Source organism: Giraffa tippelskirchi, chromosome Y (assembly GCF_054371585.1).
Source record: "Giraffa tippelskirchi isolate mGirTip1 chromosome Y, T2T-mGirTip1v1.2.pri, whole genome shotgun sequence".
Taxonomy (NCBI): Eukaryota; Metazoa; Chordata; class Mammalia; order Artiodactyla; family Giraffidae; genus Giraffa; species Giraffa tippelskirchi.
In genome coordinates this window covers 9,959,726-10,011,080 of record NC_137290.1, presented here as the reverse complement: position 1 = coordinate 10,011,080, position 51,355 = coordinate 9,959,726, and the positions used below count along the sequence as shown (strand labels likewise).

The 51,355-nt window shown below is 46.9% G+C and overlaps 1 protein-coding gene and 1 pseudogene across 1 annotated transcript; one reads left to right on the top strand and one right to left on the bottom strand.

Annotated features, from left to right (window-relative positions):
* Positions 1–6,786: 6,786 nt before the first annotated feature.
* On the top strand, positions 6,787–23,068 carry LOC145537684 (zinc finger imprinted 2-like; annotated as a pseudogene).
* Positions 23,069–31,090: 8,022 nt separating this feature from the next.
* Positions 31,091–44,686, bottom strand: LOC145537683 (uncharacterized). Its single transcript, XM_081568535.1, has 4 exons — positions 44,677–44,686; positions 44,350–44,457; positions 40,933–41,823; positions 31,091–32,916 (listed from the first exon to the last, which is right to left on the bottom strand). The coding sequence occupies exons 1-4, from the start codon at positions 44,684–44,686 to the stop codon at positions 32,666–32,668; spliced, it is 1,260 nt and encodes a 419-aa protein (XP_081424661.1). The 3' UTR covers positions 31,091–32,665.
* Positions 44,687–51,355: the final 6,669 nt, after the last annotated feature.

The following is a 51,355-nucleotide window of genomic DNA, read 5'->3' as shown; positions in this document are numbered from 1 at the left end:
TTCCCTCGAGGATTACAGGAACACAGTTAGCTGACCACCACCTTACCTCAAGAACACAAGATGGGACAGCAAGAAGTTTGCAACAGCTAATCACAACCATTCCTCACCTTTCCTAAATGTAGTCTGTGCTGAAAGCTTTGAGGGAGTTCTGTTTTTTGTTGTTTTTTTTTTTTTTTCCATTGGTTTAGGCTTTTATTCTTTTTTAATACAAGCATTTAAAATTATGAGCACTTGTAGACATGCATCTCATGAATTCTGATATACTGTGTTTTTATTATCACTCTGTTAAAATATTTTCTAAGCTTGCTTTTTTACCTCTTTTTTAAAATTTGTATTAATTGGAGGCTAATTACTTTACAATATTGTGGTGGCTTTTGCCATATATTCACATGAAACAGCCCTGGGTGTACATGCATTCCCCATCCTGACCCTCCATCCCACCTCCCTCCCCATCCCATCCCTCAGGGTCATTCATCCCAGTGCACCATCCTTGAGCACCCTGTCTCATGCATCGAACCTGGTCTGGCGATCTATTTCACATTATATACGTGTTTCAATGCTATTCTCTCAAATCATCCCACCTTCGCCTTTTTCCGCAGAGTCCAGCAGTCTGTTCTTTGCATCTGTGTCTCTTCTGCTGTCTCGCATATAGGGTCGTCGTTATCATCTTTCTAAAGTCCATATATATGCGTTAATGTGATGTATTTGTGTTTTATCTTTCTGGCTTGCTTTGCTCTGTGTAATAGGCTCCAGTTTCATCCACCTCATTAGAACTGATTCTAAGGCATTCTTTTTAATGGCTGAGTAATATTCCGTTGGGTGTATGGATCACAGCTTTCTTCTCTGTTCATCTGCCGATGGACATCTAGGTTGCTTCCATGTGCTAGCTATTGTAAACAGTGCTGCGGTGAACATTGGGGTACACGAGTCCCTTTCAGTTATGGTTTCCTCAGTGTGTATGTCCAGCAGTGGGATTGCCGGGTCGTATGGCAGTTCTATTTCCAGTTTTTTAAGAAATCTTCACGTTGTTCAAGGAGAGATAAGAAAGCCTTCCTCAGCGATCAGTGCAAAGAAATAGAGGAAAACAACAGAATGGAAAAGACTAGAGATCTCTTCAAGAAAATTATAGGTACCAAGGGAACATTTCATGCAGAGACGGGCTCGATCAAGGACAGAAATGGTGTGGACCTAACAGAAGCAGAAGATAGTAAGAAGAGGTGGCAAGAATACACAGAAGAACTGTACAAAACAGATCTTCACGACCCAGATAATCACGATGGTGTGATCACTCACCCAGAGCCAGACATCCTGGAATGTGAAGTCAAGTGGGCCTTAGAAAGCATCACTACGAACAAAGCTAGTGGAGGTGATGGAATTCCAGTGGAGCTGTTTCAAATCCTGAAAGATGATGCTGTGAAAGTGCTGCACTCGATATGCCAGCAAATCTGGAAAACTCAGCAGTGTCCACAGGACTGGAAAAGGTCAGTTTTCGTTCCAATGCCAAAGAAAGGCAATGCCAAAAAATGCTCAGACTACTGCACAGTTGCACTCATCTCACACGCTAGTAAAGTAATGCTCAAAATTCTCCAAGCCAGGCTTCAGCAATACGTGAACCGTGAACTTCCAGAAGTTCAAGTTGGATTTAGAAAAGGCAGAGGAACTAGAGCTCAAATTGCCAACATCTGCTGGGTCATCGAAAAAGCAAGAGAGTTCGAGAAAAACACCTATCTGCTTTATTGAGTATGCCAAAGCCTTTGACTCTGTGGATTACAATAAACTGTGGAAAATTCTGAAAGAGATGGGAATACCAGACCATCTGACCTGTCTCTTGAGAAATTTGTATGCAGGTCAGGAAGCAACAGTTAGAACTGGACATGGTACCACAGACTGTTTCCAAATAGGAAAAGGAGTATGTCAAGGCTATATATTGCCACCCTGCTTATTTAACTTACATGCAGCGTACATCATGAGAAGTGCTGGGCTGGAAGAAATGCAAGCTGAAATCAAGATTGCCGGGAGAAATATCAATCACCTCAGATATGCAGATGGCACCACCCTTATGGCAGAAAGTGAAGAAGAACTAAAGAGCCTCTTGATGAAAGTGAAAGAGGAGAGTGGAAAAGTTGGCTGAAATCTCAACGTTCATAAAACTAAGATCATGGCATCTGGTCCCATCACTTCATGGGAAATGGATGGGGCAACTGTGGAAACAGCATCAGACTGTATTTTTCTGGGCTCCAAAATCACTGCTGATGGTGCCTGCAGCCATGAAATTAAAAGACGCTTACTCCTTGGAAGGAAGGTTATGACCAACCTAGATAGCATATTTAAAAGCAGAGATAGAACAGTCTTATGGACTCTGAGGGAGAAGGTGAGGTTGGGACGTTCTGGGAGAATAGCATTGAGACGTGTATATTATCATATGTGAAACAGAACACCATTCCAGGTTCAACGCATGAGGCAAATGCTCGAGGCTGGGGCAATGGGATGACCCAGAGGGATGGGATGGGGAGGGAGGTGGGAGGGGGGTTCAGGATGGGGAACACGTGTAAACCCATGGCTGATTCATGTCAATGTATGGCAAACACCATTACAATATTGTAAAGTAATTAGCCCCCAAGTAAAATAAATAAATGTATTTAAAAAAAAAAAAAGCAGAGATACTACTTTGCCAACAAAGGTCCATCTAGACAAGGCTATGGTTTTTCCAGTGGTCATGTATGGATGTGAGAGTTGGACGGTGAAGAAAGCTGAGCACCGAAGAATTGATGCTTTTGAACTGTGGTGTTGGAGAAGACTCTCGAGAGTCCCTTGGACTGCAAGGAGATCCAACCAGTCCATCCTAAAGGAGATCAGTCCTGGGTGTTCATTGGAAGGACTGATGTTGAAGCTGAAACTTCAATACTTTGGCCACCTCATGCGAAGGGTTGATTCATTTGCAAAGACCCTGGTGCTGGGAAGGATTGGGGACAGGATGAGAAGGGGACAACAGAGGATGAAATGGTTGGATGGCATCACCGACTCGATGGACATGGGTTTGGGTAAACTCCGGGAGTTGGTGATGGACAGGGAAGCCTGGAGTGCTGCGATTCATGGGGTCGCAAAGAGACGGACACGACTGAGTGACTGAACTGAACTGAACTCCCGTTGTTCTCCATAGTGACTGTACAAGTTTGCATTCCCAACGACAGTGTAAGAGGGTTCGTTTTTCTCCGTACCCTCACCAGCGTGTATTGTTTGTAGACTTTTGTATAGCAGCCATTCTGACCGGTGTGAGATCGTACCTGATTGTGGTTTTCATTTGCATTTCTCCAATAATGAGTGATGTTGAGCATCTTTCATGTGTTTGTTAGCCATCTGTATGTCTTCTTTGGAGAAATGTCTGCTTAGTTCTTTGGCCCATTTTTTGATCGGCTCGCTTATTTTTCTGGAATTGAGCTGCAGGCGTTGCTTGTGTATTTTTGAGATTAATTCTTTGTCAGTTGCTTTGCTTGCTATTAGTTTCTGCCATTCTGAAGGCAGGCTTTTCCCCTTGGTTCTAGTCCCCTTCGTTGTGCAAAAGCTTTTAAGTTTAATTAGGTCCCATTTGTTTACTCTGGGAGGGGGGTCATAGAGGATCGTGCTGTGATTTGTGTCAGAGAGTGTTTTGCCTATGTTTTTCTGTAGGAGTTTTATAGTTTGTGGTCTTACGTTTAGATCTTTAATCCATTTTGAGTTTTGTGTGTGTGTGTGTGTACCGTGTTAGAAAGTGTTCTAGTTTCATTCTTTTACAAGTGGTTGACCAGTTTTCCCAGCACCACTTCTGAAAGAGATTGTCTGGTCTTCATTGTATATTCTTGCCTCCTCTGTCAAAGATAAAGTGTCCATAGGTGCGTGGACTTATCTCTGTGCCAGTACCATACTGTCTTGATGACTGTTGCTTTGTAGAACAGCCTGGAGTCAGAGAGGTTGATTCCTCCAGGTCCATTCTTCTTTCTCAAGATTGCTTTGGCTATTCGAGGTTTGTTTTTTTGTTTTTTGTTTTTTGTATTTCCATACAAATTGTGAACTTATTTGTTCTAGTTCTCTGAAAAATACCACTGGTAGCTTGATAGGTATTGCGTTGAATCTATAGATTGCTTTGGGTGGTATACTCCTTTTCACCATATTGATTCTTCTGATCCATGAACACAGTATATTTCGCCATCTATTTGTGTCCTGTTTGATTTCTTTCATCAGTGCTTTATACTTTTCCATATGTCGGTCTTTTGTTTCTTTAGGTAGATTGAGGTTTTTAAAGGCATATGCCACCCATCTCCATGCACGGCTCTGCAACAAAACATATCTCGGCTTTAAATTCTAATGTTTCGGTATTGCTTGGGCCAAGGATGTTGGGTACAGGGGTGTTAGGTTACAGTAACACCTTATCTCTCAAGTCTATGGAGGTTAACAGACTCTCTTGAGAGAATGCCTCATTTCAAAACCACATGCAGTCATAAAAATATGAGCAGTTTTTTCTTCTGTGTAAGGCACGTTAGCAGACATTGAGAGCTCCCGCAGTTACCGGGTGAATTTAGGACAAAGTGTGACAAAGTTTGTCATCTGGTCTTCCTTGAGGACTCCTTATTATTTTGAAAACGTTGTCATGAACTGATTTGCTAGGATACATATATAGAGTATATCTTTTATCTTTTCCATCGTTCAGCAATTTGCTTCTTATGTGTGTGTCATATTATGGTTTAATACTTACTCAAAAATAGAATGTTTTCCTTCCCTTGTGTCTTTGAGGAGAGGATTTCTAGATTGGTTATAAATTCTGAATTTTGTCTTCATCTGTATTACCCCTGGACAATCCGTTTTTCTTAACCAGTTGTTTTCTGTGTTGTGGAGACCTACTTCGTAGGTTGAACTCTGGGAGACAGATACGGCAGTACCAAGTGGAAAGAACAAAAATCCATATCATGGAATAAACTGTATTCTCTCAAAGTGTGTATGTTGAAGCTCTAACTCTCTGTATTTTATATGTAGTCGTACTGCATAAATTATAATTTCTTTCTGACCCTTTCTGGAAATAGGGCCTCTATATAGGTGGTTGGGTTAATACGACTGGTACTGTATAAGAAAAGGAGATCAGTCACAAACAACACAGAGACATCACTATGTGAAGACAAAGGCAAACAATGGCCAGTGTCAATCCAAAAGAGACGCCGGAAGAAGACAAATGTGCTGACCCTTTGATTACTGACTCGATCCCCAGGAGTTTGAGAAAACATTTATTGAAGCTGCCTGGTGTGGGGCACTTTGTTATGGCAGTCAGTTCCAGAAGAGGTGTCCTTTTCTTACATGTGTTTTCAGGGAATGGAAAATGGCTAAGAACTCTCTTTCCCATCAACTGAAAATCCTTAAAGATTCCTAATGCTCCCTAAGAGCTTTCAGTGCCTCTTTAGAGACTCAGCTGGGCTAGAACGTATTCTTATTTCATGGGTCAAGTTGGCCTATGAAATATCAGAATGAGCATAATCCACAGGAGGTGGTAGAAGAAGATACGCACATCAGGAAGGCAGTCTGTCCTCGTGAAAAAGATACAGTCCTCTCCTTTTATCCTTCCCATACATCTCTTTCTAAATCCTAGGTGGCAAATGGTAGTGCCCAAGGCATTGTTGCCTGTCGCTTTAGTGAAATCACATTGTTGTGATGTCATGGTCACCATGCCTCCTTAAACCTCCCCTCACCAAGACAGTAGGCTTCAGCAGCCATGAGGCAGCCTAGAGGATCACTACTGCTACTGCTGCTAAGTCGCTTCAGTCGTGTCCGACTCTGTGTGACCCCATAGACCGCAGCCCACCAAACTCCGCCATCCCTGGGATTCCCCAGGCAAGAATACTGGAGTGGGTTGCCATTTCCTTCTCCAGTGCATGAAGGGGAAAAGTGAAAGTGAAGTTGCTCAGTCGTGTCCGACTCTCAGCGACCCCGTGGACTGTAGCCTACCAGGCTCCTCCGTCCGTGGGATTTTCCAGGCAAGAGTACTGGCACAAGGCCACCCAAACTGTTGGAGCCGCCTGGGCCTGTCCCCCACACAGTTGGCCAGGTGGGCTTGCTGGTGTCATCTTCTCCATGGCAGAGTCTATTGTCTGTGGCCGCCACTCTTCTCTCCAGTCCTCTGGATTCCTGGGACCCCCAAAGAGGTCACCATTCTAGCTTCCAAACTACATATCTGGAAAAAAAAAAAGCAAAAACAAAACAGGAATACAATCTAGTCCAGACTGAAGGGCCCCAACCCATGGAGAGGTGCATGGTCCTCAACCCCAACAAGGGCCTCTATGAGCAGCAAAACCACAGCTCCACACAAGCTCACCATTAACACCTGCAGCCATGCCAGGGGCATGTCCCCAGTATTGACAAAGAGTATAGACTTCAAGTCCTCTACCAGCTCGAGAAACTCTGCTAGCAAGACCTCTCCACCGTCCACCTTAGCCACGCCCGAAAGACTCTCTACTGCAGCACATCAGGCCCAAGGCATACTCAACTGAGAATAATTGGAGGTCACACTACAGGTAGAGTAGGCCTTGGAGAAGACGGACACTCAAAGTGAAGCCATATAGAAGCCTTTAGTGCCAGTTTTGGAGAGAAAATGCTGATCTCCCAGATGATCAGGTCAATAGGATTCAAATCACTACTAACACTCAGCCTAGCTAAAATGAAGTGCAGGTTCCCTCTATGGAACTTAATAAATTTCACTGCAGGCCTGTCTGCAACCTCTAATTTCCATTCCTCAAAGGTTTTCGGTCAGTCAGCAGGCAGCCCAAAATGTGGACGGTAAATGGGGACTCGTGGAAGACAGTGAGGACTGCAAGAACAGAGAATCTTTCCCAGGCCGAGGACAGAGAATGCTACAGGTTGGTGATATGATGGAGGGAGTTGGAAAGGAGAACGAAGGGGAGATCTATGAGCTACAAGCTGGCTTTTTGAGGTGGTGGGAGCTGCTTCAGACATGCCTGCAGGCCTTGGGGACGTATTTCCAAATTTAATAAAGAAATGTGGTCGCTGGCCTCAGTGAGCTTTTACAATCTTAATGCCTCAGCATACTGCTGCTGCTAAGTCGCTTCAGTCGTGTCTGACTCTGTGCGACCCCACAGACGGCAGCCGACCAGGCTCCCCAGTCCCTGAGTCTCCAGGCAAGAGCACCGGAGTGGGTTGCCATTACCTTCTCCAATGAATGAAAGTGAAAAGTGAAAGGGAAGTCGCTCAGTCGTGCCCAACTCTTGGCGACCCCCACCATGCTCCGTCCATGGGATTTTCCAGGCAAGAGTACTGGAGTGGGTTGCCGTTGCCTACGCACTAGACTAGACTACATGCAGTGTCACCACTTAGAAATTCAGCAGATATTTGGGGGGTTGTGTGGAACTTGCTGGAGACTTGCTGTATCAGACTTGTTCCAACACTTAGAATACTTAATAGAGCTGGAGCCAGGACTCAGCTATAGTGGACTGTTCTCGTAAGCATTATTCAGTTCAGTTCGGTTGAGTCACTCAGTCGTGTCCGACTCCTTGTGACCCCGTGGACACCAAGCTTCCTTATTCATCACCAGTTCCCCCGGCTTGCTCAGACTCATGTGCGTTGAGTCAGTGATGCCATCCAACCATCTTATCCTCTCTCATCCCCTTCTCCTCCTGCCTTCAGGCTTTCCCAGGGTTAGCGTCTTTTCCAGTGAGCCAGTTCTTCGCATCAGGTAGCCAACAGTTGGAGCTTCAGCATCAGTCTTCCAATGAACATTCAGGACTGATTTTCTTTAGGACTGCCCGGCTGATCTTGCATTCCTGGGGACTCTCAAGAGTCTTCTCCAACACCACAGTTCAGAAACATCAATTCTTTGGCACTCAGCTTTCTTTATGGTCCGGTTCTCACGTCCGTCCATGACTATGTGAAAAGCCATAGCTTTGACTGGATGGGCCTTTGTCAGTAGTTTAATGTCTCTGTTTTTTAATATGCTGTCTAGCTGTGTTATAGGTTTTCTTCCAAGGAGCAAGGGTGTTTGAATCCCATGGCTGCATTCAGCATCTGGAGTGATGTTGGAGTTGAGGAAAGTAAAACGTGTCCGTGTTTCCACTGTTTACCTTTCTATTCACCCTGAAGTGATGAGACCGGTTGCCATGATCTTAGTGTTTTGAATGTTGAGTTCTAAGCCAGATTTTTCACTGCCCACTGTCACTCTCGTCAGGCCAGACTCTTCAGTTCCACCTCGCTTTCTGCCAAAGGGTAGTGTCATCTGCATATCTGAGGTTAGCGATATTTCTCCCGGCCATCTTGATTCCAGGTTGTGCTTCATCGAATCCGGCCTTTTGTATGATGTACTGTGCATATAACTTAAAAAATCAAAGTGGCACTATACAGACTTGACGTACTCCTTTCCCCCTATTCGGAACCAGTCCATTGTTCCACGCCCTATTCTAACTGTTGCTTCCTGAGCTGCATACAGATCTCTCAGGCGGCAGGTAAGGTGTTCTGGTATTAGCGTTTCCTTAAGAATTTTCCACAGCTTGGTGTGATTCACACAGGCCAAGGCTCTAGCGTACTCAGTGAAGCAGAAGTACGTGTTTTTCTGGAATTCTCGTGCTTTTTTGTGATCCATCGGATGTTGGCAATTTGCTCTCTGGTTCCTCTGCCTTTTCAAAGTCCCGCTTGAGCATCTGGAGGTTCTCGTTTCACTTACTGTTGAAGACTTGGAGACTTTGAGCCTTCCTTTGCCTGATGTGTGAGATGAGTGCAACTGTTGGTAGTCTGAACATTCTTTGACGTGGTGTTTCTTTGGGATAGGAATGAAAACTGGCCTTTTCCAGTACTGTGGCCACTGCTGAGTTTTCCAAATTTGCTGGCATATGGAGTACAGCACTCTCACAGCCTCATCATTTAGGATTTGAAATAGTTCAGCCGAAATTCCATCACCTGCACTAGCTTTGTTCATACTGGTGCTTCCTAAGGCCCAGTTGACTTGTCAGTCCAGGAAGTCTGGCTCCAGGTGAGTGAGCACACCATCGTGGTTATCTCGGTCATTGTCAGTAGTTCTTCTATGTATTCTTGCCACCTCTTCTTAGTATCTTCTGCTTCCGTTAGGTCCATACCATTTTTGTCCATGATTGTGCCCCTCTTTGCATGAAATATTCCCTTGGTATGTCTAATTTTCTTGAAGAGACCTCTAGTCTTCCTCAGTGTATTGTTTTCCTGTATTTCTTTGCACTGAATGCTTAAGAAGGCTATCTGCTGTCTCCTTGCCATGCTTTGGAACTCTGCATTCGGGTGGATACATCTTTCCTTTTCTCCAGTGCTTCTCACTTCCCTTCTTTGTTCAGCTATTTGAAAGGCCTTCTCAGACAACCTTTTGCCTCTTTGCAGTTCTTCTTGTGGATGGTTGTCATCACTGCCTCCTGGACAGCGTTACGAACTTAGTGACCTGGGGAGTTCATCTTCCAGCGTCCTATCTTTTGCCTTTTCATACTATTCATGAGGAGCCGGGAAAGGTCAGTTTTCATTCCAGTCCCAGAGAAAGGCAAGGCCAAAGAATGCTCAGACTACTGCACAATTGCACTCATCTCACACGCTAGAAGAGTAATGCTCAAAATTCTCCAAGTCAGGCTTCAGCAATAAGTGAACCGTGAACTTGCAGATGTTGAAGCTGGTTTTAGAAAAGTCAGAGGAGCCAGAGATCAAATTGCCAACATGCGTTGGATCATCGATAAAACAAGAGAGTTCGAGAAAAACACCTGTCTGCTTTGTTGAGTATGCCAAAGCCTTGGACTATGTGGATCACAAAGAACTGTGGAAAATTCTGAAAGAGATGGGTGTACCAGACCAGCCGACCTGCCTCTTGAGAAACCTGTATGCAGGTCAGGAAGCAGCTGTTAGAACTTGTCATGGAAAAACAGTCAAAGGCTTTGGCATAGTCAAGAAAGCAGAAATAGATGTTTTTCTTGACCTGTCTTGCTGTTTGGATGATACAACGGATGTTGGCAATTTGATCTCTGGTTCCTCTGCCTTTTCTAAAACCAGCTTCAACATCTGGAAGTTCATGGTTCACGTATTGCTGAAGCCTGACTTGGAGAATTTTGAGCATTACTTTACTAGCGTGTGAGATGAGTGCAATTGTGCAGTAGTTTGAACTTTCTTTGGCATTGCCTTTCTTTGGGATTGGCGTGAAAACTGACTTTTTCCAGTCCTGTGGCCACTGCAGAGTTTTTCCGAATTTGCTGGCATATTGAGTGCAGCACTTTCACAGCATCATCTCCCAAGATTTGAAATAGCTCCACTGGAATTCCATCACCTCCACTACCTTTGTTCGTAGTGATGCTTCCTAAGGCCCACTTATTCCACCTTCCAGGATGTCTGGCTCTAGGTGAGTGATCACACCATTGTGATTATCTGGGTCGTGAAGATCTTTTTTGTACAGTTCTTCTGTGTATTCTTGCCACCTCTTCTTACTATCTTCTGCTTCTGTTAGGTCCCTACCATTTCTGTCCTTTATGGAGCCCATCTTTGCATGAAATGTTCCCTTGGTATCTCTAATTTTCTTGAAGAGGTCTCTAGCCTTTCCCATTCTGTTGTTTTCCTCCATGTCTTTGCATTGATCACTGAGGAAAGCTTTCTTATCTCTCCTTGCTATTCTTTGGAGCTCTGCATTCACATGGGTATATCTTTCCTTTTCTCCTTTGCTTTTGACTTCCCTTCTTTTCACAGCTGTTTTTAAGGCCTCCTCAGACAGCCATTTTGTTGTTTTGCATTTCTTTCCATGGGGATGGTCTTCATCGCTGTCTCCTGTACAATGTCACGAACCTCCGTCCATAGTTCATCAGGCAGTCTGTCTGTCAGATCTAGTCCCTTAAATCTATTTCTCACTTCCACTGTATAGTTATAAGGGATTTGATTTAGGTCATACCTGAATGATTTCTTGTTTTCTCCATTGTCTTCAATTTCAGTCTGAATTTGGCAATAAGGAGTTCATGATCTGAGCCACAGTCAGCTCCCAGTCTGTGGATTAGATGAGCAATTGGATCAGATTAGCAGTTGCCAAACTCTAAGCTTTAACCTTTTCTGCCTCAGAGGATAGTGTATGCAATAGATAATGATTTCAGCTGTTGGAGCTGAATTATGGAATGAATGTGGGCCTGCAAGGTCTGTCTTCCATTTTTTTTTTTCCTTTTCCTGCAAGCTTCATAATCAAGACATCTCCCTGGAACCTCTCAACTCTTTCATATATAGATATTTTCAATACCAACCACTTGGCTATTTTGCTCCTTAGAAGCCTTCTTATTCGTACGTATCTAATTCTGTGCACATCACTTTGTAATAGGGCATGCAGTTTAGAGGTTGACCTTACTGCCCGGATTGGGCTTCTCTGGTAGCTCAGTTGGTACAGAATCCGCCTGCAATGCAGGAGACCCCGGTTCAATTCCTGGATGAGGAAGATCTGCTGGAGAAGGGATAGGTTACCCACACCAGTATTCCGGCCTAAAGGATTCCATGGGCGGCTGAGTCCGTGGAGTCGCAAAGACTCAGACACACCTGAGCAGCTTTCACTTTGACTTTAGAACCTGGATTACTAGTAGCAGCCATTAAAGGAACCATTCGATAGGATAATTGGACCCCGGACCTTGGACTTTGAGTATGGCGGCTAGTCAGTGGAATACATGCATGGTATTCTCATTGTACTTGATGTGCACGGCTCAGACAGTAAGATACCTGCCTGCAACGTGGGAGACCCAGGTTCAGTGCCTTTGTCAAGATCCGCTGACAAAGGAACTGTCTACCCATTCCGGTATTCTTGGCTGGAAAATTTCACGGACGGAGGAGCCTGGTGGGGTCCAGTCCATGGGGTCGCCAAGATCGGACACCATTGAGCAACTGACACTTTCCAACTCCTATAATATATGGGTGTGGGTTGCTTCATGGCAAATTTTAGTGGCCCAAGGGTCAGAGGTAACCTCGGATACAGGCATACAATAAGTAGGAAGACCAGTGGTAAAAACGAGAGGCAGTGTGGTCTGCTGGGAAGACCGCACCAGACTATACCTATTATAGTGCACCACTCAGGTCCCTTTCACTAGGCACCCCTCAACTCCATAAATCCTGGCCACTAATCTTTGTGAAAGGTTCCCTGTTCTGGAAAATTGCCTTTGGTCACATGAAAGCCTCCTCATCCAAGAGGTGAAAATCCCACATCTATGGGTGAAATTTTGACTGAGTGACATGGAAGCAAATGCCTTAATACAAAGTGAGATAAAGCCTGGTGCAACTTGGTCTCTGCTTGACCTTAGATTTTGTTTTCCCTCTGCTATATCTTGCTTCCCTCATTCCATTTCTCCTGGAAAACCCTCACCATTGAGTCCTGTGAGTAGCAAACATGGGCTCTGCTTTTAGGGAATCTGATGGAAAACATTCCCACCACAGAATAGCAACTACCACTCGCCAAGAAAAGGAAAGGGAAAAATATTCATACTCTAGCCTCAGTTTCTCTTAAGGTAAAATGCCACTCTCTGCTGCTATTTGCTATCCTTTGTGCAGACCTCTGAGATTACATTGTTTGCTGTTTCGTTTTTTTCTTTTTCTTTTCCTTTTTGATGTTCCTTGGCCACATAAGTCATGGAAAGGTATGCTTTTCTTAGAAGCTGATGATGTTTTTTTTTAGCTGATCTTTGGATGGACACCCAAAGTTGGTGGTTTTAACTTGTAAACAATATACTTCATTTTTTCAAGGGCTAGGATCTTAATAATCTGTCTTCAAGTCCAGAGTTTATTAAGATTTGTAAGTTTAAACATGTTTCTTATTGATTCCATTATTTAGGTTGAATGTTTCAAATACAGACCTCTACCCCAGAAGAGAATCAAATAAAATCGCAAGTGAAATAGACTTGGGAGACGATCGTCTATTCCAGTTAGAGAAGACAATCTATCAAAGTGCATTGAGCAGGTCAATCTAAAATAGTAATCTAATAACAATCTGTAAAGTCAGAAAACTCTGCACGAGGAACTTAAAATAAGATTTCGTAGGCATGAGGTGGCCAAAGTATTGGAGTTTCAGCTTCAACATCAGTCCTACACCACCACCACCAAGAGTCCCCCTTCTCGACAGTATTTGGTATTGTCCAACGTCTTAATTTTTGACAGTTGAATGAGTATAAAGTCATACTTTGTCATTTTGAAATGCATTTTCTTATTATAAGATTGGCCATCTCTGCATATTTATGAGCTGTTTGTGTTTTGTGGATGAGTCACTGAGGCTTAACCTATCCACACTCACAGAGCTTGTAAGAGAGAACCAGAACGTAAACCCAACTGTCTCTTTTTCCTGGGATTGGGGTATACTGCTCAGCTTTTATTTGCATTTTTCTCTCTTTATTAAGGAACTTAAAAGGAACTTTCTCCTCCCACACAGATCTCTAGAAATTCGCAGCAGGAGCTGTCTTAGAAATATTCCCACTTCTCTCAGACTTCAAGACAAAAGAAAGATATACTTATTTATTCTCTTTCTTTTTTATGTTTTAAATTATGAAACTATGATAACACATTTACAGGAGGCTTGGAGAGTTCAGAACAAAGTTACATATAGTTCCACTATGTGGTGGTTGGTGGTTTAGTCGCTAAGTCAAGTCCAGTTCTTGTGACTGCATGGACTGTAGCCTGCCAGGCTCCTCTGTCCATGGGATTCTCCAGGCAAGTATACTGGAGTGGGTTGCCATTTCCTTCTCCAGGGGTCTTCCCGACCCAGGAATCAAACCCAAGTCCCCTGCATTGCAGGGAGATTCTTTACCAACTGAGCTATGAGGGAGCTATGGGGGAAGTTCTACTATAAATTAGAATTATTTTTAAGTAGATAAATTACAATTTTTAGTTGGACTTCCAATATCAAACTCAAAAAATTAATGGAATGAATAAAGGTAGAAGTCTATAGTAGATCTGAAAAGCAGTATGAACCAATTGGACATAACTTCAGATTTATATAGTTTTCACACAACAAGAGAATCCAAATTGTGTTCAAGTTCCCATAGACTATAAACTAGGAGACCCTGGAACATATCCAGGAACATAAAGTGCAAAAGTTTCATGGCCTGAAGGTATTGAAATCATATACACTCTGTTCTCCTATCACTGTGGAATTATGATAGAAGTTAATAGCAAAAGATATTGGAAAATAACCCACATATTTTCAAGTGCAGTGTGACGTTTCCCAAGAGAGATCTTTGACTTAGCCATTGAAAGCCTCTATAAAGTTAGAAGACTGAAAGAAACAAGAGGGTGATTGCAGAGAAGAAAACATTTTAATGAGAAGGACTTAAAGGAAAGAAACCCTTGTAGGTCCCTGAAACCTTTGGATTAGAGTCTTTCTGCTTGTCTGAAGGTGTGCTTCATGGTCAGTCCCCTCTTATCAGATACCTTTCCCCCTCTTTGGGATAATTCCGGATTTCAATCATTTAGGAGTATATCTGGTATTTCAGGAATTGGTGACTTTCGAGGATGTGGCTGTGGACTTCAGTCCAGAGGAATTACCCTAACCTCAGTGCTTCTCAGAGGAAGCTCTACCGGAAGGTGATGCTGGAAAATTACAGGAACCTGGTCTCCCTCGGTAAGCCATGATGACCAAAATTGTTTCCAGACATTGGCATATGTCCCTAGTGGCAGAATCTTTGGAAACAGGCTTTATTTTTCTTGTGTGTAAATTTGCACTTGCCTGTTATCTCAGAGCCTTTAGAAACCAGGCTGGGAGTTCCTGAGGGTACAGGACAGAACCCCCAAGTTATAAGTCTCCTTCTTCAACAGGGTACCAGTTCCCTAAACCTGACATTATCTCACAGCTGGAAGAGGAGGGGTCACATGCTAGGGAGGAAGACGGGAGTGCAGTGACATGTCAAGGTGAGCCGTGAGACCGGGATCTTGGGGAGACAACCCTGGTCAGTGAGCAGGGGCTGGGAGCTGGTCCTCAGAGCCCACTCAGCTTAGGCAGAGGGCCGGTAGGTGCTTTCACCTTAGGGGCTCGTGTGGTCACGCCACATCATGCTCACTCAGTACTTCTTTTATCTCCTCTCTGAAGCTCATCTCTTCCTCTCCTGCTTAGCTCCAGGGAGGCCAGTTTCCGTATCCTCTAATGTTCAAGCCCCTGCATTCATTTGTGCCTTTCCCCTGACAGCTAGAAATCAGAGGTCTTTCCTCTGTCACTGAGACAAGCAAAAACCTTGGTGTGATACCACTGCTCTTTCCAGCCCTCAGGGAGTTGACGTTACAAAGCACACATCAGGTTCTTACCACTCCCAAAAGAAAATCCAGACTTCTAGCAAAACATTTAAATCTGTCCCAGTCTGGTCCAAAAGTCACATCCAGCTTCATCTCTCATAGATACTCCTAGTAGAACCCTATATTGCTGCTCCCCAGGACTGTGTACTTCCATAGTCAGTGTCTGCTCAGAATAAGATTGCCGCCCATTTCACTGCTTGCTGAGCCCTAATGCCTTCCCCTGCCTGATCTTTTTCTGTTCCCAGATGAAATTCCCCAAACTCTCCTTTTGTACATTTATAGCCTGATTATAGAGTCTCTATACAGAGAGACTGTTCAGTCCAATGAACACCCAGCACTGATGTCCTTTAGGATGGACTGGTTGGATCTTCTTGCAGGCCAAGGGACTCTCAAGAGTCTTTTCCAACAGCACAGTTCAGAAGCATCAATTCTTCAGCACTCAGGTTTCTTCCCCCTGCAACTCTCGCATCCATATGTGACTACTGGAAAAACCATAGCCTTGACTAGATGGACCTTTGCTGGCAAAATAATGTCTCTGCTTTTAAATATGCTGTCTCGGTTGGTCGTAAATTTCCTTGCAAGGAGTAAGTGCCTTTTAATTTCATGGTTGCAGGCACCATCTGCAGTGATTTTGGAACCCCCCAAAATAACGTCTGACACTGTTTCCACTGTTTCCCCATCTATTTCCCATGAAGTGATGGGACCGGATGCCATGATCTTTGTTTTCTGAATGTTGAGCTTTAAGCCAACTTTTCCACTCTCCTCTTTCACTTTCATCAAGAAGCTCTTTAGTTCTTTTTCACATTCTGCCATAAGGGTGGTGTCATCTGCATATGTGAGGTTATTGATATTTCTCCCAGAAATCTGGATTCCAGCTTGTACTTCATCCAGCCCGGCATTTCTCAGGATGTACTCTTATTAGATCTTAGGGATACTAATTTAAAAGAGACAACATAATAAATTGTGCAAAGCATAAAATATACACATACAATAAGAGTTGTACACAGTACAATGGAATATTAGCCATTAAAAAGAATGAAATAATGCCATTTGCAGCAACATGGATGGACCTAGAGATTGTCATAACGAGTGAAGTAAATCAGACAGAGAAGGAGAAATATCATATGGCATCCCTCATATGTGGAATCTAAAATGAAATATAAATGAAGTTACACCACAGAAAGTCTCTCAGACTTAGAGAACAAACTTACGGTTTGTTCTTATGGATAAACTTATGGATAACCAACAAAGTCCTACTGTATAGCACAGGAAACGTTGCTCAATGTTCCCTGGCAGCCTGGATGGGAGGGGAATTTGGGGGAGAATGGATAAATATATACATATGGCTGAGTCCCTTCACTGTTTACCTGAAACTATCACAACATTGTTAACTGGCTATACCTCAATACAAACAAAAAGTTGTTTTTTTTTTTTTTAAGTTGTATAAAGGTATGATGACTGAGTAAAATATTTGCATGGGAGCAAGAACCACGGGGGTAATACCATGTTCAGGGGGATGATTTTCCTTTTTATCTTAATAATATTTTCTTTCAGCAAACGAAAATCAAGATTCAAATGTGCATAAATTGCTTTTATATGATTACATATTGTGACATCTTAATATGTATGAATATATAATCCCTTTATCTACTCTCGCTGCCCGGATTTTAACATAAGGAGATAGAAAACCACTTAAGACAATGTAACCTCCTACTTATGATCTCTTAAGAGGTGCTGCTAATAAATTGAACATGAAGTTTTTAACTTTTTATTTTCTATAGCCAGTTAACAATGCCGTGATAGTTTCAGGCAGACAGCAAAGGGACTCAGCCACAGATACACATGTGTCCGTTCTCCCCCAAACTCCCCTCACATCCAGGCTGCCACTGAACACTGAGCAGAGTTCCCTGTGCTCCACAACAGGTCCTTGTTGGTTCTCTGTTTTAAATACAGCCATGTGTACATGTCTGTCCCACGCTCCCTAACCATCCCTTCCCTGCATCCTTCCCCTCAACAACCATATGTTGAACATACAGCTTTTTCACACTTGACTTCGTGTGGTGCCCCTGGCAGGCACCCTGGACAAGACACCCACACATAAGAAAATATTCGTGAGTAACCTTCAGCCTAGAAAATAAGAACAAGGGAGAAAAACAAGATTCAGAACAAGATATGAATTTCCAAGAAGTTGACGTGCACTTAAGGTATGTGTGTGACTTAGAGGTGGGAGTCTCCTGACCTCTGGATGTTTCATGTGGATTCTGAGAAAAATGTCTGCTTCTTTAATTAGATGGAAATGTACACAACAGAGAGCTTTGCATCAAGTCTGACATTTAGTGCATGACTCCCTGGGACCCTCCAAGCTGGGTTGTTGACCTATTTTTCCTCTGGACCCCAAGCTGTGTTAACTCCTCACTGACTTCTAATCCGGAATCAGCGATCCCTGTTGGGAACGTCCTTGTTGCTTCCCCCTTATCTCCATTCCTCCCTCAACCACTGTTATTTCTTACTTTTTGCGTTGCTGTTGTTGTTCGTCACCGAGTCACGTCCACTTCTTTGCTATCCCACGGATGCAGCACGCCAGGCTTCCCTCTCCTTCGCCATCTCCCAAAGTTTGCTCACACCCACGTCCATTGAGTCGGTGATGCCATCCAAACATCTCATCCTGTGCCACCTCCTTCTTCTCTTGCCTTCAGTCTTTCCCAGCCTCAGGTCTTTCCCAAGGAGTCCGCTCTTCACATCAGGTGGCCATAGTATTGGAGCTTCAGCTGGAATGTCAGTCCTTCCAATCAATATTCAGAGTTGATTTCCTTTAGGATTGACTGCTTTGATCTCCTTGCAGTCTAAGGGACTGTCAAGAGTCGTCTAATAAAATTGAAGCCAACAGATATAAACTGCCTGTATGGATCTCAGACACCACTTTAATCATTTGACATGTGATTGGGTTCAGGATACCTCACCCCAAAATATGGCACCTGGCATATTGAAGGTGAAGCAGTTTGAGAAAACAGCGGAAGGAAGAGGTTCACTCTCTTCCCCTTCCCCCTTCTTCCATGAAACAAGCCATAATCCCATCATGGGAGAGGTACCCTGCCTATAGCAGGAGGAAAGGAGCATTCTTATCTCCAAAGGGTGAGGAACTCTTCCATGAGGAAGCCTAACACACAGGCCTTGCTAAGTTTCTGCCAGCTTATTACACTCACCTCTTATTCCTTAACTGATCATATTCTTCCACAACTGTCCCCACCTCATCAAACCTAGTTTGAAATACTCAGGTCTGTTTCTTTAGGTCTTCATTTCCTTAGGAAGGCTCCTGCGTCACTTAAAACATATTAAAATAAGTTGTAAGCTTGTCTCCAGTTAATGTGTCTTTGTTGATTCATTTTCAGACGCACCCAGCGACCCTCAGCACGTGGAAGAAAACATTATCCACCTCTACATATTTTAATCCTTACATTTAGTAACTTGCTGTCCTTTTAGTCTAGAAGGACAGACTGAGGCTCAGAGAGCTTGAATGACCTCCAAATTGCAGGTTTTCAGATACAATACATAGAAGGGCACTTCTGGGGAATCCCCCACACCAGGGGTTTGTGAGCTGCACGTGTATACCTAAAATGCCATCACCAAATCTCAGGTCATAGGTTTTCTCTTAAGTTCTCTTCCTGGAGTTTTCTAGTTTTGGTGTTGCATTTGGGTGTCTGATCCACTTTGAGTTAGTTTTTGTCACAGGTATAAGACCAGTGTCAAGAATATTAACCATTATGCCATCATCACCATAATCAACATCACAATGACTAAAATACTTATTGCACCTTTCACTATACTTTCCCTACGTATCTCGAGGCCCTGATAAATGTTCTTTAGTTAAATACAAATGGCTCCTCAACACAGGAAAACATATTCTACCTTGCTCCTGAAAAATTTCTCGACCCTAGTTTTGGAAAACCTGAAAAAGCATCCTATAACACTGAGAATGCAGGTTTGCTCACACAGGCTGGTGGGGGTCTGATAGGCAAGCGTCTATGGAAGGCAGCTTAGAAATCTCTGTCAAAATGACACACACATGTGCACTGTGGCTCAACAATTCCACTGCAGGGGATTTATCTTCCCAGAAGGTTTACACAGCAGCAGAACTGCTGAAGCTCATAGTTTTGCACAGAATACTGGTAGCAAAGGGCTGAAAACAACTCAGCCACCCAGTAGTCAGGGATGGGGTAAATAAATCAAGTCACAACAACAGTACAACAGAATTCAAACAGCTGTTCAGAAACAGTAGGCAAATTCTCTTTGTACTGATATGAAAAGGTCTCTGAGATAGGAAAAATTGAAGGCATAGAACAATGGGTACAGTCTGCCACCTTTTGTATAAAAAAGGTAGGAAACGAGACTATGAGTATTTTTGCAAACTAAAAATGTTTCTACTCTATTTGTACAGACATATAGTTACATATAATATGAATCTGCGTGGCATCATGATATACTTGTTATAGTTGGTCAGTCGTGTCTGACTCTTTGAGACCCCATGGACTCGACAGTCCATGAAATTCTCCAGGTATGAATACTGGAGTGGATAGGTGTTCCCGTCTCCAGGGGAGCTTCCCTACCCAGGGATCGAACCCAGGTCTGCCTGCGTTGAGGGTGGATTTTTCACCAGCTGAGTCACAAGGGAATGCCAAGAACATTGCAGTGGGTAGCCTATCCCTCCTGCAGCGGATCTTCCTGACCCAGGAATCGAACCAGACTCTCCGGCATCGCAGGCGGATTCTTTACCAACTGAGCTTCCGGGGAAGCCTTATATTGCTATCAAGGAAGTACTTATATTAGTTAAGTACACATTTTAAGCTACAGTATGTACCACACTGTGTCACATTATAGGTTGTGTTACATCGTCACAGTTCTTATTTAGAAAATATATTTTATATTTTAAACTATTTATATCTATTACAGGTAAATATCTACCGAATTTATAGTATAGATATGTATAATACGTATCAATGATAACGACATATATGTGTATAACGCACATATGTATATACGCATGTATCTCTATTTTCATATACACAAAGACACTGTGGAAGGACACTGAAAACATGTTCACGCTTTCATAATTATTCACAGTTGCATAATTATTCAGTTTAATAATCATACGTATTCAAATAATTGCACCGGTCACCTGAGTGTTCCGTGGTTTTATAGCATGAGAATTTGGTCGGTGGCACACACAAAGTGAGAAGGCTTTTCACTGCATACTGTTTATTTTGAAACCGTTTTAAACCACGTGCTAACCACTGCCAAAACTCGTAAAGCATCTAAAGGAAGTAGTCCTCCGGCCCCTCCCAGCCCTCTCTAGGCCAGGTGGTCCTCGCGGGCCCGCCCGGCGGAGCCGGCCAGAAGCGGCCTGCGTTTTCTGCGCGGCGCTTTCTGCACCGGCCGTCCCACAGGGCGCATGCGCAGACCGCTGGTAGCGCCTGCCTGGCGGGTTTGCGCTGCAAGACCGAGGTGCAGAGGTTCGGTCAGGCGAGGGTGTCCGTCTGCGAGGTGAGTGCGCGGCGGCCAGGGCCCGGACGCGAGGGAGAGGCCCTGGGGGTGAGGGCCCGGCTCGCGGGCAGGGAGGTGCGGGCGTCCCCTCAGGGCCGCCGGGGCAGACGCTCCTCTTCGCGGGGAAGTCGACGGAAAGGGAGGCGCGAAGTAGCGGCCCTGAGGGGAAGGGGTGCGGGAGGCCGCGCGGGCCAAGTCAGCTCTGAGGAGGACGCGGCGGCCTCCCTGTTGCTCACGCCCCGGCTTCCTGCCAATGCTTCCCCGGCCGGAAGGCCTTCCACCCGCCCTCCTCCTCCCGCGTCGCACCTTCCTCCCCGCCCCAGGACCCCGCAGACCCTCCCTTTTTATGGCCTCTCTGCTCTCACCCCCAAGAACGCGTTCCTTGGTCCCTGAGGACCCTCCCCGTCCTCTCGGACCGCTGCCCTCCCCTTCGAGGACCCCACGGGCCTTCCCTTTCAGACACACCTTTGGCCTCCTCAAGGACTCCCGCCCTAGAAAACCCTCCTTCCCCCTCGAGGACCCCTCCCTTCCCTTCCCGTCCCCCCTCTCCCCGTTTGGAGGATAAGTCTCTATACAGACTTATGAACATCCAGGTGGATAACGCTTTGCTCAGAATCAGCGTTTAATAAATGTTGAATTGAATGAGTAAAATGAGAGATTGGGAGCCAAGAAAAGAGTTGGAGTACTCTTGCTTTATTCTGAGTGAGAAGGTGTTGACCGGGGTACTCCAGTGTTTCCCCAATAGTCCTACAGAATTATGATAATAGGGGTTCTTTACAAAAAACAACACAAAAAAACAAAAAGTGTTGCCTAACAAGATCAGTTCAAGAAATGCTACCTCTTACATTTCCCCTCTTTGAGATCTGAGATGCTGGTTAAGGGATCGGAAGAGTCCTACAAGAGTGAAAGCTGACTTGCATCGTACGGTATCTCCTGGATTGACCTGATAATAGAATCCATTTATGGCCACAGTTATACTAGTTCCTACAAACAGCAATGATGTACCAAGCATGGTGTGAAAGTTGCAGCCAAACCCCAGTCCCCCGTCTTTCTCTGGTTTCCTTCTCATTCTCTTGTCAGTGCCTCTGGCATCTTTGTCAATGTTCAGTCCTCCTAGATGGTCTTTTCTGCCTCACCTTCACCTATCCTTGGTTGCTGTATTCTGCATCCTTCTCCCACTCTCTCCTTACATCCCCAGACAACTCTCAAACCTCTGTACTAATTAATGTGTTTGTGATGTTCGGTCTCTTTCTTCTATTTCTACTATAATGATGTTTTTCTCTGAGTAAAAAATAGTAGAGGACCTTTTACATTTCTTTTAGGTTGTGAGGACCAATCTGAAACCAAAGATCTAACTCCAGAGCAAAGCCTGCCTGTAGAGACATCATCCTCGGGGGCAGGAATAAAGGATTTGGAGGCAGGTGACTCCTTGTGTGCCCACACGAGAGAGTCTTGTGCTGATGATCCACTGGAGTCACACCAGGTCAAGCCGGCACAAGTTTTGAGTCCCATAAAAATGAGTGACCCCAAGACCCTCGCTCAGGAAGGAAGCCACGAGGGTGATCAACTAGAGAAAAGCTCAGAACGTAAGAAAGCATCGGAGAGTCTGCTAGGAAAGGGTCCCCGGGAGCACAGTACTCTTGGAGTCTGCACCAGGTCCTGCCTGGCCCACAACTCGTTTTTCCTCCAAGAGAACAAACACTACAGATGTGAATTTTGTGGGAGAGACTTCAGTACCCGAGGAGGCCGGGAGAAGCACCAGCAAATCCACACGGGGAAGATGCCCTTTGTATGTAAACGGTGTGGAGAGGCCTTCTACCTCATGCCGCGCCTCAGCAGGCATCAGAAGACTCACTGGGATGGGAAGTCCTTGACCCAGCGTGCAGATGTCTACGGCCGCATGAGCGTTCAGAGGCAGGACTGCCATGAGCGTCTCGAATGCGGCAAAGCTTTCATCCAGGCTGTGCATCGTCTCCAGCATCTCAAAGCCCACGAAGCAGCAAGAGCCCTGCCATGTGAGTTACCCCGAGACAAGATGTATTTGATTGGATATAAGCGGCAGCACGACTACGTTGGAAAAAGAGCCCGTCAGTGTTGCGACTGTGGCAGAAGGTTGCGTCAAAGGTCGCACCTCATCCAGCACTACAGGATTCACGCTCAGGAGAGGCCTTACCAGTGCCAGCTGTGTGGGAAGTGTTTCAGCTGACCCTCCTGCCTCACTCAACATTACCAACTCCATTCTCAAGAGAAGCCCCTGGAGTGCCATTACTGTTGAAACACGTCCAGTCAGAATATTCTCAACCTCTTAGGCTTTCTCCTGGAGAGAGACCCTTGGAGTGCTCTGAATGAAAGAAGGTCTTGCACCAGCCCTCCCACCTTGTTAACAACTCGAAAACATGTCATGCTGTAGTCAGAAAACAGCAAGCGGTTGCAAGGGGATAGAACAGTCTTTTTGCAGACGGACAGTCAGCACGTGTGCCAGTCACTGAGGCAAAAAACCTCACAGAGTATTTTTGGGAAAGAAGCCGATAGATTTTGTCCTTCTCTGGTGGTGTCCATAGAATAGAGAACCTCGATTTTGACATCCCGACAAAAAATGTGTGACTGGCAGGTGTGCTCCAGACAGGAACTCTGTTGCCTGAATTTTTACAGAAGTTTTGACATACAATATCTTTACCACATGGGATGCATCAGCTAAGGGCATCGTAAAAAAGTGTGTGAGGTGTACCTATGGTGATAATCCACAAAGCTGAAGTAATTGGCAATGTGCTTACATAGACGTTCATAATTTTGAAAACATTGCCATGTGTTTTTTTTGATCTGTTAAGGAATGCTGCACTGCACCTGTGTTGAGGATATTTATTTCATATGTACAGATAGAGCAAACTTGAAACTCCAGGTTGTCATTTGATTTGACCTGGGTTGTAAGTGATGAGGCAAAAACTGAACCCCAGCTTGGTTTGGTTCGCTTGTTTGGTTTTTGAGAGTCCCTGAGATACTTATTTTAAATCTTGATGCTCAACCCAGGTTTGTTTTGTTCCTGCCACATTCTCTCTGAAGAAAAGTAACATCTGTACTGACCGAAGCCACCTTTCTTTTTAGTAATTTCAGTGTTATTTCATGTTAAATCAGATGGGACACTGGTGGAATTAGGGGGTCAAAGACATTGTTAAAGTGAAGTTCTCATAGCCATTTCTCTTACAATTTAGGATTAGATGAATTTTGGGGACACTGATCAGGGAAGAATATTTTTGCTAAACACTTTCTTATAATTGGTCTTGTAGTTCGTAAATCTGCTGCTGATCAAGTAGAATTTTTAGTAGTTTTATATTTGAGGGCTTGGGGTTTTGTATTTTTGAAAAAAGAAGGAGTATTTGAAAACGGTTTCTGTTGTTGGACTCTGGCATCATCAGCACAGCCAGCTTCACCTAAAGTCCTATTTCTGTGCTGAGCAGACCTCACTCAAAAGTATGAGCCACGAATTGCACTAAAAATCTCTTTCATGCCATAGTGTTCTAATGTAAAGGTTTTGCATCACTGACTGGAATGATGGTCAGATGCAAACACACCTGGGAACCAGGTGACCTAGTGTCTCAGAATCTGACTCCTGGCCTGGCAGGGTGGGTTGTGTCTGTCGTTATTCACTGCCGTGCTTTTTCTCATCCTGCCGTTTCTGACCTATGATGTGTGGCTCCAAAGTCATGAACTTAAAAACCAACATGAGTCATTAGGGCCTGCACCAGCCAAATGAGCACTTGATCCACATGAGCGCTCACTACACAGCCCCTCATCCTTGTTTCCCAAGTTCCTGGTGGAACAGCCCTCACTGACTGGCCCTGTTTCCTCCCATGGACCACCCTCCCCACCCACTGTATATTTGTTTCTGATCCTGCCACCACTACCTGAAGGGAAGATAATGTCAGTATGGCTTATTGTTGATGTTGTTAATTAACCTTCATTTGTTTCTCTTGGTGATTAATAAATATCTCTCAGGAGAAAGTTTCAGGAGAGCTTCCAATTTCTCCTCCAACTTTTACCTACTGAATTCTAGAATCTAGCAAGTGGATTTTACCTACAGCCGTTTTTACTCTGTCATACTGGTGATTTTTTCATTTTTCTCATCCCTTCTATGTTTAGTAATTAGAATTCTGTGAGGAAAAGTTGTTCCTCTAGATTTTTATTCAGTAATTTATTTATATAGCATGGATTTGTGGCATGGGCTGTAATTCAACATGACCATTACTTAGTTTACAATTGTTCCAGCTCTGGCCACTGGGAGTCCTTTCGAGTTGGCTCCTGTGCCTTTTCGAAAAGACCCCATCCTTTTTCTGAATGGTTGTAACTGTAACCTCCATGCAACTCCAGGAAAACCCTGTCATTTCTTTATGATAACTTCTACCTCACCACTACCTTGTGAAATCTGCTGCTTTCCCCGGGATCATAGCTTTACTCACACCCTTCATCAGTCTGCCATCCCATTTCTTCCTTCACCATTTTTGCTAAATCTCCATACTACCTCAATTATTATTTGCTTATTAGCACACTTTCTTTCAATTGTGTCATCTCTGTTCTTTAAACTTCAGTATATTTACCTAAGAAGGAAAATTTTGAATCAAGTCAAACAAAGTGTCTTACCCAGACCGTAATCAGATTTTCCTAGTCATTGCCAAGATGTCCTTTTAGAACTGGCTTGTTTGAACCTGGATCCAAATGTGCTCTATTGATTGCATTTGGTTGTCTGATTTCAAGTTTCTCTTAATCTAAAGCAATCTCTTCTCACTTTTTCTTAATGCCTTGTGTGACCCCAAGAATAATGGAGAAATATATTTCCCCCCTCCCTCCACCCAATTCCTAGTATAGCAAACAGCTTTTATATTCCTTATATTAAGATTTAACTGTTTAAATTTAGAAGCACATGTTTTTAAATTTTATTTTTAATTCTGATAAACACATGACATAAAATTAACCATCTCAGACGTTTTTAAGTGGTCAGTAGTGTTAAGTAGTGGAGAAGGCAATGGCACCCCACTCCAGTACCCTTGCCTGGAAAATCCCATGGATGGAGGAGCCTGGTAGGCCACAGTCCATGGGGTCGCTAAGAGTCGGACACGACTGAGCGACTTCCCTTTCACTTTTCCCTCTCATGCACTGGAGAAGGAAATGGCAACCCACTCCAGTATTCTTGCCTGGAGAATCCCAGGGACGTCGGAGCCCGGTGGCTGCCGTCTATGGGGTCGCACAGAGTTGGACATGACTGAAGTGACTTAGCAGCAGCAGCAGCAGCAGCAGTGTTAAGTAGAGCCACATTATTGTGCAGTGGATACTCAGGACTTTTCATCTTGAAAAACTCAAATTCTGTATCCATGGAACAAGAACTCCCCATTTCGCCCTCCCTCCAGCAATGGCAGCCATCATTCTAGCTCTCATTTTTTTTTTTAAGCTTTGTGTGATTAAGCCAGTAGTCCTGGAAGAAACTAGGTCAGTTGTCCTGTGGAATGTCCCCCCTTGTAACTGTGTCTGTTTGCTTCCTGTGGTATCCTTAACTTGTCCCTCTCTCCCTGTGTTTTCTGTAAATGGAAGTTAGTGCTAAACTCTGGAGAATTTGGTTTGATTCGTCTTCGGCTACTTTGGCAGAATACCTCGTAGGTGGTTTTGTGTACTTTATATCATATCCCGGTCAAGTTTTTTGCCCCTGCCAAAGGTCTAGGCTCTTGAAGTCATTCTCCAAGCCACTGCACCATTCACAGGCAGGAAGGTTTCAGAGTTTTCACCATCCGTGGACTCTTCATGATCCAGCTGCATGTTCCTTCTTCACCACCTCTTCTAGACTTTTCTTTACGTGCCTCCCCCCATTACTGCATCCTGGTCTTTAGATATTTGGATTAAGAGGTGATGGAGACTCCTCAAGGGGGTCTGCTGTGGAACATTTGTTGAGGGTCCTGGGCCAAGGCTTCTTAAGAGACCTTAACTCTAGAAAGCCAGGGAGCATCAGACTTGACTCTGTTCCGATGCTGCTTTCATACCACAGATGGCAGCGGTGACAACGTGGGTAGTTAACTCTGCCGGTCATCCCTGGACTAGTTGGAATTTATAAAATATGCACAAGCCACTGCCTCCATACCTTTCAAGCTGAGCTCTAGTTGCCTGTGGTGGCAGGTACCTCAGCTTGTTATCTTTCACCTTGCTGCTTTTCTTGCTGCTATTCTAGCGGGCCCCCAAGGATAATGCTATTCTTCGTGGCTTTTCCCAACCAATTCCTGATACATCAGACAGTTTGAGCACTGCTGTTACACTCAGGCTATTTTTTTAATGTAGAATCACTCATGTTGTAAGCTTTCTTTGATTATGCAAGTAATACCTATCCGTTGAAGATGATTAGAAAATACTATCATCTTTGAGGTTTTGGGGTTTTGTTTTGTTTTGCTTTTTTAATATTTGTATTTCCCTGTCTTAGATATACTTGCTGCTAAAAGAGGTATACACTTTTCAGACATTTTTTCCTGTGTATAGGTTTATTTCGATTTTTAAATAAAATACATACTATTTTAAAGGTGGCGGTTTTTCTTCTAATGTGTCATAAACATCTTCCCACATTCCTAAATGTATCCCCCAGTGTCATCTTTCAGGACTGCCTGATACTTGGTTGCATAGATGTGGCCTAGTTTATTTCACTAGACTTCTAGGTTTGGAAAATGGGGTTATTGTTCTTTATATCTTTTTTTTTATTCCATTGCGAACCTTTTATTTTTTTTTTATTTAGTTATAATTAACATACTGTATTATATGAGGATGGGGGGATAGACCGGAAAAGTGAGGGGATTAAGAAGTACAAACTTCTAGCTATAAAATAAGTCACAGGAATGTAATGTACAAGTAGGGAATATAGTCAGTACTGTTGTGACAGCTTTGTGGTGGCAGATGGTAACTGTGCTGATTGTGGTGATTGTTGCTGAATGTGTAAGAATGCTCACTCCCTGTGTTGTACACCTGAAACTTATCTGGTACATGTGCGCTGCTTCCCCATTACCTCCTGAGTCTTGGAATTTCCATCAGCAACTTGCTCTGATGTCTTTGCATGTGGTTGTGTTCCCCAAGGAGAAGTTCCCAGCAATAGGCCTTCTGGGCCAAAAGGTATATGCATCTTGAAGGCTTTGGAAGCACCCCTGGACTTCTCTCCTCAAGGTCAAAAAGATGTGTACACTTGTTTTTTTTTTCTCTTGGGAGCAACTGAACTACTCAACTCTCTGTGAAGAACTACTACAGTTGCTCTGTGAAGAATTTGCACTCTTAACCCCGCTTAAGGAATTAAGAGGCCTAATGTCAGGCCTGGAAAGATCCACAGATGAAGTAGTTTGTCCACACCCTCATTTTACCAGTTGTTAGGTTTACTTTCCTCATTAAACAGTAGTAAGCATATTAAAAAAAAAAAAATTTCAGAAACACAGCAGGCTAATAAACTCCCCCGCCCCAGGGTGCTCTCATCAGAGCACACACCCAGGACCATGCTTGTGTTCACTGGCTGAGGAGCCCCTTGGTAGGGCAGGGAGAGTCTGGGATTTGGAGCCGGGCTGACCTGAAGCCAGAGCCGGCTCCCTCCTCAGAAGCCGCTTAACCTCACTTTCTCAGGAAATGCGGTAACAGTGCCTCCCCTTGGAACTCTTGAAAGGCCTGGAGCTCATCCGTACAACAGAGCCTAACAGTGCCTGGTACATAGTAGGCACTCGGGGTGTTTTTAAAGTTCTCTTAGTGACAGTTGCTAAACCGCAGAATTACAGACCACAGCCATATGTCAGATACAACCACACCTTAGCACATTGGAGTATTCACTGTACTTTAAATAATTTTTCTGAGTAAACATTTTTCGTATAATTACAGATTTGGAGTTCTCTTTTTCTCACCAATTTGTAATGCCAATTTAAAAATGGCAGTGATATAAAGGTTGGATGAACAGATCATAAAGCATTGTATTTGTAGTTGTTTTCTGAAGATAGATTTCCAAAAAGTTGTATTACCAGATGAGACAGGAAAAGCATTTCTGTGGTTCTCAAAAGATGGTGCAGAATTTGTTTCCTGAGGGGCAGCAAGCACTCACAGCCACCAGCTACAGGCAGGGCAGGAGGCGGGTGGGCAGGGATGTGTATAGCTAATCAGTCACGCTGGCCCTGAACCTGAAGAATGGCCCACAACCTTTCTCAGCATAGCACTCCTTATAAGACAGACTGAGCAGTTCATATTTGCAAAGAAATGGCTTTCCCATGCCTGGTATAAAGAAGCCTTTGAACAACATTACCAGCATTGGACATTTATTACTTAAACCAAGAAAACGTTTGCCTGTTTGATAAGCCAAAAAAGTGATTCTTGCTACCTCATGAATTCCCTCCTGCCCGTGTATGCTTTTAAACTTCTCTGTGTATAATCTAGGCCTTTTGCCCATTTTACTATTGTGTCTGTGCTTTTTTTCTTTTTTACTGATTTGCACAAACTGGTTTTCCTTTTTTTTAAAGGATTTTTAAAAGGATTCCTATTGTTCATTTGAGAGCACTAACTTGACTCATTAAAAACAATTTCAGTTTTATGAAAAGGTAGATCTCTCTACCTCATTGGAAAAGACCCTAATGCTGGGTAGGATTGAGGGCGGGAGGAGAAGGGGATGACAGAGGATGAGATAGTTGGATGGCATCACCGACTCGATGGACATGGGTTTGGGTAGACTCTGGGAGTTGGTGATGGTCAGAGAGGCCTGGCGTGCTGCAGTTCATGGGGTCGCAAAGACTCGGACACGACTGAGCGACTGAACTGAACTGAGATCTCTCTCTCTCTCTGCCTTGCTGTCCCCTGCCCCCAACTCCAATACACCATAAACAGCGTTAACATTTTGGTCATTTTGGTTTGTTTTCTTTTTTTTTGGCTGCACATACTGCATGCAGGATCTTAGTTTCCCAAACAGGGATTGAACCTGAGTCCCCTGTGTTGGGAAGCACAGGGTCTTAACCACTGTACCGCCACGGAAGTCCTCTTGTTTTCTTATAATTTAAAACTAATCACCAGACTAAGGAGGTGCTTGCCTGTAGGGAGTAGTGGGGAGGAAGTCTGGCTTCTGTGGTACCTCTGTTCGGTCTCACCTACTGACACATGTGGGCGTGTTACCTATTTTAAGATGGTTATAGTTTTCATTTAGCTGTGATCATCCCATGTGTGCATGGCATGTTTTTTTCCATGTAACCGTACACCTCACACACTGCTCTGTCCCCGGGAAGTCATTTTCACCTTGCTGATAGCTGCAGAGTATGCCCAGAGATTTATCTGTGTGGCCCTCCCCTCTGTTTGAATGTTTCATTTAGTTCTGGTTTTTCACAATTGTAAAGGATACTGTGATGAACATTTTGGTCCTTAAAATATTTTTCTAAACTTAGGAGTCTTTTAAGATTTTGCCAAAAGGTAGTTCCTGTATCAGAAGGGGATTCATTGTATTAGAAGGGGTATACTTGTCTAAGGTTCCTGATACACATCTAAGTTTTCATTCGAAAACATATCGATTTGCACTGCCGCTATTAACTCATGATGGTGCTTTTCACCTTTGCTAGTTTAACAAGAGAAGGGACATCTAATTTTAATTTTATTTATTTCGTTTTTAAGGACACTGAATAGTTTCCTCTGAGCTTCTTAAGCAATTGTATTTCTCCTCTTTGCATTCATTGTCTGTGTGGCTTTAATATCTTCCAATCTATTTGAGCAGTGTCTTTATATAATAAGGATATTATCTGTCTTCATTTTGGCCATAAACATTTTCCCCCAGTTTGTTTCGATAATTTTTTTCAGAAGGTTTCAATTTTTATATAGCTCAATTCTTCTGCTATCTTTTCTAAACCTACAAAATCTAACCACCTCTAAACATTAATGTTTTATTCTGCAGTTTTTATTATTTATAAAATATACTTTAACTGTTACTGAATTTACTTTGAATGTATTATGTGAAAATAAAAATGGTCTCCCATTAACTGCCCCAACATCAATTTTAATAAATGACACATCAAGTCATAATATGTTATTTTATAATACAGTTGTATATCTGTATCATCCAAATTGTTTTGTCACCCTTTACGCATCCTAGATCTATGTTTTTAACTTGTATATAGACTTAGATGAGCTTTCTGTCATTGTACCTTTAAAAAGTGTATTTATATGTATGTGTACTTATATGAGAAAGATATGATGGTTACTCTTCTGGATAAAAAATTTGTTTACCAACTAAAAACAGCTTTTTGATGATTATTGAAGTGAACTTCACAAATCAGGAAGAATTGACATTGTTACATTTATTAGCATCCAGGAATATGATGTTCTTTTATATATTCAAGCATTCTTATCAACTGGTAAAGCTTTGTGTTCTCAACAAAGCTTTTGTTTTTCTCATCAGTTTTCCTTAGTTATTCCCACATACTGTTGCAGTTGTAGGCTTCGTTGTGTAGGCTTTTTCTCGTTGGTTATAATTCCCCCAAACGCCAGCATCCTAGGGATGGGGTTACTATTCCTAGTGTTGCCCCGCGGCATGCACTCAAGCTAGCCAAACCCTGTGCTTCCAGAGGCAGGTGGGGGCCACAGATTCTCCGAAGGAAAATGCAGGAAAAGCATAGCATTAAGTATGTGAGCACAGGTATAGACACAACTTATAAATACCACCCCGATACCCCGCCCCCAGCCTCAGTTTTGAATCTCCTCTCACTCTGGTTCCAGTGCTGGGACCAGGCCATCTGATTTTCAGGTCTCCTCCAGGGGGGACCCTGAAAGAGGGAAGAAGTACAGGACCCACTGGCATGATACCTGGCCCACTTCAGCCTTTCAGACAGAAGACTGGTTTGGATCAGTTGACCATAGGCTTCGTCGTTTGTTTACTTGGGCTTTGGTTTTTCTTGTGGGGTGGGGCAGGATTGGCCATACCACATGACCTACGGGATCTTAGTTCTCCCTACCAATTGTAGAAGCCAGCTGGTGCTCCAGAGGGTGGCGCCTCACTGGGTAGCACTGTCTCCTGCTTTCTTTTAGTTTCATTCTATTACAGAATGCAAATCAAAAATTAGATTTCCTGTTTTAAGCCACATTAAAAAAAAAAAAAAAAACGCCAACCCGGTTCACACCAAAATTCCAGGCCTTCCTACCTGGAACTTCCGCCTAGGTCCTTTGCCTAGAAAAAAGGACCATCTCTCTCTTCAGTGGACCATCACTTAATATAAGGAGATCCAGATGTTGCAGGAGGAGAAGGAGGTGACTGCACAGGAGGGGGTTGAATGTCATCATCGACTGAACAGACATGAGATTGAGCAAACTCTGGGAGATAGTGAAGGACAGGGAAGCCTGGCGTGCTGCAGTCCATGGGGTCGCAAAGAGGCGGACACGACTTAACAACTGAGCGACAGATACAAGGGAAAACTCACAGAGTCACCTGAGGGCGCTGTGATGCCGAAGGGGCTCAAGGGCCCCGAGCTTGGTACCGAGCACTGGTCCAAAGTAGACTCCAGGTGAACTCAGGTGGGCTTTTCGGATATCCTGCTGTGTATGCCAAGCAGCACCAATGAAAATAATATGAGCCTATAATAAGAAGAGAGAAGAGTTGTGTTTACTTACGACAGAAAAAAGTGTTGATTTCTATAAGGCGAACATGGCCAACCTGAAAGTCATCTTCCCAGATTATTCTGACAAGCTGCTCCAAGTTTTCAGCACAGTTTTATATATTGTCAGAACAAAGGCTGCCAGAAGGTTGAGTGCTGAGGAATTGATAACTTTTGAACTGTGTTGCTGGAGAAGACTCGTGAGAGTCCCTTGGACCGCAAGAAGATCAAACTAGTCAATCCTAAAGGAAATCAACCCTCAGTATTCATTGGAAGGACTGAAGCAGAATCTCCAATACTTTGGCCACCTGATGTGAACAACCGACTCTCTGGAAAAGACCCTGATGCTGGGAATGATGGAAGGCGGGAGGAGAAGGGGGCGACAGAGGAAGAGATGGTTGGATGGCATCACCAACTCGATGGACGTGAGTTTGGGCAAACTCGGGAAGATGGCGGACAGGGAATCCTAGTGTGCTGCGGTCCATGATGTCACAGTGAGTCAGACATAACTCAGCCACTGAAAAACAACAGAACAAAAACATTAAACCAGTCAGGGGGGTTATATTTCTTCAGTGTTAAAAGAGAGACCAGCACATACATATCGAGTCAGTGTGGACCTGGCACCTGGGAAGGGAGTCTTCCTATCAAAGAAGAACAAACATGGTGACCCAGAAGGAGGGTCCTTAATCTTTATTTTTAACATGGACATTATTTCTGGTCAAGGTGCCCTTTTCCTGAATAATTGAAGTAGATGTACAATGCATATAAGGGAGACCAAAAAGATGCTATTTTAGTTAGTTCGAGTTTGCTCAGACTCATGTCCATTGAGTCAGTGATGCCATGCAACCATCTCATCCTCTGTTTTCCGCTTCTCCTCCTGCCCTCAATCTTCCCCAGCATCAGGGTCTTTTTCCAGTGAGTCAGTACTTCGCATCACGTGACCAAAGTATTGGAGCGTCAGCTTCAGCGTCAGTCCTTCCAATGACTATTCAGGATTGATTTCCTTTAGGAGGGACTGGTTTGGTCTCCTTGCTGTTCAGGGGACTCTCAGGAGTCGTCTTCAGCACCGTGTATGAGACCTCGGCAAATTGTTTAACCTCTGTGCCTCATTTCTCTATCTGTGAAAGGGGGAATGAAAAAATGGGTCCTGCCTCCTGGGGTGGTTGGGAGAATTAAGTGTCTCATATGGAAAAGCACTCACTCAGGCTGGTATCTGGCTCTCAGGAAGCAATGTTTATTTTTTTAAAGATTTTCTAAATGTGGACCATTTTTATTGAGGTTTTTTTTTTTTTTTTTTTTTTTTTTTACAATATTGGTTCTGTTTTATGGGTTTTTTTGGTCACAAGGCATGTGGGATTTTATCTCCCTGACCAGGCCTTGAACCTGCACCCCCCACATGGGAAGGGGAATTCTTAGGAAAGGATATTTAAATCCTCGTTGTCACTCTGCTGATGCAGCATCAGGGATTCCAGACTGAGGGGTCAAAGCGGCCAGCTTGGTGCTTCTGTTGCATGGGAGCTGGATCCGTCTTTGCTGGGGGGTGGTCCTGTGCACTGCAGGAGGTTGACCAATATCCCCTGTCTCTACCCAAAAGTGTCCCCAGATGGTGCCATAGATACCTTTTAGGGGAGCATGGCCATCCTTGCCTGAATAAGCACTGTTCTACGTGAGATCCCCGTGAGTGGAGTCATGTCAGCCAGAGCTGTGAGACGGCAGGATGGAAATACTGCGGGCAGTGCTCATGGAGAGGCAGTTGCTAAAATCTCATCCTACCCCCGAAGCGATGCTTCCATGCCACTCAGCAGCTGAGCTGACGTGTCGCGTTGGCCGATGGCTCAAACCCAGGGTGTCTGCTCCTCTCCACTGCTTCAGATTGTGATGCTTTTTAAGTTATGTGTTTGCTTTTGGCTGCACGGGGTCTTCGTTACTGCACAAGGGCCTTCTCGAGCTGCAGCGAACGGGGGCTATCCTGGGGTTGCGATGTGTGGCATTCTCATGGCGGCGGCTTCTCTGTTGCATAGCACAGGCTCCAGAGTCCACAGGCTTCAGTAGTTAGAGCACACGGGCTCAGCAGTCGCGGCTGGCGCACGGGCTCAGCTGCCCTGCAGCTTGTGGAATCTTCCCAGACCAGGGATTGAACCTGGGCCCCCGGCATTGGCAGGCGGATTCTTCACAACTGGACCCCCAGGGAAGTCCCCAATCATGATGTTTGCAGCATTGTTATTTATATCCATGAAGAGCCCGTCCCACACAGTTCTGAGAAACACAGACTCACCCATTTGGAGAAAGCAGTAGAGACGCAGGGTTTTACATACCAGGCACAATTCTCACAGTTACACCTGTACTAACTTTACTTAATCCTCATGATTCTCAGAGAAGGCGATGGCACCCCACTCCAGTACTCTTGCCTGGAAAATCTCATGGACGGAGGAGCCTGGCGGGCTGCAGTCCACAGGCTCTCTAAGAGTCGGGCAGGACTGAGCGACTTCACTTTCACTTTTCAATTTCATGCATTGGAGAAGGGAACGGCAACCCACTCCAGTGTTCTTGCATGGAGAATCCCAGGGACGGGGGATCCTGGTAAGCTGAGGTCCATGAGTTGGACACGACTGAGCGCCTTAGCAGCAGCAGCAGGATGACAATTCTATGGTGGGTGAGGGGACATTGTTATTCCTACATGTTGCAGATAAAGAAACCAAAGCACAGAGAGGTTAAGCAACTTGCCTAACATCACACAGCTGGTACGTGGCTGGGCTAGGATTGAGCCTTGGAGGTGGGTATTTGACATGCACAGTGCCATTTCCTTTTCTTCTTCCCTCTGGTTGGTTAGGATCTTCCCAACCCAGGGAATGGACCCGAGTCTCTTTTGTCTTCCCGCATTGGCGGGCAGGTTCTTTACCACCACCTGAGAAGCCCTTGATAGTTGAGTTAACTGCCAAGTCAAGAAGTTTAAATAACAACCTGGAATTTGGGTTCTCTTGAAAAGTATCAGAGAATCTGGCAGTGCTTGGTCCACCACCACCAGTTGGCAGGAGCTTGGAGAGGCCGCCTCATTGCAACAGATTCCGTTTCTCCAGGGCCCCCATCACTCCCTGTTCTATCAGTTGGCTGGATTCACTAATTCACTAATAATTCGATGGATGTCTTTGCCCAGACTCTGCAGATATTAGATTTTCAGACTTCCAGGGACGACAAATCACGCATGTGTGGTTTTGTCTGTCTGTTTCTTTTTGTTTGTTTTTTAGGAGCCTAGCCATACTAATCTTTAATTCAGTCCTGCCTATGTTACAGAGGATGGCTGATTTCGGTTTCCTTTTTGTGTGTGTGTGTGGGCATGCTGAGAGGCCTCTGACTTTTTGAGACCTCGAGGGCTGTAGCCACCAGGCTCCCCTGTCCAGGGGATTCTCCAGGCGAGAATACTGGAGTGGGTTGCCATTTCCTCCTCCAGGATTCTTCCTGACCCAGCGATCAAACTTATATCTCCTGCACTGGCAGGCAGATGCTTTACCACTGGGCCACATGGGTAGCCCCAGGACAGGGGAGGGATCCAGAAACTCAGCGTCACAGGCCTGACATTTTCCTTGTGGCTTTTGGAAATAAAGAAGTTTTCACATATTGAGATCTAGGGAAGCCATTCCGGCTCATGCATGGGTTAACCTGATACTACATCAGCAGAATGATAACGAGGATTTAAATATCGTTTCTTAAGACTGCCCCTTCCAATGCAGGGGTGCAGGTTCAATCACTGTTCGGGGAGATAAAATCCCACATGCGTTGTTCCAAAAAAAAAAAAAAAAAAAACCAATAAAAGAGAACTTATATTGTAAAACAAATTCAATAAAAAATTTAAAAAATGGTCCACATTTTAAAAAATGTTTAAAAGATAAATATTGGTTCTTGAAAGCCAGATACCAACCCGAGTGAGTTCTTTGCACATGACACACTTAATTCTCCGAACCACCCCAGGAGGCAGGACCCATTTTATCATTCCCCCTTTCACAGATAGAAAAACTGAGGCACAGAGGTTAAACAGTTTGCCGAGGTCTCATACATGGTGCTGAAGACGACTCCTGAGAGTCCCCTGAACACAAGGAGACAAAACCAGTCTATGCTAAAGGAAATCAACCCTGAATATTCATGGGAAGGACTGATGCTGAAGCTGATGCTCCAATACTTTGGACACCTGATGGGAAGAACTGACTCACTGGAAAAGACCCTGATGCTGGGAAAGATTGAGGGTGGGAGGAGAAGGGGACAGCAGAGGATGAGATGGTTGGATGGCATCACCGACTCAGTGGACATAAGTTTGAGCAAACTCGAACTCACTAAAATAGCATCTTTTTGGCCTCCCTTACATGCATTGCACCGACTCGATGGACATGGGTTTGGGTGGACTCTGGGAGTTGGTGATGGACAGGGAGGCCTGGCATGCTGCAATTCATGGGGTCGCAAAGAGTCGGACACAACTGAGCGACTGAACTGAACTGAACTGATACGCATTGTACATCTGCTTCAATTATTTAGGAAAAGGGCACCTTTTAGGAAAAGGGACCTTTTTCCTAAAAGGTGCCTGGGGACCACAAGGACAAAAGCGGGGAAGGAGCGGCTCACAACCCCCGAACACCCCCACTCCACACGGTTTCTCAGATCGAGCGGTTAAAACTGCCTGAAACAAGTTTGTTGTTATCAGGGTTGGAGGACTGGAAATTCTGGCCTCACACCCACTCTGTGAGCCTAACGTCCTGGCATCACTGTCTCCCTGGCGGGGGGTTCCCCCTGGGCCCCCACCCTCATCCCTCCCCTCCCCTACCTTGTCCCTGCCCGGGCCCAGGTCTTCCAGGAGGCCAGAAGTGGGGTTGACAGGGGAAAACCATGTTATACTGCCAAGCTTCGGAGACACAAGGGCCTGGATGCCTGGGGGTGGGGATAGGAAGGGCCGGGGGCTGGGGTCCCACACTGCAGAATCACCAAATGCACAGTGACCCCCAGGCACGCAGTCACCCCTCTCCCAAACACCCACACACTGCTGCTCACAATGGCCTACTCACAAAACCCCCAAGATGGTGGCAAATGACACTCTTTTGGATTGGGCACACACTTGCCGAAACACACCCCGCCTGGCCTGTGTGTTGAGGCTGGTCCTTACCCTTAAGGATGGACTCTCATCAGACCTTAAACAAATGGATTCCCAGCACAAAAGCTGAGAAATTCTGTGGGCATTTGGGTAGCTGGCACTTTGGGACTATTACGAATGGACCTGTTAGGAACATTCTTTATACATGTGCAGGTATATATGTAAGGTTTACATATATATATATATGTGTGTGTGTGTATATATGATTCATTGGAAACACTGATGCTGAAGCTGAAACTCCAATACTTTGGCCACATGATGTGAATAACTGACTCATTTGAAAAGACCCTGATGCTGGGAAAGATTGAAAGTGTGAGGAGAATGGGATGACAGAGGATGAGATGGTTGGATGGCATCATCAACTGGATGGACGTGACTTTGAGTCAACCCTGGGAGTTGGTGGTGGACTGGGAGGCCTGGCATGCTACAGTCTGTGGGGTTGCGAAGAGCTGGACATGCCTGAGTGACTAGACTCAACTGAACGGATATATACATGAGTTAACCTATAGATTTGCAGGCAGATTCTTTGTTGTCTGAGACATGAGGGAAGCCTATATATACTGGCAAGCTGCAGTCCATAGGGTCACAAAGAGCAGACACTGCCGAAGCAACAGCACATATATATATATATAATGAGTTCATTTCTGTTTTTGTTTTATAGAAGTATAGTGGATTTACGATGTTGTATTAGTTTTTGGGGCAGAGCAAAGTGATTCAGATAGAAGTATGTAGGATTTTTCAGATTGGTTTTCATTACAGGATACTAGATAGAGCTCCCTGGGCTATGCAGCAGGACCTTATGTACTTTTGTATATAGCAGTTTGTATCTGCTAATCCCAAAGGCCTAATTTATCCCTTCCCCAATCCCTTTCCCTTTCAGTAAGTATAAGTGTGTTTCCTATGTCTGCGAGTCTGTTTCTGTTTCCTAAATCCATTTGTATGAATTTCCATCTATAAGTTATATCATAAGGTATTTGTCTTTCTCTGCCTGTCTTCACTCGGTATGATAATCTCTAGGTCTATCCATGTTGCTGCAAATGGCATAATTTCATTCTTTTTGATGGCTTAGTGATACCGAAGCGACAGCACGTGTATATACATGAGTTAATTTTTGGTTTTGTTTTATAGAAGTATAGTGGATTTACGACAATGTTGTATTAGTTTCTGGTGCACAGCAAAGTGATTCGGATAGAAATATGAATGTTCAGATTGGTTTTCATTACAGGATATCAGATAGAGCTCCCTGGACTATGCAGCAGGACCTTATGTATTTTTGTATATAGCAGTTTGTATCTGCTAATCCCAAAGGCCTAATTTATCCCTTCCCCAACCCCTTTCCCTTTCAGTAAGTATGTGTTTTCTATGTCTGCAAGTCTGTTTCTGTTTTTTCTAAGTTCATTTTTATGAGATTCCATCTATATGTTATATTATAAGGTATTTGTCTTTCTCTGCCTGACTTCTCTCGGTATGATAATCTCGAGGTCTATCCATGTTGCTGCAAATGGCATAATTTCATTCTTTTTGATGGCTTAGTGATACTCCGTTGTGTATATGTACCACATCTTCTTCATCCGTTCGTCTGCTGATGGACCCTGAGGTTTCTTCCATGTCTTGGCTGTTGTAAACAGTGCTGCTCTGAACATAGGGATGCATGGGTCTTTTCCTAGTAGAGTTTTCTTCAGGTACATGCCTGGGAGTGGGATTGCTGGCTCATACGATAGCTTTATTTTTAGTTTGTAAGGAACCTCCACACTGTTCTCTAGAGTGACGGCAGCAGTTTATATTCCCACCAACAGTGTGAGAGGTGTCGTGAAACATCTTCGTACACACCCTCTGTTAGCTTAATACGCATTTCTACTGGGAATATACCCAAGAATGGGGTTGTTGGGGTTGGACGTGCATATGTGCAGTTATGCCAACCACCAGTTTTCTCTTCTAAAGAGCAGCACTAATTCACACTTCCATAACAATGCACAAGAGTTCCAGGGGTTTCACCGCCTCACCGACTCTCCTGCTTTTCCTTTAATCAGTCGGAAGGATATGTGCTTGTACCCCTGGAATCTGGTTTTTGAAGGCAAAACTTTTAAAAGAAATTTCTCAAGATGAATAGATTATAAATATCCACAAAATTAAAACTTCAAAAGTAGAAGGTAGAGAGAGAGAGGCTTTTTGTTTGTTTGTTTTAATGAATACACCTTGTTACCACTTGGGATTCTTGTGAAATGCATGTATTATCTTAAAGAGAAAACTCGCTCTATAGTCTTCTAAATTGCTGAAGTGCTGAAGCTCATGGGTGATCATTTGACTTCTCAGAAATGAGTGGGTGCTTTCCTAAGTAACAGAGGGCTGGAAACTGGTGATAATCTTAAAGTCAGCCAGCACCAAAGAACTGTCATAAATATCTCATAAGCGGTGAAGTCAACAATACCTGCATGCAAGGAAGAACTGGAAAAGATGCTGATTGAATCAACAACAGAAAAACCCTGGGGGAAGGGCGCTGCAGGGGGAGGAAACAGCCAGTGCAAAGGCCCTGAATCAGGGTTTCTGTTGCTTGCCACCAAAGGAGTCTGATACAGAGGCTTGTTGTTGTTGTTTAACTGCTAAGTCCTGTTGGCACAGTCTCTAGAGTCAGCCTCCTTGGATTTGAATCCTGGCTTGGCTCCTTATGATCTGTGTGACCTGAAGCAAGCGACAGGAACTCTGTGCCTCTGTTCTCTTATCTCAGAAAGAGACAGAATAACAGAATTGGCCACGTGGTCGTGAGCATTAAGGGGATCGACATGTGTAAAGACACTGGGTTGGTGCCTACTGCATGGTCAATACCCAAGATAACTTCCTCATTCTAATTATCTGCATATCAAAAAAGAGGGGAGGAGATTCTGGTCCATGGAGGAGAAATACATCTTGGGGGTTTGAGAGTAGGCCACTGTGAGCAGCAGTGAGTGTGTGGGTGTGCCTTGGGGGTCACTGTGTATCTGGAGTAGGCATAGGGCAGGCCCCCAGGTCCCAGACATCAGTGCCACCCCCCCGACCCCCAGGCATCCAGACCCTTGGGTCTCCGCGGCTCGGCAGTATAACACGGTTCTTGGTTCTTCCCTGTCAACCCCACCTGCCTCCTGGAAGACCTGGGCCCGGCAGTATAACAGGGTTCTTGGTTCTTCCCTGTCAACCCCACCTGCCTACTGGAAGACCTGGGCCCAGGCTGGGTCGAGGTCGGGGAGGGGAAGGGGCGCTGGGGGCGGGGGGCCCAGGTGGACCCCCCGCCAGGGAGACAATATTCCAGGGACGCTGGGCTCACAGAGCAGGTATGAAAGCAACATTTCCAACCCTCCAACCCTGGTAATAAAACCACAGCCAGCACTAGCACTTGCTGTCTGTTTTGGGCACTGTTATACCCACCTGATCTGAGTCCCTGTGGGCCCGGGCGGGGTCGTTGGTCTGGAGCCGCTCCTTCCGTGCTTTTGTCCAGGGTGTCCCCAGAAGGGTTTTCCGGGAACCCACCGCCCTCACCGCCCCCGCGGGACGCCAGGAAGCGGCCCGGGGCCGGCCCGCCCCGACTCTGTGCCTCTGGGCAGCCCAGAGCCGAGTCGCTGCCGGGGCTCCGAAGGGTCTGCGCCGTCCGGGCGAGTGTGCAGTGCGGGGCGGCGGGCGAAGGGCGGCGGGCGGCGGGCCGCGGGCTGGCGCTGCGGGGTCGCCGCGGGGAGGGCGGAGGCGGCCCGCCAGGAGGTGCGGGTGCGTTCCGGCGGCGGGGCGCGGGCGCGCGCGCCGAGGAGGCCCCCGAGGAGCCCGCGGCTCCCCTAGGGCGGCCGCAGTCCTCAGACCCTTCTGAGGCGCGAGGCGGGCGATTCGTGGTCCGAGGGCTCCTCGGGCCGCCGGGAAGAGAGCAGGCTGGAGGGCAGCGAGGAGGACTGGGCCTTGTGGGTGAAGGCCTGGCTGGGCCTCCTCCCTGGGCAGGTGCAGGAGGAGCAGGCGCCCGGCCCGAAGACGCCAGGAGGTAGGAGCGCGGGTCTGCGGGCCGCGCGGCTCCCTTGGGGGACGAGGCGCTCTGGGGAGGCGGCAGGGCCGGGGCCTCCTTCCGGAACGGCCGGAGGCAGCTCAGGAGGCTGACTCGGGGGAGCCTAGACGGGGGTCTGGGGGAGTGGGGCGGGGCGTGCAACCCCTCCGGAGCCTTTCGGGGGCACCAGAGCAAGCTGGCGAGAAGCGTGCTTGCCGGAGCGTTATGGAGCCTCGTGTGTCTCCGCGCCCGCGCCTGCGGCCGGCGGGTGCCTGGAGCGCGCCGGGGACGCGCATCTGAGGGGGGCGACCTCTGGGGGAGACTGGGCGTCGGCCCCCGAGTCCAGCCCTAGGCGATCCTGTGTCTGGAGGCCGATTCCGGCTTTGCAAACGTGTCTGCCAAGGCGTCTGTGTCTTTATGTCCCCGTGTCCAAAGTGTCTGTTTGAAAATAGGTGTTTCTGCAAGTCCGTACATGCGTGTGCCTGTGTGTGTATCTGCCCGGATTGTCTGCTCTTTCAAGCTCCAGGAACCTAAACCTGAACGTTTGTGTGTGTGGATCTGTGAGCGGGTCTTAGCGTTTCCAAAAGGCCTGCGAGCTGAAGGGGTGACTCTGATTTTCCAGGAATGTTTGTGACTGCGGTGTGGGTGTGGGTATGTGTGTGTCCGTGTGCACGGCTGGGTGTCTCCGAGGGTGTCTGAGAGAGACACGCCAGGGTTTCTCTCTGCTTATCTGTGTGATTTGATTTCCTAGTAGGTTTCACTGTTTACCAAGCCTGTAAGTCCAAAGCAGTGATTCTGATGTTTAAAAACACCATCTGGATAGAGTGTAAAGGCGAGTGAACCTGCGGGTAGGGGTGGGGGTGGTCTGAGAGGGGAAGCCTCTGGGGGATGGGTCCCCAGGTGAGACTGGGGGTTGAGCCTGGGGTGTCAGACAGAGGTGGTCTGGGTGTCCCATAGAGTGTCCTTTCAGATTGAATTGTGCAAATATGTGTGTCCTGAGTGTGTGTGCCTGGAAGTGCCCAGTATTTGAAGCTTTGTGTATCTGCACGTCTGTGTGTGTGTGTGTGTATGCACGCATGCGTGCCTGAGCGTTCCTGAACCTCACGATGTGTTACTGCCCATTTGCGTGTGTTTCAGGATCTACAAGTGCAAAGTGTGTCTTTATTTGCACACGTGGGACTCTGGGGCCAGGGGTGTGGCTGGGAGTTGTTGAGAGTGTCCCCCTGTGAGTCCAGAGCTGGGGGTCAGCTCGCGGGAGGGAGTCACTGTGTGTGTGTAATCCTTCAAGACCCCCACCCCTGGGTCTCTGAAGCTTGAGCCTCTGTGCCTTTCCCAGGAAGGCCTGGCCCCACAGTGGGGGAGGGGCGCTGGGCGAGGGGCCAGGCGCTGAGGTCCAGTAGGGACAGCTCATAGGAGGGACAGTGATGCTGGCAGGCTGGGGGTCTTCCTGGAGGAAGAGGCCCGGGACCCTCCCCACGAATAACGGAATTGCGGTGAACATTCTGACGCCCGTGCGGTTGTCAGAGACCCTGTTAACCTCTTGACTTAATATCTGGGGGTTGGGGCGGGGACGGGGGCCTTGTGTGACTGGGCAACCCAGCCGCATTCATTCTCTCGCGTTTGTCCACAGGCTCCGTGGGCATCCCCAGAGCCAGCCCTGTCCGGGCGTCAAGCAAAGGCACTGGGGCCCCATCCCGCCTACGCCCAGGGTGGAAGACCCAGGTCGCAATGATAGTCTCGAGATCAGTTCCTTGGCCACGGTCCTGAAGGGTCTCCAACTTTCATGTTCAGGCAGGATGGTGCTGCGGGGTCTCCGCGGGGAGCATGGGGTAGGGGCACCCGGGGAGGATGTGCGGGGGCCTCCTGGGGAGTGGGGTGCAGGGGCGCGACCTGGGGGCCACTGAGACCCAATGGGGAGGGCGGTGGCACCCCTTGAGGAACCAGGCCTCCCTGAGGGCCATCTCACCTTCTGAGCCTCCCGGCCCCTCCCAAGTCTGAGTGTTTCTGGGGTCACCAGGAGGAGCCACGACTGCAGTGGTCAGAGGAGGCTGGGGTATCTGCAAGAGGGGATGGCGGTGACCACCCGCAGGACAGCGGAGGGGGATCTGGGTCCTGGTCCCCAGGTTTTAGGGAGCGCAAGGGACAGACCTGTGGACTTGTTAGTTTGGGGGAGGAGGCGGGACTTTGTGCAGGACACAGGAGAGGTCAGGTGGGAATCACGGGTCCAGGCACAGCCCTGACCAAAGAGAAGATTGAGAAATTGTCTCTGGGGGGAGCCTGTTGGGACAAATAGGGACAGAGAAACTTCTGGAGGCATATGGAGGTCCTCGGAGGATGGCTGTGATGATGTGCTGCTAACTACAGCCGTCGGAAATGGGCTTGGCGACCTCCAGGGACTTTGGGGGGTCGTGTCTGGTTTTGGGGGTCAGGGTGCCTCTCTGAGGGGCAGCCTCTGGGGGAGGGGCCAGGCCCGGGTGGGCCGGGGTCAGTGGGCGGGGACGGTGGGCTCAGGGCAGCTTGTGTCAGAGGGGCGGCCTCCGGGGGAGGCGCCGGGGCTGGGGGGCCAGGCTCAGCCGGAGGGGACGGTGGGCACACAGCTCTTATGTCTTCCCCTCTGGGGCTGCAGGGCAGTGTGTCTGCCTGCGGCTCTCGGTTCTTTCCAATAAACTTCTGGGTGCAGCTGGTGCCCCAGATGCTTGGAGCACGTCATGGAGAGCCAGAGTGCGTGAGAGGACCCGAGGGGGTCTCCCCGTTCCTGGGGGGTTGTCCCAGCTCTGAGGGTCCTGGAGGGCTGCCCCAGTTCTGAAGCCCACATGCCCTACTGACCAGCACCTTGTCCCTGTGCCTCAGCTGCTTGGTGACCCAGGGGCCTTTTCCCTCCCGCAGGGTTTCTCTCCCCCAGACAACCTGGCCCAGAACGAGGCCCTGGACTGATGAGGGAGAGATCAGAGGTCAGAGGTCAGGCTGGAGGGTCCCAGGGTTAGAGACAGTGATCCAGGGAAGGTGCGTAGGAGACGGTGGGGGGGAGGCCTCCTGACCCACCCCCGCCACCAACAGCGATAGAGTTGGATCCGACACGGGACTGCCTGAGTCTGGGTCAGACTGTGTTCTCAACACTTGACATGCATTTAATTCTATGTAATCCTCACGTTTCATCATTCTGCTCATTTTGTGGATGGGAAAGCTGACAGCACAAGAGGTTAAATACCCCCAAACTGGGGCATCCCAGGTAAAACACATGATAAATACTTAAATAGAAATTTCAGGTGAAGAATGAATTACCTTTTAGTACAAGTACATCGAAAGTAGTCCATGGGACATGCCAATACTGAAACACAGTTCAGCAGAATAAACACAAAATGAATTTTTATGTCATGTAGGACATGACCCATGCAGTGTTTGGAGATAGTTATTCTAAAAAACGATCTGTGTGTCTGAAACTCAAATCTCAGTGTGCTGTGCTTTCTTGTGCTGTTGGTAAACCTTGAGCTCTCTCAGTTAGTGACTGGCAGGCTGGAATCCCCCCAGTTCTCACCCCCAGACACGCTGGCCCAAGTCCTGCCCAGGGCAATGCTGGCCGGAGGTGAGGACCCCACACTGAGCCTGTGCAGAGAAGCCTCCCTGCAGGGCCGGCCCCTCCCCCGGGCTGTGCTGAGGGGTCTGGGGCTCGGCCCCTCCCATTGACCACAGTCCTGATGTGGACCTGGATGGCCCCGAGGACAGGGAGGGGAGGGCCTGTCTGAACCCCTCGGTCAGACTGCCTGGTAGCCCTGGGAAGGAGCTGAAAGACAGCCCTGGGAATGCCCCAGGAGTGCAATTACTGAGTGCCTGCTGTATGCCAGACTCCTGAGGCCCTTTTGATTCCCACTTAGCCAAGCTGCAGCTTCCTGTCCCCAGCACTTTATGTCACAGGTTTTGTAGTTTTAGAGGGGGTAAGTCCCAGGTACCACGAGCCCTGCCCCTGTCCTTGCCAGGCTCCATGACAACCGGTCTCCCCAGATCACATGCTGGGCTTTGGACGGAAGCAGGAGGGAGGCATTGTCAACACGTCCCCTTGGTTCCTTGGATGTTGGGGACCTGGAGACATGCGGAGGGGATGGAGCTGTCTGAGTGCACCCGACCTCTGGGTTCACACCCGGGCCCCCTGGCTCTGCCACCCAGGCACTGACTGCTGTCTCTCCTGTTCACAGGGAGCAGCGGTGGAGTCACCATGCTGCCTCTGAACACCAGCAGGGGCCAGGAAAGGGAGGAGGTGCAGACCAGGCCTCCACAGAGACGAGGTGAGACACACGTGGGGCGGAAACTGTGGGCAGGCAGGAGTGGGGAGGGCCTCAGGGAAAGGCTGATGGGGAAGGGATGACCCTGAAGACTGGCCCCAACCCCAAGTATCTCCCACTGGCTCCTCTTAAGGAGGGGGGGGGCTGGGGACACCCAGTCATTGTAGCTGACGTGATGATGGTACGCCAGATATTGCCGCAATCCACCATGTCTTTCCCCACGTATTTTATCAAATCTCTCAGAGCCTATAACCATCACACAAAACAACAGGCATGCCTCTCCGTCGCTCAGCTTTGTAGTTCCTTCCCCAGACATAGCTACTTTCTAGCTCCTTGTCCAGCTTTCTAGAATGTTCTATGCTCACTCATGGAGACAAGGATGTGTATGTATCTGTTACTGTGTATTTATATCTGATATACGGGTGCATACTACACATGCCACTTTCATTCATACTGGGTCTTGTTTCATTTAGTTCTGATCTGACACTGAGAATCTTCCAGTCACAGTCCCAAGTCTTTCCACACATCCAGTCACACATGCTTCACAGTGAGGGAGGGACAGGAATTACCGCCTTTTGAGATGGGAAATCTGAAGGGTGACAAGTGTGAATCATCAGCTCACAGTGGGATCGGAACCCTGGCCATCTGGCCTGGGGGTCTTTGACCTTAAGCACCGTGTCCCCTGTCCATCTCGAGGACTCTCCCCCTCAGGATGCCTGGTTTGTGTTCCAGCTGCCTGGGATTCCATAGTCTCTCTGTGCTACGTGTGTGTGCTCAGTTGCTTCGGTCATGTCTGACTCTTTGCTACCCTTCAGACTGTAACCCTGCCAAGGTCCTCTGTCCATGGAATCCTCCAGGCAAGAATACTGGGGTGGGTTCCCATTTCCTTCTCCCAGGGATCTTCCTGGATCCAGGGATTGAACCCAGGTCTCCTGTGTCTCCTGCACTGGCAGGCAGATTCTTTACCACTGAGCCATCAGGGAAGCTTAACCAGGTTCGTGCAGGTGGCCATTTGGGTTATTCCCAGTGTTTGATGATGACAATATATGCAAGTAGAAACAGGACTCTACTTGGGTCACATTACACAGGGGAGTGGATCCAGGACCATATGTTTAGAAAGGGAGATGGCAGTGTCCGAGGGGACGTTTGCACAGGTGGCCTGGATGCTCCTCCAGAGAGAGGCCAGGAGTGGAGGCGTGTGTAAGGAAATAGACGGATTTGTGCGCAGCTTTGAAATAGCAGGAACTCTGACTCCAAATTGACATGTCTGTCTTCTTCGAGGAAACTCTAGTGTTTTCTGGAGAGACGTGCCCCACTGGCACCTGTGTATCAGCTGTGCCTTCCTCCTGGGCACGGGCGCCCCAGGGCGTCACTATCTCCAGAGCTCCTGTTGTCTAACTCTAGCCTCTCCACTCACTGACAAGCCCTGTCTGTTCCCTGGGGACCTTCAGGATGCAACTTCATGCATCTCTGCAGGCACTGCTGTGCAAACTCCCACAAGGGTCCTAAGCTCTCTGTTTCCTTATTGCTAAGTTGGAGGAATATAGTGCCCATCTCAGAGAGTTATTATGAACAGCCAAACAAGCTAATGCCTGCAAAACACTTAAAAGCACACCTGACACATAACAGGTACTCCACAGGTATTAGCCGTCTTCACTGGTTTCCTGATGAGCATCTTATTATTATCGAGTTTCTCAAGCCTCAGTGGGCGAGATAGCCTCATGCCTCTTTCTTCCTCGCTCAGCCCTGCCTTTTGAGAGCACTACCGGTCGGCAAAGGGGGCCCACCGGAAAGAACGCAAGAGTGTCAGCCAAACGGGCGCCGACGTGTGGCATGGTGGGTCTAGTTGTTTTCTCCTTTGCCCAGAGAACCCTGGGCCTGAGAGGTCAGGCTTATCGGCCAGCCTCTCCGCCCAGCAGAGACCCTTGGGTGCCTGGGTGCCCTGTGCCCCTCCGCCGTCCCAGATGGGACCCCTTCCTGTGGAGGGGATGGTTTTCCTTGAGGGTGCTGCCCTCTTTCCTGCCTCCTTCTCTTTGCTGATTCCAACCTCTGCTCCTGTGTCACCTCCTTCATGAAGCCGCCCTTGACACTGCCTCCCCGATGCCTTGCCTTGCTGAGTTTCTTCAGCACTATTACTGCTACTTGAGATTACACTGTGTATCTATTTGCTCCTAATCTGTCTCCCTTAGGAGAGTAGTTCAGGGGGAGGATGCCAGCAGGAACCCCCATGTTGTTCAGTGACACATCCCCTGTCTAGATCAGGTGTAACCGGTGTCAGGCTCTGTATACACACGGGCTGATTAAATGAAGGAATGAATTAGGGAACGGTCCCTCCTGTGGAGGCAAGTATGGCCTTGTCTACCTGGGTACCATTCTTCTTTTTCCTACTAACCACTTTGACTTTTCCGGGGAGACCACGTGTCTCCATGCTCTTTGGATGGATCTGATCCCATCCTCAGACCAGCTCCAGGTCCGCCCCGACCAATCAGAGCCGGCGGTGCCAAGGTTCCCTGTGATTGTACCTGGGCTGGGCACGTGACTCACCCTTGGCCAACGAGGCATCTGCTCTGTCTCTGGGCTTCTTAACAGGCCAGAAGGGAGCCTGGAGGGACCCTGGTGAGAACCAGGGGCAGCCGTGAGGAGGGGTGAGGGGAGGCCCTGTGTCACATGCCTGCGAGAATGTCTTTCCTATTAGTGCCTGTAGCACTCCTGGGAAGGACTCCTTAGAAATCACATTGGAAAAGAACGTGAGAGTCACAGACGGTTAAAGATCACCCAAATTCGCCAATTGCTAACATTTTCTCTGTTTGTGTATTTTCTTTAACAAAATGTAATATATATGTATATTTATTGCAGTATATCTACACATAATATACCTAAGTGTGTATCGCCTGAGAAATGCAATATTCTGTTATTTCAGGGTGGGGCTGTGGTCACCTTCCTGCATTCAGCCCTGACACACACTTCACCTTATCCCTGTATCGGTTTTGATATTAATAGTATGCTCCATACTGTCCCTTTGGCATTCTTTTCCCTCCAACACTAGGTCTAGTTGTGTATGCGGGGGTTGTACTTAGTAACGTATCTGTAGTTTTGTTTACGCTAGACAGTCTCCTAAGCCTTGTTTGCCTTTTATGAAGGCATTTTGAAGTCCAAAGTCACCCCCATCTCATATTGTGGATTATTGGTTGTATTTTTGGCGATCTCCCTATGAATGAGATTCCGGATAAGCTCTGATCTCTGGAGCACCACCTAAGTGATGCCGTGTCCTTCTCAGAACATCACATTTTGATGCACATGAGGTCTGTGCGCCATCACTGGTGATGTGAATTTTGAGCCATTGGGCCAAGATGCTTGTCCCCGTTCTTTGCTGAATAATATCTGACTTTCTCCTTTCTAATAGGGACTCATTGGAGAGACACTTGTAGATGCACTAAATAACCTAGAAGCAGAGAGAATTCTGACTGTGCCTTCCAGGCCCTTGCTCACCTGTGTCCTCCACAGAACCAGTCATGAACTGAGGTGATGCAGGACACTAATGGCCACAGGCCAAGTCAGCTGACCATGGGAATGCAATGGGAAGGCGATCCCTCCCTTTCCCCAAACCTGGAGAACACAAGGAAGGGATGAGGTGGTGATTCTCCTCCAGAGGCGGTTTGCCCCTCAGGGGACGCCTTCAATGTCTGGAAACATTTTTGTTTGTGACAATTGAAGGGGTCGTGCTAATGGCATCCAGTGGCCAGGAATGCTGCTTAGCATTTCTGCAATGCTCAGGACACCCCTGCCCTACCCATCGCAAGAAGGATCTGGACCCCAAATGTCCCAAGTGGGAAGGGCTGATAACCTGGGAACAGGAGAAGGACGGTTCTGCAGAGGTGAGGGCACCGTGTGGAGGGAACGCTGTCCTGCCCACCCCAAGCCTCCCAGCTGGCATCCCAGCCCTCTGAGGCTAAGGGCCCCAACTCCAGGGTCTCAGCGCTGGGTTCAAACCCAGCTTCAGCCACTACCAGCTGTGGGACCTGGGACCAGTTCCTGAACTCCTCTGTGGCTCAGTTTCCTCATTTGTGAAACAGGGCAGTAGGAACCCCACATGGGATTACTAGGACAATGAAATGAGTTCACATCTGTGCCACGCTTACCTGGAAAAATGGGCTTCCCAGGTGGTGCCAGTGGTAAAGAACCCATCTGCCAGTACAGGAGACACAGGTTTGATCCCTGGGTTGGGAGGATCCCCTGGAGGAGGGCATGGCAACCCGCTCCCGTATCCTTGTCTGGAGAATCAAGAAGGTTATGTACTCACTTCTAATCCTGAGTGCCGCATGCTCCCAACCTATACGTCTGATCAAATGTCAGAGTGGGAACGCTTACCAGGGCCTCCCTAGCCCTATTTCCTCATCTGCAGGATGGAGAAATAAGATCAGAGGCCACCTCGTGAGGATTAAATGGGACCTGACATGTCATTCAGGCTGAAGCGTCCTAAATGCTCAAAAACCGCGGGATGGAAATAGTAGTCCTCCCAGAAATTACTACAGCTTCAATACTGCCAGCACTGTGGGTGAAGCTTTCTGTTGGGAAGAAGTGTTTAATTTCTTAGGAAAGCAGGTGGTTTTAAGAAAATCAGCAAAGCAAACATTGTCACAGCTGACGGCTTTCCAGCTCTCACAAAGCGGCAAACTTTGTTACATTTAATGATCCATTTTTGGATTACTTTGTTCAGTCCTTATGCACCTCTGTGAGGGATCGGTTACTTATAGTCCATTATACAGAAATGCAAACTGAGGCCAGGGAGGGTCAGGTTATCTGCCTCAGGATCCCCAGCTGTACTGGGCGAAGAAGGAATTCAACCCCAGGTGGGTCGCCCCTGAAGTCTATGCTCAGCTCCTCAAACTAAGGGGGGGAGCCCTCTCCCCCTGGGCACTAAAGTTCTTCTCTCTCCTCTCTGTGGTCTTTCTTTCCTTCCAGCTGGGTTTTTGCTTCACCTTCTACATGGATTCGAGCGACTCCGAGTTTGACTCGCAACCTTCTCCTGGAAGTTCGAGAGCTGGCTCGAAGTACACCTCCCCTTCGAAGCCTCGTGCAAAGTATCAGGAGATCCAGGCCTGGGAGTGTCCCCTGTGCGGTCTCAACGTCCTCTACATCTCCTGAAACCTGAGGTCCCCCCGGCCTCCCGCTCCAGGCCACCCGCATGCCCCCGTATCATGCATGCTGGGCTACTGTCATGTGAAACCCCCAATATGGCGGCTTCAATGAACCCAACTTGCTGTCTCTCCCAAGGCTGTGGTCTGTGTGTGAAACTCCCAGGGCTGGGGCGGTGCAGCTCTGTGGAGTTGGGCAGCCAGGGTCCTTTGACCTTGGTGCTCTGTGCCACGTGTCTGGAGGGGGCTCACCCCCTACACTCAGTCCAGCTTCTGGTTCCAGGGAAAGTAGGGGGATGAGAAGAGGGGAAGACATGCTTCAGTCCTTCAAAGGGCGACTCCTACAAGAAGCCCAGATCACTGTTCCTCACCTCTCGTTGGCCAGAGCGGGTCACATGGCGACATGCAGTTGTAAC

Coding starts and splice junctions, on each gene's coding strand:
- LOC145537683 (XM_081568535.1), bottom strand. Junction 41,824..44,349: donor CAGGGACAAGGTGCTGGTCA/GTAGGGCATGTG, acceptor CGCCCCCCTCAG/ATGCGCGTCCCCGGCGCGCT. Junction 32,917..40,932: donor CCCACAGGGACTCAGATCAG/GTGGGTATAACA, acceptor GTTGTTTTTCAG/TGGCTGAGTTATGTCTGACT.